At 42.8% G+C, this 60,948-nt stretch overlaps 1 protein-coding gene across 4 annotated transcripts; it reads left to right on the plus strand.

The window, feature by feature from the left end:
• Nucleotides 1-28,503: 28,503 nt before the first annotated feature.
• ankrd50l (ankyrin repeat domain 50-like) lies at nucleotides 28,504-58,811 on the plus strand. Of its 4 annotated transcripts, none has more exons than XM_050048088.1 (5): nucleotides 28,504-28,669; nucleotides 32,413-32,459; nucleotides 34,562-35,380; nucleotides 50,196-50,395; nucleotides 52,545-58,811. In XM_050048088.1, exons 3-5 carry the CDS (start codon nucleotides 34,953-34,955, stop codon nucleotides 56,078-56,080), a joined length of 4,164 nt encoding a protein of 1,387 aa, XP_049904045.1. In that variant the 5' UTR covers nucleotides 28,504-28,669; nucleotides 32,413-32,459; nucleotides 34,562-34,952; the 3' UTR covers nucleotides 56,081-58,811. The 4 variants fall into 4 exon arrangements, with proteins under 4 accessions (XP_049904045.1, XP_049904044.1, XP_049904046.1 ...); XM_050048089.1 differs by lacking the exons at nucleotides 28,504-28,669; nucleotides 32,413-32,459 and adding an exon at nucleotides 34,272-34,464 and having other exon boundaries at nucleotides 52,545-56,104; nucleotides 58,052-58,811; XM_050048087.1 differs by lacking the exon at nucleotides 32,413-32,459.
• Nucleotides 58,812-60,948: the final 2,137 nt, after the last annotated feature.

Below are 60,948 nucleotides of genomic sequence, written 5' to 3' on the forward strand. Positions count from 1 at the left end.
AGGGCTTTTTAAGACCTGCAGTGGTTGAAACATGTTGGCTCTTTTAATGATTGCTTTTCTGAAAACGTAACATTACTACCTCACTGCTCATTTGGTCACTACTGCAAAACTTCACCTCAGTGAGCTCGCTACTTGACGCAAGTCAGTTTGTATGTGTGGAAGCTTTTACAGAAGTTAACCTGCTACAACAGTTGCAATAAGTACACATAAAAATGGCTGCTGCTCTGACCATCCTGCCACGTTGACTTAAATGGAAATGTCTGTTCTACTCTGTTCTGTTCTTATGGCAGGTTCCAAACATTGAACATGCAGCTCATTCTGTTAATGTGCTGAATAAAGCCATGAGGGACATAAATGTTAAAGTTACCTCAGTCTGTCAGATGCATACAGCCAGCACTGTAACATATCACATCTATGGAAAGAGCTTCATCACTTTATTTGCTGTGTTTCTCTCTCTCTCTCTGTCTGTCTCTCTCTCCAGGGTTCTGAAAGCTGCAGACACTCAGCTGCTCGCTGCTGCGGAGGAATGAATAAATCTCCTCACAGCTTTCCTTTTACACCTTCAGAGAGGGAAACAACCGACTAAAGTTCACAGAGCGCTGTGAAGAGTGGCGCTGTGCTCTGTGTGAGCTTTCACACAGCGATGCTGGTCAAGGAGAAAAGCTACAGATCCATTCAGTCATGGATATGAATAATGTTTAGTGAAAGAGCTGAAAGAAAGTCCTCCATATTCTGCAACGCTGGAGGAAGTGGTGAAGCATAACCAAACCTGTTGGAGTGTTTTCAGTAAATCTGCCACTGCTATACAGTCTCATGTGTTTGCTTTGTTTTTAACAATCGATATTTGCAACTTATTCTGCTTTTAGGATATTTTAGTTTGTTTCACCAACTCTCTGGTCATGTTGATTCCAGCTGTATCGCTCAAGCCTCTGCACCTGACATGGACGCAAGGTTACATGGTTTGCTAACTGTCATTCTACAACACGTGGTTGCAGAACAAAATGTGAGCGTGAACTAATGCTACAGACTGAGCAAATTAGTATGTTTCCTAGTCAGTTTTTATCATAGGTATGGCATCATTCAGTCATATTGTTGTGTTGTGTCACTGTTTGTAACATCTCAAATCCTTATGCCCAGTTCAGACCAAAGATTTGCAATGAGTTGAAACAGGCATCTCCTTGCAATGCGTCGTGTATCGTCTCTGTGCGACAACCCTCCGTACTTCTGTTCTGATTTTCAGCTTGTCAGGTTTATTTTGAGGCTGAACATAGATAGATATTGCTGATGACACCATGAGCTGGATTGAGTCGATTTCAGAAAGGTGTTGGTCAGTTCACTATTTTGGTTCAGACCATGTCAACAACAATTTGATGGATGCCATGAAATTTGGATGAAGACATGACATTCCCCTCCGGATGAATTCACTTTGGTGAAACCCTGACTTTGTATGCTGTCATTATCAGGTCAAAATTCCCCTTGTCCAATACTTTACTTGTGACCATATACCTGCAAAACTAATGGCATTCCCAACAGCCTTTGCTGTTCTTCATATTGAAGTCTAATCAGCAGATGCTTAACTATAAAGAAAATTCCGAAGCTCCATTGATCCAAAAAATGTCCCATTTGACCAAAAGCTCATTTCTGCCACTGTCCGTCATCCCAAAAGCAGACAACCATTCCTCTGAAGACCCATTTCTCTGAAAATACACACTCCCTGCAGTAAGACAATCCAATCACTAGAAAAATACAGTCGCATAGCATGTTTCTGTAAACCACAGATACGTCATTTTTGTCAACAACGCTGTGGTGAATGTGTGGTTAGGTTTAGATAGAATGCAGGAGCCATTTAGTCATGGTTATAAATAGATCATGATTTGGCTATAAACACTCATGCTTAGTTGCACAAAAATCCCTGTAAAAGGAGGGACAGGTCAGCGAAAAACACCCCAGATTGGTGGCTCAAATGCGGCTGGGAAGTGCAGCAAAGGCTCGGCAAAAACACCCAGGATTCTTGCACAAATACTGCAGGGAAACTAAACCTAAATGTAGGAAGTGTGTAAGCCCTGTCCCTGGTAACCTTTAGTCCTGGATCTCAGGACATACAGAAGTCTTTGATCAGACGATGTCAGTTCTCTCACAGTGTACAGAGAATTGATTTGAGTCTGGAGATGGTACACAGCTGTGTGAAACTTCATTTTACTACTTGATTTGTTTGTCAAACTTCAATTACAAATCTAGTATGACTCTAAGATTTTGAACATGTAATTTGACAGAGGGGGCCAATGGGAGTGATGGGGATTTGGAACTTTGGGCCATCTGAACAATGACAAGGCACCGACCATTGTTAGCATGTTACTGTGCTAACATTGGCTTTTAGTTCAGAGCACTGTTGTGCCTAACTATAGCTTCATAGCGCTGCTAGCATCTCTTTTCTGAGCTTTCCACCAAATATTATTCAGATGGTTTTTTTTCATACATATTCTGCTGATAAAGAAACAGTCAAACTACTTGGACCAAAAAACTTAACTTGGGCCTTGATATTTAAGACAAAGTAAGGTTCATGTGATCATCTCGACTTGCACCTGACAGATCTGCACTTGTTCTGCAAAAGGCAGCATAAAACTATAGAGACCCGTGTCTGGATATTGTTTCCCAATTAGCCAGGACGGCAGTCATTTCTACAGAGACTGTTGCCAACATTTGAAACAACAGCCAGTGTATTTAGCAATTAGCCGCAGTGTGGCCCAATGGGAGTGGGAGTGTCCTGGCAGAGAGAGAAAACATCAGGGACGGACCTGGAGACGGAGCAGGGTAGAGACGACTAATTTCCCTCAGGAGGACTCAGATGCACACACGAGCACAAACGCATGAATACAAAATGTATACACACATACAGACATATGCACACAGACATGCATTCAGCCACACACACACCTCTTTCCGTCTTTGATAAAATCTCAGGGGAGTTGAGGGTTGTAGCCGGTAGCTGCAGTGTTGACCAGTGTGTTGTATTCTCACTGTGTCGTGTATCTAATGAGGAGGTGCCAGTCCCACCAGTTAATTTACCAGAAGACAATCGCAGCCTGACTCACACTGACATTTATAGGCAATTAGGACCTGCCTGAGAAAAGTGTGTGTGCATGTGTGTGTGTGTGTGTGTGTGTGTGTGTGTGTGTGTGGTAAGTGCAGCAGTTAGGTCAACATTTTTATCAGTTCCAAACTGACAGAACAGCCCCGCAGCTAATTTTGTTTGCGTACAGATAATGGGGTGACATTATTTTAATTGCATCATGACTTGTAGACGTTAAATTCTGTTGATTTTGTGTGTTTATGGGGCTCGTAACCACTACAAGAATCTATGGGAGGATTTTTACACACACACATACATTGAAATGTGACCTCACTGTCACAGAGTTGGTTTGTGTATGTGCAGAATAGGTTATTTTTTATATCCTGTATTTAAAGTCTGTGTTTGATTACTTTGTGAACATGCAGCATGTTTATTGATTGGAAGACAATTGAACTGTTTTAGAGTCAGAACTTTTGAGTGTTGGTTTATTCTCATAGTTTTAATAAGTTGCTTTGTAGGTGAACCTTGTGAGTTGTAATGCAGCCGAATTTTGTAACGTTACCTTTGTTACGTAAATGTTGCTGTTGTCCCTGGCTTCATATGAGTAGGGAAAAACTCTGTTAGCGGCTTGGCTAATTTATACAGTGGAAAATCCCATAGGCTTGTGCTAAAAACATTAGCATGTTGTATTTGTGGGGAAAGTGTGTCCAGATAAAAACAAGTGTTTGTCTGTGAATGCTGCGAGTTATAGTGAAGCTGATTTGTGTACTTGTGTTTGAAACTGTCTCTATTAAGCCATGTTTAATGTGTGTTTAAACTTTACAGCACTTCACAGAACACCTGCCGCCAACCAGTGTTTTGGAGGCGTAACTGCGGAGTGACACAGACACACCACCACACAAGTATAAATGCTCACAACTGTGTAGGCACATGTGTAGGCTCTGCACAGAAATCCTGCCTAAGCTCATACTGTAACATGTAGCTAACATGTCAAGCTTATTTGCTATTTAAGAACTTTACAATCATAGGAGACCCCCCCAAAAATTTTTTTAACAGGACAAAAAGTGGCGAAATCTCAGAGGGGAAATCCTTCCAGCAGGATGACAGACTGTTACTGGATTAGATTAAATAAAGAAATAAGACAGAATAAATGATATATTTATACCATATCACAACATCTTGACACCACCTGTGCACAGACAGATGCTGATAAAGTAAAGAAATGCACATTTAGAGAGGTTTTAGCAGAGGAATTAGTGAAAAATCGATCATTCCGACCTCTATGTGTGTTCCCATTTAAAAAAGACATAATAAATGGACAGAATAAGTGTAATCATTTAGACAGAATGTACCACAAGTGTCGATTCTGACCTTTAAAGGTTGTTTGTTACTCTGAGCAATGACTTCTGGGGTCAGACACTGACGACAAAAGCTGTCCTTTCACATCCACGTGATATGCGGCCGGTTGCAGTTATTGTTTAACGGTGCTCAATGGTGTCAGGGGAAACACAGCGAAACACCAACCAAAGTTAAGGCAGCAGAGGTCTGAGTGGGAGGGGTGGGAGTAGTGGTGGATGGATCCAGCAACCACCAACTCTTACCCGGGAGGCCAGCGTTCACTTCCCTTAAGACTGTAAAGCCAAACCCTGTTCTTTTTTAAACCCAACCAGATGCTTTTGTTGCCTAAACATAGATTGATAAAAAATAGATTGATAAAAACATATGTATTTTTGATTTTGGGGTGAACTGTCACTTTAAACAAGTCTTAATCCTCTCAAACTTTGCATACATACCATCAATACAAACTCAGGGTCACTTAATCTCTGAAACCTCAGCATTAGACCCGTTTCCACCGCAGGAACTTCGGGGTAATTTTACGGGGCCGGGGCCAGGGCCGTTGGTGCATGTCTCCACCGCAGGAACCACCCCTGAAGGACAGAATTCCGGAACTTTTACAGGGGCTAAACAAGTCCCTGCCTCGGAGTAGGTACTCAGAACGGCCCCGAGAAACTCCTGGCTGGGGCTTGGGGATTACTTGGTGCTGATTGGATATACTCAAGGCGGGATGTGACGTTTTGTAATTAATAACATGGTTATCGTAGATTAACTGGGCTAACGTTAGCTGTTAGCCGTTAGGAGTGTCTGTAATAACTCAGTAACTCAATAAACAGTCGGTGAAAAAAATATTTTTTCCAGCGGATATCTTAGTTACAACATGATTGAGCTAGCAAAGCAGTTTTGTGTTGCTATGTGTGGTATTTATTCAGTTTTGGGAAATCACGATGTCTAGAAAGCATCAGCTGACAGGGACAGCTAACAGCAGCAGCAAAGCTAACATCAGGACGTCATCTGTTAAAAGCCTCCTATTGTCAGATACGACATGAAACTACTCCAGTTAGCTCAATCATGTTGTAACTAAGACAGGGAAAAAAGTTCATACATAGCTAACGTTACCGTCGTCAGGTTGCTTGTTAGCTAGCTCGCTAGCTCGCACTATCTGGCATCTGTCATCTGTCCTGTTCTGCAAAATTGTTGGACTTTTCACATTACGATAACACGCCAGCTAGTATAACTATGCTGCCTCGTAATGTTAGCTGGTTAGCTAGCTAGCAGAAGTCCCCTGTCATCTGTCATTCATCAAACGAAGCATGATGAATGTGGCAAACGCGATCGGTGGGATGAATGAGACTCCATTGTAGATGCCGGTTGGAAATGTAAATGGCTCGCAGCTTCCTGTTTAAAATAGTTACGTATGGGTGAACGTAACTGACGCGGTGACATAGTGAGTGGTGTCCCAATTTCTAGGGAAAGATTTCTACCCCTACCCCTCGTTGCTTCATTTTGAGGGCCAAGGGGTAGTGGGCAAGGGCTAGGGGTAGTGGGCAAGGGCTAGGGGTAGTGGACAAGGGGAGGTATTGGGATTGGGTGTTAAATCTGTATTAAAACTGTAAGTGCCTTGAGGTATACAAATGACCTTCAGAGACTGTATATCCTAAAAATGATGTTAAATTTAAATACTTAACAAATCAAAATGTACATTCAGTGTTGCAGAAATGTTTTCAGTGACGTTTTAGGATGAATGAAAAAACAGAGGTGGTTTGTATTTTCAGTCCTCAGATGAACCCATAGAATCTCTTACAGCCAGTCAAAGGTCACCACACAGCGCTGAGCGGTGCAGAAGCGATCGCCTGGAGGATCATATGTGATGTAATGCTGCTTGCATCACACTGTATCTCCCCCAGCTGATGACAGTCAGGCCTGTTTCCCCTGCCAGCACATCCCAGCTGCTATGAGGCAATGTAGTCTGCCAGGCACAATACGGCGTGTCAGCCCTCAACAATGGAGGACTTGTGCTCCCTGGATGGCATCATTGTCACAGTTTTTTTTTCTCTTCTTTTTTGGAGGGAGGTCTTTGTGAGTTGTTGTTGTTTTTGTTATTGTTGTTTTAGCTACATGTCTCTCTAGGTTAGCCAGTTATTAACCCTTGCATTGTTGGCTGGGAGACAATAGATGCAGTGCGTGATAATACACGGCTCATACACACACTGGATGTGGGTCATGGGAATAAGAAGGGGTACGATGATGTCGTGGGACTGCAGAGAATCTGTACTTTTAGGTTTTCAGTAGGCCAAACCAGGTCAGTAGCATCAGGCACAGAGTCCACGTTTAGGGTAAACCTGAGCTGGAGTTAAGCGTTAGACTTAAACAAGACTATGTAAGTTTGAAAGAGCAAATGACACAATCATCCTCTAACAAATGCAAAGTTAAATTCATAAGCAAAAAGCATAATGTTGCTCAGTTCAACACAGGAGGTTTAATGCCTTATCTTTTCTTGGTCTGGTATGACTGGTTGCTTATGGTGGCTAATTATAGGTATTCATTTGGTGAGAATACTCCAGCCTTGGTCGGTAGTTTGGCCACTGCCCAGGAAATGCGCGAGTATTTTCTAACCTTGTTCCTGGTGGGTACTGGAGGGCCAGCTGCGGGGCCAGGCAAAGGGTGTAAATTGGGACTGGTGTGCCTCCACAGTACTGGATCTTGTTTTTTTTACTTCTTCAAAGCAACCAGAGCAGTGCAGGAAGTGGAGAGCTGAGAGCTGAGAGGGCCGAGAGCTGCCACTGACAAGGGAAGAGTAGACCGATGAGGACGCTGCAGCCGCTGGCATTTCACGTGGGCGAGTGGCTCGACTGGAGAAAGGACCTTTTATGCATCATCTGTGTTTTTTTCTTAATTATCATGGTTTTAATGTAATAAATCTGTGAACATTTATCCTTTGTCTTGTTTTTAACTCTGCTCACCCCTGATTTTAGAAGAACAGGCAAGCCTTCCTAGAGTACGAGGGCTCTGTAAATCCCGAGGCGGCATTGTAGGTCTGTTAAATTACTTCTTAAACACTTTTAAAGTACTTTTAAATGTATATTTATGTTTTGTTGTTTTAAGTGGCACCAGGCCACATGGACTCTATTTTACCATCATTTTGTGTCTAAGTGACTAATGGGAACAATTTCTGAGAAGGGTCCAGTATTGAGCAAGGCCACTGCAGCCAGCAGCGTGAAACAGGCTGCAGTCTAACAATATACGTCCACTAAAAGTGATTGTTTTTGCCACTGACAGGTTCAGATTGTTATCCTAAGTGTCTGTTAACATTATGGAAAGGATTCACCCAGAGATCTTTTTGTTAAAGAGTCAGATCCTTTTGTTTAACTCAAAAAGACCCTGAAATTGCTATCGACAAATCCACCAGACTCCATTTAAAAAAACAGTATTTTTAGTGTGTATAGAGCCAGCATATTTGCACATCTAATCGGGTGAATCAAGGGTTTATTTCAACCAAACAAAAGTTGGTGATTGCTGGAACGGTGGAGAAAAAAAACAAGATGTTCTTTGGAGTTTATTTTGTTTCTATCAACTCTGAATGAAGTATAATTTGCGATGATAAAATTACTTTTTATTTCAACAGAGTCTGGTGGGTTTTGTGATAGCTATGTCGGGGCTGTTTCTGGTTAAATAAAAAGACTTACTCTTTAATAAAATAGTCGATCTCTGTCGGGATCCTTTCCACAATGTTGTCAGATACTTATAATAACAATCTGAGCCTGTCAGTGGCAAAAAAAAACACTTTCAGTGGATGTAAATTGACAGTGCACAATTGCCCCTTAATGTTACACTGCAGCCTGTTTCATCACTGTTAGCTGCAGCAGTGTCCCTCAATACTGAACCAGTTACAAAATTGTTGTCTCCATTAGTCTTAGGCAGATGAACATGAGAATATAGGGTCCAGATTAAAAAATACTGAAGTTACCCTTTAAAGAAAACATGCACAGTCAGTGGTCATAAAAAAACCTTTATCCTATGCACAGGGGAAGTTTGGTCACCAGTGAGGGGGTTTGTAAAGACACACATTTCTTAATGGGTAAAAAAAAGCTTTGCTCATCGGAGCAGTAATTGTTGACTTGCTGTGTCAACCTGCCGCAGGTTATAATTAAGGGTGTGTTAATTCTCCACAGTCCTTTGACAATTTGAGTAACGAGCCTCTCACCTACGTAAACAGCTGTCTTCCTGATGACTCTGGTGATTGCCTCAGGCCAAAATGTTTGCAGAGTCTCATCTCCTAAATGATTCATTAAAACCTGAGAGAAATATTCCCACAAGTGTGAACTTGAACTCGTCTTTAAGATGCATCAGGTCGACAAAAACTGACACTTAACTTATGTTTAGTGTCACTGTAACGTACAGATATATATTAGGGTGCATTTTATGGTGTACAGTTATAAATTGAGTTATGTTAGGGGTGAGGTGAGGTTTAGAGTTAAAATAAAGTCAGAATCCTGGGATTTTCCCCTGAAAATCTGTGTCAGAGAAATTTCTGAATATTTTGAGGATGAGTGTGTTTGATTTTGTACAAACTGATTTTTTCATTTGAATTAGAAAGTGTGGAATATTGCTTCATTCAAATGTTGCAAAGACTCACTTGTAAGTACGTTTGCATTGGTTTAAGCGTGAATAAATCTCTTTACTCATGATGCTGCAGTTCGGTTCACTTTTTTCTGTTTCCACTGTGAAAAGTTGTGGATGGTACCAATGGAACCGGTCTGTACCGTCCCCATGTTTGGTCCTCCCTCTGTTGGGGTACCTAGCACACAGATCTGGTACTAAAAGGTGGAGCTGTGAACACTGCAGTCTGATTGGTCAGTGGAGGACGGTCACTCTGCTCAGGGCTGAGTTGTGGCTGGTTTTGAAGCTCATGTAACCACTGTTCATACTGTGGAGAGTTTTATTAGTAAACTGTAACTATAAAATGAAAGGATGTTTTGCTGCCTCTCACAGCAGCTGGAGTCAAAGAAAAAATAACTTAATTCACTGGGCTGACTGCTGGTAACCTTTAGGTGGAATGTTAACTTGTAATGTTACTCAATGTGTGAGGAAAAAAAAAGGGTCACAGAGCATCGTTCCTGTGGGCTACAGCAACACTAAACCCCTGAGCTTGCCTGAGAAGGACTAAATGCACAAACCCGCTATTTCTAAATATCCCATGGAGAGAGACTCTCACTGCAGCCTGTTTTATTTTGTTCTGAAAATGTCGCCTCGTTCTGTGGACGCTAGACTACTAGCAAACTGTATTTTTAATGCTATTTTATACTAAGACAGTTGCTTTGAGCATCAAAAGATGCCGCTGCCCAGTGCAACCCATACTGTCACTCACAACATCGGTATCTGATATTGACGGCCACTGACAAAGCGTCAGCGGGCTATTTGACGAGTTGGGAGTGATGCCAGGTTGAATTATGGTTATGAAACAATCGGTCTCTTGTGTTAAAGTCAGGCGTTTTGTTGATTTTGTTTCTCTATAATTACGTCCCTTTACTTCCTCCGTTGCTCTCGTCATGATGACCAAGGCCCCAGAGGGCTCCATCACTTGAATGGGGCACTTGCTGGAATGACTGATGCTGTCATTCTTCTCAGAGGACTGTCTCCATTTTCCTCACATTCTCCACCCCAGATCAGGTCCCAGTTAGGTGCTGAGTGCACCTGTGAAGAAGAGTCTTTCTTATTCTGTCTTTCAACCTCACACATGTTGTCACAAAGTAACTCCTGCTCCTCTGCCCCCCCCCCCCGCTCCCCTGTTGTAGAGTTAAAGTCATAATCCCTTCTCTCCTCCCTCACCCCTCCATCTCACCAGGTCCCCCGAGCTTTGCCCGTCCTCATTAGCGGGTATTTTTCCCATGTTTGTTAATTGTGTCCTGCTTTTTGCAACACCTGCCCCCCCTTTCCTCCCCTCCCCGTCCTCGCCCTCTCTTTTCCTCCTCCTCCTCCTCCTCCTCCTCCTCCTCCTCCTCTCTCTCTCTCTTGCCTCCCCTGCTCATCTGTGCTCTCTAACAGCCACTAATTGTCATCATAAGGATGCGTCCGCTGTCACAACTGGAGAACAGACTGCCGACCGACAGTGTGCAGGCTGGCTCCTCTGGCCCCTGGAGGCCTCTGCTCTGGTGCCTGGGGGCCCGGAGGACCTTGGCAGGCAGGAAACCTCCCAATACAATTGTAGCTAATGAAGACAGGATGAGAATTTTACCTGGCTGAATGAGAGAGAGGTAGTGAGCTCAGCATAAGCAAACTGGGAATTAACTCTAAATGAGAGGAAGGACAGAAATGTATAGTGGTGGCCAAACAAGGTACGACTATGTTTAAAACAACACAATGCCACAACACGACCACATAAACAGGAAATAACTCCCATTGTGGGGATTTCAAGTTAAATCATGCAGCGACAAATAAAAATTTCACTCACGTGTGCATTAACTAAGCAGAAAACTCTGAGGCTGAAAAATGAAGCCATCACAGTAGTGTCAAAAACTGCAGTTCCTCTAATGGCCACTTGAGGCTGGCTCTAACAGTGAATCAATCTTCATAGAGCCCCATGTTGAAATGTAAAACTTCACAGCAGAAATAAACATGTTTACAGTCTGGTACAAAAAACGATTTTGCCTGTATGGCTAATTTCAACATTCAGGACAACTGTACCTCACTATGAAAGGGATAGTGCACCCAAAAATGAAAATTCAGCCATTATCTACTCACCCATATGCTGAGGGAGGCTCAGGTGAAGTTTTAGAGTCCTCACATCCCTTGCGGAGATCCAAGGGAAGAGGGGGTAGCAAACAACTCCACCTAATGGATCCAAGGGAAGAGGGGGTAGCAAACAACTCCACCTAATGGAGGCTTACCGCGCCCCAGATTCAAAGGTCCAAAAACACATAATTGAAACCACAAAATATCTCCATACTGCTCATCCGTAGTGATCTAAGTGTCCTGAAGCCCCGACATAAAAAGTTGTTTGGAAAAACGTCATTTGAACTCTGTTTTCAGCCTCATTGTAGCCTGTAGCTCTAACTGCATTAGAATTTAAATATTCTGTGATTTTTAGCACAACTTTAATGCTTAACATTATAGTTTTAGGGAATAAATCTGTACAGGTTGGGATTATTTTTCAACCATTGTGTCTGTGAGATTTGTTTGAAACAATTGGACAGTGTTTCTGGGAATTCAATAACTTGTGAGGGCAAGAATTAATGGACATCTTTACCCATCCCTTCAGTAGCTCTTGACATTTTAAGCCCAGTTCACACCAAGGATTCACGACGAGTTGAGTTGAAACAGGAAACTTCTTGTAATGCACCGTTCTGCAATATTCTAAAAACCTGCCAGTTCACACCAATGCAACTAGATGAGACAGTGTATCACCTCATACAGCGAGCAGTAGCAGTGACCCACCATCCGATACCGGCACACTGTGAGGACAGAAAATTGGGCTTGGCAGGGAGGGAGCACCTGCTGCAACAAGCAAACACAGGGATTTTTGGTCTGAACTGGTCTTTCGCCACAATTTTTCCACATTAAAGGGTTATATTTGAAAAATTCTTGTCATTTTTATCACGACAAGTTTTGGATGACAATAAACCAATTTAAAAAAACACTTAAATGCAGCACATGCAATCAGGCCTTGTCGCTGGGCATTACAGAGATGTTACAAAAAAGTCAATTTTACTGTCATTGTAACTCATTAAAAATCACACCTTTCTCAGGTATTTCTACGCTATCATATTTCTACTTTTACACCAGTGCTGATTAGACGACTCAAAAATGAACTGCGAAACAGCCGAAGTTTCTTTTAGCTGGTGTAAAGTTGACTAAATTGAGATACCCTTGTGTTTTTCTTTACACTGCAGACTGCTGTTTGTGTGTCCGCATACATGTTTGTGTTTATGTATGCAGGAAAGCATGTGTCTCCATATACACACACATGTGAGTGTGTGTGTGTGCGTGTTTGTGTGCAAGTGGGAATTTGTGCTTTGTGGCATGTGTGCCCTCAGCATGGGGCCACGGCCGGCCCCGTGCCTGCCAGCTGGAGGCTCAATCTGTTGAGGGGGTCCGCAGCTCAGTGGTGGGAGGTCGGCCGGACCCACAACGACGCCCCGACCATTTGCCCCGGCCTCCCCTCTGACCGGGACGTGCAGTTTGGCAGGCCCAGCCAGGGACTGACAGCCCCGCACAGCCCAATCCACAAGACTCAAGGAGGAGGAGGAGGAGGAGGACGGTTGGAGAGATACAAGAGAGGAGGAGGTGATAGGAGGGGATGTGGAGGTGGTGGCAACTTTGAGAAAGGAGGGGGAAACTGCTCACAACAAGGCAGCCAAAACAGCAGCAGAGCAAAGTCCAGGCACACTGCCAACAGTAGCACAGACAGAAGAAGGAGGGAGGAGGGAAGAGAGGAAGGTGAAAGAAAAGGAGAGAGAAGGAGTAAACAAGAGACAAAGGAGAAAAGAGGAAAATAGGGGGTAAAAACGGTTTGGTCCAACACATCTGGGGAGGTGGGACAGCACTGAGAGAAGAGAAAGATTGAGGGAGGAAGAGTATTTGGACTTTGATTTGTTTGTACGTGAACCAAAATCTCAGTTAAATCAAGAATACCAAAACGCTGAACGTTAGTGAAGGAAGTTGCAGCAGAAAACAGATCATAAAGGTCAGGCTGTGTACCTGCATGAATATAACTGTACGTTATCAGTCACATCAGTATCAAGCTGATGAATGCAACAGTGACTCTGATGTACAAAAACTAATGCAAGAGCAACTTTAGTGATCTGTCTGAACTAACACCATGATTCACAGAGTGAACTTTAGCTTTAACTGTTAGCCTGAGTTTAGCTCTACCTCATCTGAATCTGGATTCAGTAAAGAGGTGGATGAAAGCAATGCAAAATTTACTGAAGTTTCTTAATGCTTGGACTATATCGACATTTTTGAGATGCAGTTTAAGTAGAGACTTGGGACCCGTTGCACAAAATACCTCAAGTTAAGACTTTCCTTTAAGTCCTGTTAAGGTTTCCTCAAAATAAAATCAGTTGCACAAAACACCCTTAAGTTTCCTCCTTAAGGTTTCCCTAAAATGTTCCCTTAAAGCTACTCTTACCTTTCTTGCATTTCACACAGCACTTAGAAAAAATTTGAACATCCACAACTCCCGCCTCCCTCCAAAGTCCCATCCTCCTCCTCCTCCTCCATTACGTCCTCATTACGTCTATGATAGACGTAGGCGTTGGCAAGGTAACGTCAGATACACGAAAGAGGAGAGCGAGTGTAACGTCACAACCAAGACAGTCAAACGCAACCCCGGAGATAACATTAATGTTTCAGAGGCTACACTACAGTAGGCTAACGTTAGCCATTAGCAACTGGATGCTGTGTTATTATATAACGTTAAATGTTATATTAGAAGCAAACTAAACATAACGCTACCTGTCCTGCACAGACAAATGCAACCCCAGAGTTTTCCGGGGTCAGTGATGACTGTCATTGCATTCGGTCCAAATGCAATGATTGGTCGGAGTTTTCCTAGAACCATATGAGAAAGGTACAATTAGGAGTTTTTATCTCTGGTGGAATTCACTTACACTTCAGTGTGCCATCAGCTTATTAATAGCATTTTAACCTAAACAAAGAAAAGCGTAAAATTTCCAGAAAGGTAAGTGTTGCTTTAAGTATTTATGGTTTTCTCCTTGTTTTGGTCTTATACTTAAGGAATCCTTGGACTCTATCTTAACTGCAACATGACCGACTTTATGGTGATAAATGAAAAAAACTAACACACCCTGAGGAGAGTGTTCTGCGACCAGGAGAACCCAGTGGATACACTTTTGATTTTACACTTTAGATTTGACTGAATTTATTTTTGTTGCTTCTTCCTACAATTGTTTTCTGGTATTTAGGGATCAGTTTTACTTTGTAGTTTGTGCTTTCTATGATTTTATTCCTCCAGAAGTATACTCTTTTCCCTCTCTGACCAACCTGGTTTTCTTGTCTTCCTCTGCCATCTTTTCACTATTTAACTAGAAGCCAGTTTTGTGAGACGATAACAGGCGTCACAAGCATGAGTCCAAGCAAACAAACGATCTCCATGGACACTTGTAAAATCTCTTTCAACATAGGAAATGAGTTAATGTTTTTTCTTAACTAAGGAAACCTTTTAAGGGATTCTGTGCGACTGTGTGAGTCCCTCAGCTCAGGAGAAATTAAGCCTTAGGTGTCATACTTAAGGAAAAAACTTAAGGAGAAAATGGAAAATGTATTCTAAAAGGACACAATGCATGTAATGAGCGTAAATTGACATGCCATCCCTGAATGTCAAAAACACTAGAGGGTACCTAGAGCGTCATATGTGTTGGGATGTCCTTCCCAAGCTGCTGTATTAAAATCCTTTTTGTATAATTGTGTTGTCATCTGACAAAATCAACATACACACAGGTAAATAACAGCAGCTTTGCTTTTTTTTTGGCTTTACTGACATTTAAAATTAACAACCACAAAGACAGTCAGAGGTTGTCTTCTTAACGTTACTGCCAACATGGCTCACAGCCCCTCGACCCTCACTGGGCTCGTTTTGCAAAAGCTCTGTTTACCCCGACACACTGAAACACCAAGCCAGCATTTTAAGATTTACACACTCTGGAGGCCGCTTTGGAAAGCTCTGTTTCTGCAGAGAGAAGAGCGCTGGTTTAGTGCAGACAGCAGAGGGCTGAAACTGAGAGAAAAAGATGCTTTTACAAATTAAACTGGCTTCATGTTGACATTCTCTGACTGTAAAACCAGTGGTTTCCATCTGGGATCATATTTTACTGACAGCATCTTTTAATACATGTTTTTTATCATCAACAAGCCATGTCTGTACCACAATATACACAGCCTATCTGCTTCTGCACTGAAATACCTGAGCTTAATACACATCATTTTGTTGTGTGTGTGTGTGTGTGTGTGTGCGTGTGTGTGTGTGTGCGCGGTCTGGTCCCTTCTGTGTGTCTTTACCCGACTGGTTGGCTGCTCTCTCTGACAGTTTGATGCAGGGCACCGAGGTTACATCTGAGGGAGTGTTTTTAGCGGTCACCAGTCTACAGAGGGGACGCTAGCTGGCACCATCTGGTCATGAGAGCCAACGTTTATCTGGCACAGTCTTGGCCAATGTCCATACCTGCTTGTTACACATACACACACACNACACACACACACACACACACACACACACAGAGGCACAGGCATACTGTACATACCCACAGCCGGACAGTCCAACGGCTGTTTGTCCTTACTGTAGAGCTACAGAAACAGAGCACGGGCAGATACGTGTGTGTGATGCATTGCATAAAACATTTTGTCACTCAAACTGCAAACAAAGATGTGTCAAAGTGAAAGTCGCTAATGATTGTTAGCAGGTCTGAGCCGTCAGCTGTGACTGTGCCAAGTGTCATAAAGCCTACTGCTGATTATCTTTGTCATATATTGTTGTATTATATATATAGTTGTTACGGTTTTTGCAGACTTACGGCGCAAACTGCTGCTCTGAACATTCCAGCAGTCACGATTTAGAGTTGGTTAGTCAAGCCAGATGAATTAAAAAAATATATCCTGGGTAAGTTCAACTGGCTTCGTAGTACAGGCCTCTGCTCTCACTGTATATAAATGGGTTGGACAAAATAATAGGAACACTTCCTGTGGTCATCCATGGTTAGACCAGATACTTCTCTCCAGCTGCAGACTGGGAACATTTAATTTAACATTAAAAGACAGTACTGACATTTTCTATCTCAAAACATGTTCTTCTCATTAGACACAGTACGCAGATTTCGTGTGTGTGTGTGTGTGTGTGTGTGTGTGTGTGTGTGTGTGTGTTGTTGGGCTGGCAGCCTGTGTGGCTGACTGTGGCATCATATCAGTGCAGCTGAAGGGCCTCAGTGTTTCTCCGTCCATTGTCATCCCAGCAGGCAGCGGGGTGAAGTAAGGGATTGTGTGATCCAATGAAGCGTGCTGTTATCAGAGACTTCAGCCTCGGCCATGACGCTGACATCATCCCATTGCCTCAGTTTAGAGCTGCACGATGCACAGCAGCAGGTCACTGGGGACGGGAGGGAGAACCCCCAAATCACTGCAGAGCCTGTGTTGTTAATGATCAAAGTCTTCTTCCACCAGGCCGGAGCTGCGCTGGACAGTGATTTCTGTGCAGCAAATAAATAAAGGCACTTTAAGACCTGTTTTTATAAACACTGCAGCACAGGTCCTGTTGGATTCAGACCTGTCACTCTGTGAGCACCTGTGCATCTGAGAGTTGGAGACGGACTTAGGCCAGAAAAATTAGGATTTGAGACATGACTGCTCTGAGACTGACTTCAGACTTGACTCCTTAAAGACGTGATAGCAAAAATAAAAAATAAAGTCAAGGTGTTTTTTGTTTGTTTGTTTTTAAATCCTGGAACAATAACATATAAAGACATCACTTTATGTAGCCACGTAGCAATATTTATTATTATCATACCTGTGCATGGGAAGAAAGAAAGAAAGAAAGAAAGAAAGAAAGAAAGAAAGAAAGGAAGGAAGGAAGGAAGGAAGGAAGGAAGAAAAAAGAGAATGAAAGAGGGGAGGAAAGAAAGAAAGAAAGAAAGAAAAAATAAAAAAGAAAGGAAGGAAGAAAGAAAAAAGAATGAAAGAGGGGAGGAAAGAAAGGAAGGAAGGATGGAAAGAGGGACAGAAGGAAGAAAGAAAAAATGAAAAAGAAAGGAAGAAAGAAAAACGAGAATGATAGAGGGGAGGAAAGAAAGAAATACAGAAAGGAAGGAAGGAAGGAAGGATAAAAAGAAACTTTGTTAGGAAGGAAGGAAGGAAGGATAAAAAGAAACTTTGTTGTTTTAATGGCCGACATTCAGAGACCTCACAGACTGAATCTTGTCTCACAATCTGAAGCTCATAGATTTATAAAGATATTTGGGATCTGTTTAAATGTTGGAAACTGTCCCTCAAGGTATAAATTGTGCTGCGTGTCTGAACAGCGTCTGAGCCTTCTGCATGGTTAAAAACATGGCAGCACCAGCAGAGTGACATCATTAACATGTTACAGACACACAGAGAGAACGACAGGTGTCAGTCACCTGCAGCAGGTCTTTGGGTCTGTGGGGGGGCACAGCTTCTACACCTCAGTCTGGAGCTCCCTGTCGTTAACTCAAATCTCAGTCCCAGCGTTTCCCTCTGAAGAATAAAATGACATCACACCTGCACCGACTTATCTGTGCTGCTCTGCTGGAGAGGAGCACGAGACAGACAGACAGACAGACAGACGGACAGAGGTTCTACTGTCATGACGAACAGGCTGGGTGCTGAAGTGGAGCTGTTGTGCCCTCTGCTGGTGAAAAGCCAAAACTGCCTGTTCTGTCTGCAATCCTATTCTGCCTACTCTGATCTCTTGCAACACTTCTCATGCATATTGCCCATAAACAAAAACAACCAATCAGAGCTGAGAGATCTCTATGCTTTCAATCATGTCAATTACTTCTTGTGAACTGCGGTCAAACTGTCAAACTAGGCAGCGCTCCAAGATTCTGTTTCTGCATTGCCTCTTCCTCAGGTGCTTGGTCCTGAGTGGTGGAGTCAGGTGGATGGCATCAGAGGAGCGAAGACTGCAGGAAGGAGTGTGGAGGTGGAGCAGGTCAGTGAGGCAGGAGGGGGCCTGGTTATGGAGGGGAGTAAGGAGAAGGACTTTGAATAGGATGTGTTGTGGGATGGTGTACCATAAAGAATGCTGTTATAGTAGTCAGTTCTGGATGTGATGAAGGCATGGGTGAGAGTTTCAGCATTCCAGCCTTTTTTATCTGTCTTATTTTCCCACTTGCTCTGCCAGTTCATGCCCTTTTGCTTTTGTTTTATCTTGTTCTGGCTGCTTGCCTGTTGCCAAACTCCTCCTATGACCTGGTAAACTTAGTTTTACCCATTTGTGAACTGGTTCTGTTTCACCGAGCCAACACACTGAGGGATAGTTGTTTTCTTGTGCTAGATAAATTACGATCCAGACTGCAGATGTGATTGTCTTTACAGGGAGCTGGTTTGATTTCAGACATGAACTTGTGTTACGTAACAGCTGATAACGAGCGTGCTATGATGAGATCAGAAAACAGTGAAATCCTGTGTCCTCACACAGTTGAGGCAGCTGGCTATGGTTGGATATCTCTGATCCCGGACATGTTCTGAGGACACTGCAGGTCCTTACTCACAGATCTCATTTTTAGGAAGGGAATACTCTTATCTTGATATTGAAGACTGTACTACAAAGACAAAGAGTAGCTGAGATCCAAGGTGCCATAGTGCATGCGGACAGCAACGTCTTCATGACCCAGGTGGTGATGGGTATCCAACTGGGTGAAGGTCTTAATGGGCAGTTCTGCATTGCCATGGAAGCCCTTCAAGAAGTGGTACAATACAATACAAAGTTTCTTCCACATCTTGTTAGTTGCAATTGATCCCATGAAGCCAGAACATGGTGTGACTTTACAGAAAGCAACACTCAGTGACTCACTGCTCAGTAATCACCCATTGTATCGAGATCAGATGAATCAACCTGCCCTTGGATAATATGGGACTCTCTTCCTCTTTGTTCGCTGAAACAACATCATTCGTAATAAGAAATGTTTCCCGAATGAACAAGTGGATGTCAAAACCAGTATGAATGCTTTCCATCGTATCACCTGATGGATGTCTGCGCCTCGGTTGAACAGAGTAGAAAAAGGAAATGACTCTCATTTCAGATCGTCTATTTATTTTTCAGAGTATAAGCTGTGCCACAATCAGGATGTTGGATGGAATTTATGAGCAGCAGAGAAGTAATCAAGAAATGCACTTTCACCAGCTTATGATGTGAGAAAGTGATTATGGCTCACATTGAAAGGCATATGAAAATAAACCCTTGTGTTGGAGCCACTATAACATTCTTTGATTTGACTAATGTTTAAATAATGGTGTACACAGGGTGGCGAAGGCGAACAGGAAAATGCAGGTAATATATGTGAGGTGCAGGTGATGAGCAGCAGGTGTGTGACGGGGGAAGCAAACAGATTTTTGACCGTGTAAAGTGTGGCAGCATGACGAGTTTGTAGCGTGTTGAAACTGAAATTTATAAATGGAAACCTTTGACGAACACTTAACTGTTGAATGGGCACTTACCTGTGATGGACTCTGAATAGGGTAAGTGGAAAATTACCTGATGAATTATGGACGTACAATGTTTTACCTGTGTGAAGGTGTGCTAAAATAAATGTGACAATGCACTCAAGAAAACAGACTAATTGGACATTGATCCATACAAGTTCTCCCCATTCACATCTCAAAGGCCTCAAAGGTAACGTTTTTTATTGAAAGACTCTACACCTCTGATTTTCCCCTCAGATGATGCTGTGAAATATTCAAACCCAAGATGTCATGCTTTTAAGGCTGCAGTGTTGGAGATATCGCCTGTAGAGATGCCTTCTTTTCAATATAATGGAACTAGATGGCACTCAGCTTGTGCTGCTCAAAGCACTCAGAAAATACATTACCCTAACCCTATTTCTTATCACTAAAAAAATATCAAAGTCTCGGGGCTGAAAAGCTGCTGGACAAAAAGCAACAGGCAATTGCAATGGGCCCCAGCACACGGTATGATGAAGGGCCTGAGTGCATGTTGTTGTGCATAAATTGTCTCATCATATTACCCAACAATCATCATTACATATCTGTATACGACAAAAATACCAAAGAAAATACGAAATTATTAATTTAATTTAACAATTTCAATTTTCAATGGTTGGCATGGTGGTGCAGTGGTTAGCATTGTCGCCTCACAGCAGGAGGTTTCCTGGTTCGAACCTGATGTGGGGGAGCCCCTCTGTGTGGAGTTTGCGTCTTCTCCCTGTGTCAATGTGGGTTTCCTCCAGGTACTCCAGCTTCCTCCCACAGTCCAAAGACATGCAGGTTAACTGGTGACTCTAAATTGTCCGTAGGTGTGAATGTCAGTGTGAATGGTTGTCTGTCTCTATGTGTCAGCCCTGTGATAGTCTGGTGACCTGTCCAGGGTGAACCCTGCCTCTCGCCCAGTGTCAGCTGGGATGGGCTCCAGCCCCCCTGCGACCCCCAACAGGATAAGCAGTCATGGAAAAATGAATAAATGAATAAATTTGAATAGTTTATTTGGAATAAGAATGCAATTTTGTTTTTGGTGCTATTGACTATTTTACAAGAAAAGAAAAAGAAAACATGACAGAGATGGGTTTGTCTTTTTCAAGGGCCTATATAGCACATGGCACTGTTTTTAATTTAATGTGAGTTCTTCTTTGAACACAGGCATATTTCCAAGTTCGCCATCACATTGTTGGAGGGCCCACTCTTTAGCCCCAGTGCAACTGCACTGCCTGCACTGTCTATATGTAAGCCCCTGGCAACAGGTTGCTAAAATCACCCGGGTTTGAGGGCTAAAATCTGCTGAAAAAACAGTGATGGGCCTAAAGTTTACCCACATTTAGGGTCTAAAAAGCTGCTGGATAAACAGTGATAGGTCCCTAAAAAACACCCATGTTTGGGGTCTGAAAGCTGCTTGACAAAAAGCAATAGGTCACTAAAAAACACTTGGGTTTGGGGGCTAAAAAGCAGCTGGTAAAACAGTGACAGGTCACCAAAACAACACCTACATTTGGGGGCTAAAAAGCTGCTGGACACACGGCGATGACTGCTAAAGAAACAGCCAGTTTTGTTGTTAGTTGTTAAACAGTGGTCTGAAACTTGTCAGGTGTCTCAGCTAGGTGCACGCCATCCACCATCCCCTAAGGTAAGATAAGGTGAGGTGAGGTGAGGTGAGGTGAGGTAAGGTAAGGTAAGGTAAGGTAAGGTAAGGTAAGGTAAGGTGAGGTAAGGTGAGGTGAGGTGAGGTGAGGTGAGGTGAGGTGAGGTGAGGTAAGGTGAGGTATGGTAAGGTTAGGTAAGGTAAGGTAAGGTTAGGTAAGGTTAGGTAAGGTAAGGTAAGGTAACATTAGGTAAGGTGAGGTGAGGTGAGGTAAGGTGAGGTAAGGTAAAGTGAGGTGAGGTGAGGTGAGGTGAGGTGAGGTGAGGTGAGGTAAGGTAAGGTATGGTAAGGTGAGGTGAGGTGAGGTATGGTAAGGTTAGGTAAGGTAAAGTAAGGTATGGTAAGGTTAGGTAAGGTAAGGTAAGGTAAGGTAAGGTAAGGTAAGGTGAGGTGAGGTAAGGTAAGGTATGGTAAGGTGAGGTGAGGTAAGGTAAGGTGAGGTGAGGTGAGGTGAGGTAAGGTAAGGTATGGTAAGGTGAGGTGCGGTGAGGTGAGATAAGGTTAGGTAAGGTAAGGTAAGGTAAAGTAAGGTATAGTAAGGTAAGGTTAGGTAAGGTATGGTAAGGTAAGGTGAGGTAAAGTAAGCTGAGGTGAGGTGAGGTATGGTAAGGTAAGGTAAGGTAAGGTAAGGTAAGGTAAGGTAAGGCGAGGTAAGGTAAGGTAAGGTAAGGTATGGTAAGGTAAGGTAAGGTAAGGTGAACTTTAATGTCCCGAGGTGCAATTTGAGATACAGACAGTAGTCATGAGTACAACAAGACAGTACACTACAAACACACAGTATCCAGTATCACACACTGTCAGAGGTGAATCATGGACATTAGTGGTCACTGCTGGATAAGATAGGCGACAGCAGACGGGACAAAGGATGAGCTGTAACACTTTGAGCTGCATTTGGGAAGGCTACACCTCCGCTCTGATGTAATCATGTGAAACTCTGAGAGTCTGAGCCAATAGACCGAGCGGTAGAGGTGACCCTCTGGCTTCCTTAAAAAGAATGGCCGTTGGTTTGCTTTGTTACAGATGCCGTCAGTGTTCACATCAAAGTTGAACTTGTCATCTAAGACAGTGCCCAGATACTTACACTGCTGCCCTACACCTACTGATGACAAAGGCGTCCATACTACATCACTTTAGAAATGCTGATATGATACGTCATCATCTAAACCTGCTGTTACTTAAACTCACCCAGAAACCCCTGTAAAATATCTAATATCCTGCAGTAAATTTCATAAATATTTTTATATTCTCGAATCATTAAATATCTTATGAGTACGATGAATTTTTCATGAAAAAGATGAATATTTAATCAAAACATACAGAACATTTTGAGGGTTATTTAAAAATTCACTGAATATGAATAAACCTAGAAGGCATAAAAGAACTTCCTTCGTTAATCACAGTCCTTCCCTCACACACACACACACACACACACACACACACACACACACACACACACACACACACACACACGGTTGTGAGATCATAGCTAGTAATTTATGGGAGATGATTATCGACAGAAGCGTTGAGGCAGAGAACATAAATCTGCACACAGAGCTCCCAGGGACAGATTTGTAACAGCTGAACAAGTTTTGATAGCGAGCGATGACAGATAAAACTGAGCAGCCTCAGAATCAGGGTTTTAAATCCAAAGCTTGTTTTCTGCTCACAGTTCTGTCCTGAGAGCCCTTAAACTATAACTGTTTCGCTCACTAATGGCATTACAATGGTTATTTAAAACATTCACACATCTGCTTTTTCCTCAGAAAGCTGTTTGAGAGTGATGTTTTGTTTTGTCTTATATTTTTTATTTCAATTAACTTTTATTAAACCAAGAAATCCTTGGAGATGGATTTTTTTCCTGAGGTAGACCTTGTTTTCAAAGAGATGCCTGCAGAATTTAACCCTGAGTCTCTTTTCCACCCGCAAAGTCAGTGTTGAATAATCTACTAGTAAGTGTGCCACAGGAGTATACAGATTTTCAGTTATTCATATTAGAGTAGCCCAGGCTCTTATTTGCTTAAATCACTGAACTCGCCAGGTGTAGATTTGGGACAGGCCTTTAATTTCTTTCACACAAAACTGTTGTTCGAGCCCAGTCTCACTCCAAAGTTGTCGATATCCAGTGCTTGGGCAGTGACTTGCAGCATCAGAAATGAACGAAAAAAAGCATCCATTAATGTCAGAAAGATACACGGCTGGTTGCCGTCATAGTTTAACGGCGCCCGGCAGCATCGGGGGGAAATACAGTGGGACAAGGACAAAAGTTTAGGCAGCTAAAGTGGGAGGGGTGGTGGATGGGTCCACCAAACACGGACTTTCACCCAAGAGAGCTGTGTTTGTGTCCCGTAAGATTCTAAAGCCAAACCCTGGTATTTTTTCCTGAATCTAACCATGTGTTAGTTGATGAAGGAAAAAAAAAAAAAGTCAACTCACGTTATTGTACTGACGTAGTGCTTTTATTTTGAAAGAGACTGTATGTACATGTTAAATTTCCTGTGAAAGCTGAAATGTATCTTGAAAGAAGACAACGCATGTAACAGGCAGAACTTGGCACGGTGTCCCAGAATGTTAACAACCAACGCAAATGTGTTTTATACATACAAAGAACGTCTATTGAAATGAACTTCTTGGCAACCAGAACAGGCGCTTATTTGTCAAAATGTGTGGCCATACCGGGCCAGGAATAGCCTGGAAATCCAGACCCAAATCTAGAAAGATTTAGGGCATGCATTTGTAAATATCACTGCACACAATTGGATAACACTACGACCAATCAGAACAATACACGGGGTGACGTATACGCTTAGCTACCAGCGGAGCTAACTGGTAGATTAGACTCTTGCTGTATCCGGTCGGCAAAACAGCAAAAATGTCCTTCTTGCAAAGGAAAGATTCGAGCGCCGTCTTCTGTTCCTCTTTTAGAGAAAAAGCCAAGTCTAACTCGTTCATTGTAGCAGCCAAAGCCGTTTCAAACAACTGGTGTTCATCTGTAGCCATCTTGCAATGTTTACTGATTCTGGACTTCGTCGTCGCAGCGCTGTCGTCATCTGTTTAGCTCACCTCTGGCCCGCCTATATCAGATACACTGATGTGATTGGTGCAGCTCGGCTCCAACGGCATAGGTAATGAGCATCATTACTGATTGCCAGAGTGACTCGCTGAGCAAATTCAAATTGTGCTCTTGCGAGAACTCTGGATTTCCAGGGTAGGCCAGTAATTTAATTGCTTTTAATTGAAGTTTTACGGTAATCTGTGAATAATCTGACAAAACTGTAAAAAATAAAATAGAAACAAATAAATCCTTAATGACATTTGCAATTAAATGATGCATCAAAAACCTTATATTGTTTCAGTCATATGTGAATGTGTTGAATGAGTTGCTGTTACTTAATGGTGATATTATGCATTTCGCCTCCACTCCCTGATGATGCCTCGATGTATCAGAGATGTTGGAGGGAGCTTGTGTTGACATTAATGAATTATTCAGCATTACAGAACAAAACTATTGAGGCACAATGAGACATTCACAAGAAGATGAAGGAGGAGAGATTATGAGTTACAGAGACAAAGGAATCAACATGCACACCAACAGTACATGATTTATGACTTATTTGGGGAAAAAAATCCTCCATACATCACAGACATGAGCCTGAAACATTTAATCTAGAGACATACCTAATTTAATCCAAATAAGTATCTCCTGACATTACCTCAAGATCCCTGGTGGAATGTGTGAGACCTTTTTCGACAGGAATAATGTCAAAGCAAGACCTTGAAGGTCTCACCTATCACCTGTCACTCAGAGAATTGATTTCAAAATCTTGCTCCTTGTGTATAAATCACTCTGTGACTCAGCGCCCAAATATATCTCTGACATGCTTCGCACAAAACATGGTGAAGCAGCGTTTTGTTATCATGCAGCACAAACCTGAAATAACCTCCCAGATGATGTTAGACAGCCCCGACTCTGAACATGTTTAAGTCAAAGCTAAAATAATTTTTACACTGCCTACTCCACCTGTGATGACTGTAAAATTATTTTAAACTGAATTTTAAATTATTTTAAATATTATCTTTATCTTTGCACCTCTTGTCTGCACTTTTGCTGTTTTTAATGATGGTTTTTTTTAAATTTTAAATAATTTAGTGATTAATTTTGCCTTTTATATATTTGTTTGTCTTCACTCTTTTCAGTATCCTTTATTATGTTTTATATTTTATCCCTCTGTAAAGCACTTTGAATTGCCCTTGTGTATGAAATGTACTATACAAATAAAGCTGCCTTGCCTTTGTGTAGGCTTTATTTTTTATTTTATTATNCTTTTATATATTTGTTTGTCTTCACTCTTTTCAGTATCCTTTATTATGTTTTATATTTTATTGCTCAGTAAAGCACTTTGAATTGCCCTGAAATGTACTATACAAATAAAGCTGCCTTGCCTTTGTGTAGGCTTTATTTTTTATTTTATTATTTTTATCTATTTTTTTGTCTGTTTTTGACTGAGTGTGGCTGACTATTAATGATCAATACTATTTTTTTGACTGCTTAAATTAATAATTAAATAATAAAAAATATTTAAGATATACAGATTGACTTTTGTTTTTTTACTATGTCATGAATGAATATAGTTAATAATTACAAATAAGTGTGCCAGTGTGTTTAATAAGTCTGTAGGTGAGATAACTGTAACAATCATTAACTTTGTTTGAATGCTGTCTCTCTGTGACTAAAAGTTTTGGAAAATAAAAATATTATAAATCATAAAAAATATTACAAAAATATTCCAGATTCGTGAAAAGAGAATATTCTGTGAGAAAAAAAAAAACAGTAATGTGATTGTGATTCCTCCTCAGCTGAACAGTTTTGATAGACGTCTGTCATGACCACAGATGGCCAGTAGAGGTCTCCCCTGTAAACACAGTGGAACACTGATTGACCTCCACATCATCATTGATAAAAATAAGTCTAAAAAATGTACCGTACTCTTGCATTCAGCACCTCACTGTGTAAAATATATTTCAATACTAAAGCCTTTAGTGGGACATATTAAAGTCATTATGTAAGAGAAGAGATGTTTGGTGTTTATTGGTCTATAAGGGTTTGTTAGAATGTAAGGCATTGGCTCACAGGGTGAAAAGGTCATTTCTCATGTCACTGTGAGCTCAGCTGTTAACGTGGGACAGTTTAAGGCTCTGAGTGAAGCAGGATTTAAAGCAGAGTTTATGTGGTTTGGACAAAACTCATCATGTCTCCATGTCAGCTGTGAATTCTGATGTAACTGTTGGAGAAATACTTAGGAAGGAATATGAGCCACATTTTCCCTGTTTGGTCAGCAGGTGTCAGTGACTTAATGTCCTGGAGCAATGAGACATTAACAGTTTAAACATACAGGCCTGGTTGGTTGTTTTTTAAGTAGGAGCAACAATCACACAGTGGCTGCATTTTAGTGACTCTCTACTGATCAAGAATTCAAACTCTAATGCTGACATGAGCTGTGAATGTGGACGAACCTGCAGTAAGACAAAACAACAGTGAAATATATAGAGTTAAAAGTTTTGGTTGTGGGGCTTTAACACCATCCAGGCTTTTGGGTCAGTGCTTTCAATTTCTATAATAAGAAAGAAGAATAAAATTTTAAAAATGTAGAAATTATAAAAACAAAATAACACTTCAAATTTAAGAGACATAGTCAATTTACAGGTCAGAATTATGAGATAGCAAGTGAATATTTTTATCTCATAACTGTGACTTTATCATTCTTCCTTTCCTGACCTTTCCTTTCCCTTTCTTTCTCTTTCCTTTCCTTCCCTTTCCTTCCTTTCGTGTTTTTTCCTTTTCTTTACCGTCCTTTCCTTCCCTCCCCTGCCCTTTCCTTCCCTCCCCTGCCCTTCCCTTTCCTTACCTCCTCTTTCTTTTCCTGTCCTTTAATTCCCTTCCTTTCCTTTTCTTTCCTGCCCTTTCCTCGCCTTCCCTTTCCCTTCCTTACCTTTCCTTCCCCTTCCTTTCCTTTCCCTTCCTTCCCTCCCATTTCCTTTCCTGACCTTCCCTTCCCTATCCTTTCCTTTCCTGACCTTCCCTACCCTTTCCTTTTCTTTCCTTTCCTCTCCTTTCCTTTCCTTCCCTTACCTTCACCGCCCTTTCCTTTCCTCCCCTTTGTCCTTTCCTTTCCCTTCCTTCCCTCCCCTTTCCTTTCCTTTCCTTTCCTTTCCTTTCCTGACCTTCCCTTTCCTTTCTTTTCCACTCCTTTCCTTTCCTTTCCTCCCCTTTGTCCTTTCCTTTCCTTTCCTTTCCTTTCCCTTCCTTACCTTTCCTTCCCCTTCCTTTCCTTTCCCTTTCTTTCCTTTCCTTCCCTTCCCTATCCTTTCCTTTTCTTTCCTTTCCTGACCATCCCTATCCTTTCCTTTTCTTTCCTTCCCTTTGTCCTTTCCTTTCCTTTCCTCCCCTTTGTCCTTTCCTTTCCCTTCCCTACCCTTTCCTTTTCTTTCCTTTCCTCTCCTTTCCTTTCCTTCCCTTACCTTCACCGCCCTTTCCTTTCCTCCCCTTTGTCCTTTCCTTTCCCTTCCTTCCCTCCCCTTTCCTTTCCTTTCCTTTCCTTTCCTGACCTTCCCTTTCCTTTCTTTTCCACTCCTTTCCTTTCCTTTCCTCCCCTTTGTCCTTTCCTTTCCTTTCCTTTCCTTTCCTTTCCTTTCCTTTCCTTTCCCTTCCTTACCTTTCCTTCCCCTTCCTTTCCTTTCCCTTTCTTTCCTTTCCTTCCCTTCCCTATCCTTTCCTTTTCTTTCCTTTCCTGACCATCCCTATCCTTTCCTTTTCTTTCCTTCCCTTTGTCCTTTCCTTTCCTTTCCTCCCCTTTGTCCTTTCCTTTCCTTTCCTTTCCTTTCCTTTCCTTTCCTTTCCTTTCCCTTCCTTACCTTTCCTTCCCCTTCCTTTCCTTTCCCTTTCTTTCCTTTCCTTCCCTTCCCTATCCTTTCCTTTTCTTTCCTTTCCTGACCATCCCTATCCTTTCCTTTTCTTTCCTTCCCTTTGTCCTTTCCTTTCCTTTCCTCCCCTTTGTCCTTTCCTTTCCTTTTCCTTCCCACTCCTTTCCTTCCCTCCCCTTTCCTTTCCTTTCCTTTCTTTTCCACTCCTTTCCTTTCCTTTCCTCCCCTTTGACCATGTCACACAGTGACTCCTCTAATGTCTCTCCTCCCTGACATCCTTGAGGAGACAGAGTGCACGGCAGCACAGAGAGCAGCAGCCTCCCTCAGGGACGCAGGGACAGAAGCCACAGCCTGTCATGTCCACCAGGAATAAGACCAACTTCACCTTTAATGTGCTGGTGTGGAGGATTGTGGGAGTGGACTGGCCCACACGTGATTAAAATCCGGCGGAGTGCTGCTGGTGTGTCGGTGAGGAGGGAGACGAAGATGGAGAGCGTGTCTGTCAGGTAGGAGCGTGAAGGCTGGGTTGGAAACTCGCTGGTTTTGGGAGGAAAATGACGGAAATGTGTGAGTTTGGGAGATTTAGCCGGAATCAAAGTGACAAAGTATTTTGGGCGGCACTTTGTGTTGTTGTTTACAATGGCGCCGATCACTGAGGCTGATTAATGAGGTCTGATAAAACACAATAACGCGTATGTTAGGGTTTAATCAGCTGTCTGTCTGTAATAATGATGACATGTTGGTGTAAGGTTGGAGGCAGACAGGTGGAGGAGGGCAGACAGGCTGCAGAGGATCACCTGTGGAGCGACACTAATGTGGCTGTACTGAGGAGCTGATTGGCTGAGGGATTTACACTGAAAGCAACCAGTGGTGGGATAATTAAAATCATGTTTAGTATAAAACTTGAGATAGAGGTGAAAATAGTTAAAATCAGTTTGCTCCTTAAAGGATAACTTCATAATTTTTCAACATGGACCCTGTTTACCCGTGTCAGTTGATCAATGAGACTGATGTGGACCACAATATTTGTAATTGGTCCAGTATTTAAGGAGCTGGCAGTGGCTGAGCACAGCGGAATCAGCTGCAATGGAAGCAAATGGGGCAACTGAACATCGTCACAGTATGTCCATTATAAGTGGGTATTTTTGACACATAGCCGCTCAGATTGTTATTGTAAGTGTCCATAGTGTCTCTTTACCTTTCACTTGATCTGGTCTGTTTGTTATTAGGCTCGTTAAGCAGAAGTCTTGTTCTGAAATATCACAAGATGTCACTTGTTGCTAGAAAACAACAGTACAGAAACGTCTGTGAGTTCATGAAAGAGTAGGTTATCAGAGTAGTTTACAGTACACATAGTTTAGTGTTATCTAAAAGGTAATCAATGTCATGGAGGATTATTTACCTGATTTCAGTGATGTCGATGAGGCTTTGGATTTGACTGCCGCCTGTTCTTATGTGGGTAGAGTATACACATAGAAGAGTGGACGAGTGGACGTCCTGCAGAGCCAGCTAGGCACAGGCTCCCAGGAAGTGTGCCGGACTTAAGCAAATCTTAATCCAGTTTTTGTAGTGGCCAAACAGCGGTACTGCATTTTCCGGGGTCTTCCACATGACACCCAAAAAGACTTTTTCCCATTGACTTACGTTGGGAAAGAGACGTCTGTAACTCAGTGGATTCATTTTTTTGAGCGTCACATCCCCTTTGAAATGACTCAGGATTTGATCAGTTTGATAGCATTTGGAATGTCTAGAAGAGCCGCAAGATTAAATCCTTTTATTTTCATTCAAGTTAGTGAAGTGCTAAACCTGAATCGGCTGGCGAAAGTTGGCTGCTCTGCCCCGCTTGTGAATCCACGAATCCTAGGATGGTGAAGGAATGTCTCAACTTTCTCTGCCTCTGACTGGCTTACCCTGACATTCTTACCCTAACCTTAACCCATACCAATCCTCTTGCCTCAACTGAACCAATCCAACCAACAAAGGCAATGAGTTCTTGCCAGCTATAGGGAGAGTAGGGCGAATCAAACCTTCATCATCCTGGGATTCGCAAATTTGCGCCCCGCTCGGCAGTGCTCAGTAGCGGTAAGTCTCTACTGCACCAGCTCCAGGCAGTTCACCACCCTCCACCCCTATGTTTTCAAACATTATGCTAAGCTAAGCTAACCAGCTGCTGGTTCCAGCTTTGTACTAGTGTGCAGACATGACAGTGGTATCAATCAGCTCATCTAAATCTTGACTTAAAAGAAAATAATGTCAAACAAATTCTTCAAGCTGTAGACAAACAAATGTTAAAAAAATGTTTATAGGTGGTGCAACAGTTTATCCATCCTCCCATTACTTCTGTACAGTGTCTTCACTGGTTGCTTAGCAACTTCATTCAGCGCGTTTACATGCACTTAAAGTAACCAGGTTACTGTCGCTTTCATTAGTACGCTGGTCGTGTGAACGGCAAACCTGAGTTTCTGTAATTGGTGTTAGAGAAACCTTATTTCACCTTCTACAGTAGATGTGTCTCCTGCAGGATTCCCACAGGTCCATATTAATGAATGTGAGGGGAATAAATCAAGGCCTTTAAAGTTTTTGAAAATAGAGAGAAGACATAACAGACAATGGGTCATTAAAAGTGCTTGAATTAATGAGAAGTGTGCAAGACTAGAAAGTCAAGTTCTCTTGAAATAGTCTGCCATTACTGTAACACAACACAGTGTCTCTTTGTTTTAAGTGTTGTCTTAAAGCTTCTGTAAAACCTGCTAGTTCTCATTATAAAAACTCTGTGTTGTGACAGTATTAATCTTGATCCATGTCTCAAACCGTGTCATGTTGGGTCCTTGAATTTCAAGGAACCCGGCCTGGAAAGTCCTTGAAAAATCATTGAATTGGATGTTTAAGAAGGTGTGGGTACCCTGCTCCTGGAAAATGCCCATTCATTGGCCATGTATACACAGCACCAGGTTTCATACCAGCTTTTTATTTTGCGCATGTGCCCTGACGAAATCTGGGTCAGACAGGGAAAGTATTTCCATAGCAGCAGGGCAGCAGAATGAAAGAAGAGATCATTACTTGTAGCCATACATCATTGCATTCGAAATTAATTCCATATGAAGACAAACATGAACAGAAACAGAGTCTAAATAAGTAATTTTCCACCACTGAAAGTTTGTTTGTTTGTGCTGTAAGAACCAGGAAACAGCTATGCCTCCAAGTTAGGGTTTGGGGCTTGTTTTTGGTTGTATAAATCAAACTAACGTGACTTGGTTTGACTTATTGCTTATACAGCATGTCTGTGAGTTGCTGTAAGGACGCTGCCCCAGGCTTTGGTTGCTCCTCCAGTGTCTTTACAGGCTACACGCCAGGTTTCTGAGGTCTTTGTAAAGACCACAAGTAATGACAAGAATGTAGACAACTTCACAGCTTGGTGTCAGTCCTCAGTGCCCTCCTAAAACAACACATCCCTTCATTTTCCAGTTCATTTTCAGTATTTGGCACTTGTCAGCCGACAGTGTAAGTGTACAACATGTGTCATCCACCTGTAGGAGGATATTATGCTTCCTATTAGCTCTCTGAATCCCTCTGTCACCAGGCTATCATGTTGCAGATGATATGCACAACAGTGTTTTTTGTACTGCTCACTTCCCTCAAGTGTTAAATCAGGGTTATAACGTTACAGATTCAGATTAGTGTAGCCACTGCCTGATTAGTCATTGACTTACAATGCGAAGCACTCTCATCACCATGTTAACTTTGTCACAGAGGCCTTTGACATTCCTCGTCTGGATTCCTTGAAGGTTTTAATGGCAGGACCGAACATTTTCTATGGCTTTTTTATTTTCACTTGCTCTATCAAGTCATCAAGTGGTAGCGTTCAGTCCCAGATTGCTTTGAATCTTGAGTGTGCTGTTGATGGGCACATTATGCATTAAAATGAAAGCATGGTGGAAATTGCTCACAGCTGATTATACAGTGGGGGAAAAGAGGAGGGTGGTTTGACGCTTGTAAAACCAGAAAGCTACATAATTACTGTAATTCCCCGAAAGCTATTTTTCCAAACTATTTAATTTCTGTACAGTCACTGTATACCCTTTACTGTGAGTCTTACTTTTGATATTGGCAACAGCTGTCTGAAGTCCATCCAAGTTTAAATTATGTCCTCACAGGGAAACTTTGTCATGATCAGTTTTGTCAAATAACAAAAAAAGTTTCAGTCCGTTCATCTTATGTCAGTCTTTTTTCTTTTTCTTTTTCTTTTTAGCGAAATACATTTAGTGGACTAAAAAAGCAACTGATTATGTTATTGAGGTAAGTTACCAGAAATCTAAGTTGTATTTAGAATATTGATGATTTATGTAATTAAAAAATATCTATATGATATGATTTTGCCACACAAAAATATTGCAACACTATGCTGTATCGATTTCTTTCATGCTTGGCACACTGGAAAAGTTTCAGTTGGTTGCAATCTGCGACCTCACCACTAGATGCCACTAAATCCTACACACTAGAACTTGAAGAAAAAATGGTACAGTGCCAGTTTATATGGCTCAGTTAGACTTTCCTCAGTTTGAAAAACAGAATTTTAAAAAGTAAAAAGGAGAATTGTGAAAGTTTTCGAAAAGTTATGTAAACCTCAAATTAAGGCAAAAAAATTGATTTCCTGTTATTGGATCTAATTAAATGATAATAAAAGACATTAAAATCAAGTAGGTGGACATGATTACACAGAAAACGTTTTAGCAGCTGGAGGCGGCTTTTTGTAATTGTTTTTAATGAGAATGAAGTTTTTTGCTCACTGTTTTTACGTGGCTATGCACTTCGTGTCTCTGCGCTCTAGGCATCTGCTGTTTTTGCTGGAGCACTCTGAACTCCTCAAGTTGAAAAAAACTTCAACTCACAGCAGAAAAACACCCCACGTCATCTCTTTTTTTCATCTTTTTTTCCCATTGTCCAATCACATGATTTGAGAACAAAAGAAAATTAATTATCATTTCAAAATCACAAGGCTGTGCAAAAGAATTATTGAAAAACTAAGTTGAAAATAAATAAATATTATGACACTTTTGTTATGGATAGAAGTGCCCTCTCAGTGAGGCTTCAGAAAATTGAATTTGAGGAAATTTGGAAGAAGTGGAAAATGTTTATTACCTTGAAACACCCTCTCCTGTTATTAAGATTTGTTTATTTAACTCTTAAATATTTTTATTTTTATTTATTTAGCTTTGATGAAAAAGACCCCATGGTTTTTGTTGGACTTATATTATTACATAATTTACAGTCTTTACATGTAAAAAGAAAAATGAAAAAATGACTAAAAATGACTGTGAGACTGTTATTGTTAAGTGAAACCAAATGCAGAAAATAATGGGAAAAAAGTACATTACTAAATAAATAAATAAATAAATGTTAAATATAAATATAATTAATTATAATTAATTTTAGCTAAACTTAGCTAGGGCTGTAACAAGTGATTTGTAAATGATTGATTAATCTGTTAATTGTTTTATGATTAATTGTGTAACCTATAAAATTTAGGAGAGCTTTTAAAGCTACACATCACATCTTCCAAAAGTCTAGGATTATGTTTTTAAAGTGCTTGTTTTTTTCTCACCAACAGCCCCAAACTCCAAGACTTGGAATACATAATATAAAACAGATAGTCGCAGTAAATTCTGACATTTAAGACATTTAAAATTGCATGTTTTTCCTTTTCTTTTTTTCTGACTAATTATCTAAAGTGTCTCTAGTCTTTCTCAGCGCTAACATGAATCAATCATCTTAAAGTAAGTCAGAATGAAATCATGATGATGACAACTTCTCAGAAGATTTAAAACTTATTTTCATGGAACAAAACTCCAGTGGCGTCATGCGGCTTTAAATCACCTGAAACTAAAGCTGGAGGTGTAGTATTGCCCTGTGACTGAACCTTGACCCCAGGTAACCCCTCCCACCTGTCAACTGTTGAATCGCTCACAGCCACATGAGTCCTCCCTCTCTCCTCCCCTCTCTCCGCTCTCCTGTGCATGTCTTGACATGCCGAGTAACACCAAGGGGAGGGAGGGGACAAAAAAAAACCCAAACAGGAAAAACCGGAGAGCATGAGAGACAGATAGACAGAGAGATGGAGAGAGGGAGGTGTGAGGTATGAATGGAGGGTTGCAGAGAGAGATAAGGGCGTGAGAAAGGAAAAGGGAATTTCATGCTAAAGCTGCAGTTTGGGAACGATGCTTGAAATCTTGTAGAGAAGCGGGACAGAAACTGAGACTGGAGCTGTAATTGGAAGACGGAGGACGGCTCAGTCATGGGAGGGGTGAGATACTGTGTCATTATATCTGTGAAAAACATGCTGTCAGTTCCTCTCTTGACTCAATCCTTTCCCCTCTTTCTGGTTTCTGGTTGCTGAACAGCTCCACCATCTCCAGGAGAGGCGCGATGAACGGCGGTAACCATGGATCCTCGTCTTCGCTTTGGCGTTTCGAGCCGTGCAGCAAGATGATCGCGAGAATTCTGAATGAAGAAAACAAAGAGGTGAACCATTAGCTGACCTAACCTCTCTCTGACTCCTCGACCTGTCAGTCTCACACCTCCAGACCTGCAGGGGAAGCACAGCCGCTGATAATCACCTGATGCAACACTTTCAGGAACTGTCAGCGTGAGGAAATACTTGGCTGTCACAAACCAGAGGTGTCACCAGCTGCAGTGCAACTTAAAAAAGTCAGACTGCAATTACTGGAGGAGCATGGGACGTGGAGTTCAAAGCAGTGAGTTGTCTCCTGGAAGTCAGACCCCCAGGATCAAATGAGTAGCAGTGGATTCGGCAGCAGCTCCAGCTTGCTCCAGGGCCGGCGTTTCTACTGCCGGGAATGGGCCCTGGACAAGCTGCGGCGCTGCCTGGACACCCGCTCTGTGCCGGGGCAGCTGCCCGGTTTGCTAGTGACTGGGGGCCCCGGCGCTGGGAAGACAGCGCTGTGCACTGAGGTGGTGTGGCCCACCTCGAAGGCAGGGCTGGCAGTCGGGCTGGCACCGCGCTGCCTGGCTTCTCACTTCTGCCAGCGGGAGGATCAGAGGAGTACGGTGCTGTGGAGGTTCGTCCTGGGCCTGGTGGAGCAGCTGAGGGCCTCTCCTCTCCTGCCACCTCAGTATGAGGAGACCCTCAACAGCCCGTCTGTGTCCTCTGCTCTGGAGCCTCTCACCTGTCAAAGAGACCCTGACGACACCTTCAAGAGGTTTGTATCTCAGTTTTACTTTAGAAATGCTCTGCGTTTTTGATGCTTGATCTAAAAAAGGCTACTCTTTTTTTGATTTGAGGGAAATCACACAGTTGCCAAATGAAAGGGAGAGAAAACGTAACGAAATGTAACAAGCCCGAAACCCATCCAGGCGTTGGGCATGTGCGTGCATGTTCAAGAGAGTGCCTCATTCCCAGCTCAGCACAGCACAATTTATGTGCGGTATCACATAAATGGTGATTATTGTTGATGAAAGCCGGAGCAGCTGAATGCAGTTACATCTGATACGTGTCAAAACCCCAACAAGTGGTTTACTGGTGAGAACAACAAGGTGAAAACCTGCACCACAAGTTCCTTTTGTTTAAATCATCAGTTTCAATGTTTTGATAGAGGTGACAAAAATGCTCAACGTTCGCAGTCGTTGTAGACGTGATGGCCTCGGTCGTGGGAACGTAATCTGGTCTATTGTCAACCAGACAAGCTTAAATTAGAGATCACACAAGACACATTAATGACCCAGTTTTGGTTTTGTAACAGAAGCTTGCTTGATTATCTAAATGCGACACAACATGGATGAATTTGATTTCTACCCCGTTGCTTTACTTCTATGATGTATTTAAACTCAATATCACAAGGAGAATATTTGTTCACTACCAGTAGAGTTGGGTAACATGACACCTTACTGTTTACACCAGGGTGGTATCTTCTGATAATCTCTGTGTAATCTGTTAGGTCAGTGTGAGCAGTGGTGCAAAACCATTAGCAGGACTGCTGTGTGACAATACAACACTCTTCTGTTCCAGTGGCGATTGCTCTAAGACTGCAAGGGAAGCTCAGCTTCCCCTAAAATGTCAAAAAATAAGTGTTCAAATAATATGTACTGTTGTGTTTACATTTCATTGACTACATATGCGCTAGAAGGCGTTCAACTTTTGTTCAGAATCAGCTACTTATCACAGGTCACTGACGCGACTTTCTTCTCATTCATTCCCGTAGTGTCACAGTACATTAAACAGTGGAAGCTCAGCGTCCAAAGACTTCAATAGGGAAGCATAGAGTGGATTGTTCCACTGCAGCGAAACTAGACAGTCATTGGATAAATGCTTGGTTTTGTCCCGCCCATCGGACTTGGTTTTGTCCCGCCCATCGGACGCTCAGCGTCTCTGGGGGTCTATGGGGCAGTGGGCTGGCCTCTGCTGGCCTGGACGCTGGGCTTCTGCATGATGATTGGATGATCTGTCTGAGGCTGAATCCTTTTTTGATTGACAGCGAAATGAGCGAATCAGCGATCTTGAAATATAAACCACCACCAGAGCATTTTTCAAGTTTCATTCCGTTGTTCCGAGTTGATCTGGAGACTTTTCCAATCTTCTTAGTGACTTTTTCTTTGTTAAAAACGACTAGGGACAAATCTAGCATCTTGTTCTGGTGTTATTGGAGACTGTACTCGTGTTTGGAGACTCTGACTTCTGTCGCTCTGCAGTTACTGTCCCCGACGAGCAGCGGGTGCTGCTGTGAGCCCCTCCACCGTCCCAAAGCACTCACAGGCGGTCACGCTAGCCTCGCGCAGCAGCCCCAGAGGGTAGAATTTACGTATAAATAAACAGACACATTTTATGATGTAGCCGAAAATGAGCTTCCCCTCCTTGAAAGACCAGCAGCCGCCACTGTTCTGTTCCTATGATCTTTGCATCAAAGTGTTGTAATACATTGATTTTTCTGTGCCGTGGTGCAGTGGTTAGCATTGTCGCCTCACAGCAAGAGGGTTTCAGTTACGGAAAATGAATGAGTGAATCTAATTGTACGTTCAAACCAACAGCAACCAGAGCTTCCAAAATGGCGGAAGTCATTCGTTTTCAATGAGAGTCCGACGACTTGGCGGAAGTCATTCGTTTTCAATGAGAGTCCGACGACTTGGGCGACCTGGTCGTCAGCCACGCGTCTTGGGCGATCAAAGCGACCGGAGCGGTCTGGAGGGGAGATAAAACTCATTTAACTTTATGGTAATGAGCTCTGACGTGGTTCTGCGACAACCAATCGGAATGCTGACGTGCTTCAATGAAGCGGGTCCCAGAGAACAAGCCACGTAACTTTGGTTCCTACAGCACACTTGTTCCGACAATGGATATCAAGAAGTTTATTACTTGCGTTCGCGCACACTCAGTCCTTTATAATGTTGGTCTTGCAGCACAAGACGGCAGCAGCACACATCACAGCAGCAATATCATCTTCCATGTTGAGTCGATACGATTTTGGGGGGTAAGCATAACTTTCTGTAGGCCAANTACAGCACACTTGTTCCGACAATGGATATCAAGAAGTTTATTACTTGCGTTCGCGCACACTCAGTCCTTTATAATGTTGGTCTTGCAGCACAAGACGGCAGCACACATCACAGCAGCAATATCATCTTCCATGTTGAGTCGATATGATTTTGGGGGTAAGCATAACTTTCTGTAGGCCAACTATGAGCTTTTTGACTGGACAACAGCAAGCAGCAACTACGCTGCTTTCAAGCCAGTAGTCCGCTTTGCTGCTCCTTTAAATCGAGCAACTAGAGCGACCATTAAAAAACTAATACAAAGCTAAGCATGCAACCTCCGGAGCAGGTTAACTTCAGAGTATCAGATCACAACCTGTCAGATCACTGAAGAGAAAAGTATCAATGGACAAAAGTCTGGAGTGACAGGTTTAAAAAAAGAGGAGCCTATATATTGTTATAAGTCAGTAGATTCACTTCATTGCTCCGGGCTTTCTGTGTCCACTGGTTTTAAAACAGAGCTTCTAACAAAGAGAGAGATCATTTACAACACTTAACACATGACACGTCTTTTAAGTGTATTTCAGTCCTCAGTGATAGCTGACAGTGTTGCTGTTTTTACACCCTGATTTCATCACCGCAGCTCAAAATAACACGAGACACCTGTGTTGTGAGAATTAGGAAAGAGCAAATATCATAATTTATTAGAAAAACATATTGCACACACTGTTAATTGTCTCTGATTTATATAAATGCAACATCTCTGTCAGTCATTAACTACTTTTACACTCTTTCTCTCAGCAGCAGAAACAGTCTGGTGTCACTTTAACGTGTAAGGTGACACATTCAGAGGAGTTTCATCATCATCCAACTAAACAGCAAAAGATAATCCATATAATGTCTTGTATCTATGTTCAATATTTGGAAATTATTTCCAGTGTTCCTACATCTTTCGTTATAAGATTACACTGCACACTTTTTACTTTTTCCATAGACCAAACATTCTCACAGGTAATTACTGTTACTGCTTCATCTCGTGTGATATGAAGCAGCCTACTTCATTCATTCACTCGTAATCAACATCCCAACCTCTTTCACATGAACGCGCTCGTGGCTGGATAAGAAAAACCCAGAGATGACTGAGCAAAATGAGAACCAACTTTGTAGTACCGGTTACCTATCTACCGGTTACCTACCTCAGAAGTGTCACTTGGTGGTGGTTGTGACGCGTCTTCATCAGCTGATCTGTCAATCAGCTGATATTAGGGAGGCATGACCGTCCCCTCCGTTTTGACAGGACGATCACGCCACCTGTTGTCTGTCCGCCGCCTCTCCAGGACGCTGCTCCAGGTGTGGGAGAGCATGTTTGCCCCCTCATCCCTGTTCATCGTCCCTGGGCCCCGCTTCCTTATTTCGATAGCCTCCCTGATACAGCGCCGGTATTTGTTGTCCTCGGTGTGTATGACTCTGGCCTTGTCCCAGTCCATAAGATGGTTTTCTCTGGCAGGACGGTCATGCCTTCCTAATCTGTCAATCAGCTGATAAAGACGAGTCACAACCACCACCAAGTGACACTTCTGAGGAAGGCGGAAGTTTCCGCCGAAACATGTCAATGTATGTAACATCCTAACACATGTCTGTATGTAGACACGCTTGCCAGTGAAAGTCAAAGTCAAAGCCGACCCCAGATTCACTCTGGTTTGGTGTTTCACCTCGCTATATTTGCATTTTTTTGTTTTTTGGCTGATGTGATGCTCAGTGGGAGGCTGCGCCAAAGCCGAGGAGCAAGAACTGAAAAGGCTCGACCACCCTTTGTCTTTAACCTGGACTCTGGAACAGTTAGATGACCCAGACTAGCAGACCTGGGGGTCCTGGTTTGGAGGATACGGTGTGAGAAGCTCAGTTACATACTCCGGTGCCAGATCGTTGAGAGCCTTGTATGTGATTAAAATAACTTTAAAATGGATTCTAAAAGAGACTGGAAGCCAAAATAGGTTTGATGATCAAGGATCGTTTGGTTTTGGTCAAAGTCTAGCTGCTGAATTTAGAACGATTTGGAGCTGATGTGTAGCTCGATTGTTTCGGCCGGTGAACAAGGCATTACAGACATCAAGGATATAAGAACATGTGTGATTTTTCTGTCTTATTAAAAGACTAGAAGTGACCTACATTTGGAGATATTCCTCAGCTGGTGGAAACAAGACTGGACTACATTCCTTACATGTTGCTCCAGGGTCAAATTACTCTGCAGAATAACACCTAGATTTTTTACACCTGATTTTATCTTTGCAGCAAGGGGCTGATGAGTGGCTGAATTTTAAATTTTAAAGCCACGACCTTACCTGATTGCTTTGTGGGTACACGCCCATAAACGGCCAAAACACAGAAACCAGGAAAATACAGGCAGAGTCTCTGCAGAAAATACACCGCCACACACTTCTGGTAAATCAGAGGTGATGATTGAGAGGGATTACTTCTGTCCTGCATACTGTATCTTTAAGTTTGCCTGGCATCACTAAATTGGACATGCCATGTTTAGCAAAATAATGACATAAACGTCTGACATCATGACGTAGTTCCACTAGACGTTGACTAACTAATATGGATTATCAGCCGTCACTCCAATGTCAGCAACAGCGACATATAAAGAGCTCCCACTCAGCCTAGCAAAGTGTCTTATTGAGCGTCAAACGCAGCAGCAGCTCCTGCTCTTGTTGTGGGAAAAAGATCCATGAAAGCGTTAAGGCTGCACCTTTTCTTGTATAAATAGAGGTGGTTCTCTGCAGGTGTTTAGACTGTCAACAAGACGAGAGGAGCTGCAAAGCCTGTTAATGTAGCAACCATGTGGCCATCGCTGACGCAGAAAGAGGCCACGGCAGTCACAGGAAAAAGACGGCGGCGGCTATTCTTCTTCGTCTTATATTTATTTCTCCTCTCATAATGCAGCCCATTCACCACACACACAATGGGCCTCCAGTGTGAATGAATGCTACAGTGTTATTTACGACACAACTTCCTTTCAGAGTGGAGGGAGGAAAAAAAAAAAGAACAAAGAAGTGAAAAAATGCCTCCAGTACCCCAGTGACCGTCTCAGCACCAGTCAGCGAGGTCACCCTCCTCTCTGGGACTTTTTCACTCTCTCCTGGTGTGTTTGCTTTGCGATGAGTCTGAGCACTTTAACGCTCCTCCTGTGTTTGCTTACCTCTGGTGTGAAGTACCGAGCTGGATTCCACATTCCCCTCAGACTGGCTCGCAGCCAGACGCTGTTTGTGTTTGGAGCGCTCGTGAGGGAAAGTGGCTGCGGGCGAAACATTGCCATGCGAGAGCAGCCGTTGACACAGTGTTGAAACATGGGCCTGAATTGGCAGCGAAAGGATATACATGGGACGTATGGCCTGAACCAGCTGTCATTAACTCTTTGCAGGATTTTTATGTTGTGCTGCTCCCTCTGTGTGGAAGCTTTTAACATTTAAAAAGTTGTTCCGTTTCTCTGAGTTTAAATTAATTTGCCCTTAGTCATGCGTAACTTTAAGCATTAATCAAACATAAATGAGTGACCTGTACACAAAACCACCCCCTGCAGAGTTTGCACCAACACCATTTTTTGTACCAGGCTCTAAACATGTTTATTTCTGCCGTAAAGTTTGCCATGTTAACGTGGGTGTCTGTGGTGATGATACTGCTTTTCGAGCCAGCCTCTAATGGCTTAGGGTCAAATACGGCAGCTTGGTCTGTGACCCTTGCCGTTTGCTATCAACTCACGAGGCAGCCTGCAGCACACCACAAACTCTAGTGTAAACCCATCTGTGGCAGAGGTTAGAAAATCTGTGTAGGGTGGGAAGGAAGGTAGATGGATCAAACTAACACCAGACTTTGAGCCAAGAGGCCGCTCTTTGAATCCCTTCTGAAACCAAAAGTCAGCGTTGATGTTTTGAAATATGTATCGTAGTTAATATCAACTAACATACTTGTTGGGGCATCGGTGGCTTAGTGGTAGAGCAGGCGCCCCATATACAAGGCTGTTGCCGCAGCGGTCCGGGTTCAAGTCCAGCCTGTGGCCCTTTGCTGCATGTCATCCCCTCTCTCTCTCCCCCTTTCACACTTAACTGTCCTGTCCATTAAAGGCAAAAAAATGCCCAAAAAAATATCTTTAAAAAAAACAAACTAACATACTTGTTAACATGCTTAGAAGTTAGGTTTTTTAACCCAAACCAGGCTCTTTTGTTCAAACCTAACCAAGTGGTTTTGTTGCCTCATGTAGTTTTGTCTGTGAACGTTTGTGGCTCAGGAGTACTCTGATTGGAAGATCGGCGTTGGCCCCTCCGGTCCGTATGTTGATGTATCCTTTGGCAAGATACTAAGGCCCAAATTGCCCCTGTTCAATAGGTGTGTGAGAGTGTGTGAATGCTTACTCAGTATCAGGTGGCACCATGTATGGTAGCCTCAGCCACCAGTGTGTGAATATGTGTGTGAATGGGTGAATTTGACATGTAATGTAACGGCTCTTTGAGTGGTGAGTAGACTAGAGAAGCGCCATACAAGTGCAGTTTTGAAAAGACACTGGAACATGTATTGTTGGAAGTTGACATGGAAACCGACACATCTCAGACTAGGGCTATCAACGAATATTCTAAATTCAAATTGAAATTCGAAAAAAAAAATGGACCTTCGAATGTGAAAATTGATATTCGATTGTGGAGAGAAAAAAAAAAACACCACCGCAGCTGTCCTCTTTGCGAGTGGCCGTTGGCATCAGACGCGCATTTCTCCACGCTGGTCGACAAGCGGTTCTGCTCCCAGCTGTTGTCTCCGTCACCCGGCTTGACACATTCGCTCGCGGCTCGCGCAGAAAATAGACCAGACGGCGAAACGATCGCTGCAGAGCGTGAGCGTGAGTGAAATCAACAATACATCTTGTCTTTGGAAACAGGAATGATGTATGTGTTGACCTGTATATTGAGTGGAGAAATGAGATCTGATCATAAGTGGTCACTCGAGATGGATTGGGGAGACGCATTCTAATGCCAAGTGTGTACAGATAGACTTCGAGCCGTCCACTTGTGATTGAATCCCCAAAGACACGTGTTAATACCGTGTGTCATGGCTCAAGAGCTCACAAGAAGAAAGGTGATTAAGAGCCCTTTTGTTGGAGACTGCTACTTAACTTTATATGACATAAATAATGTTTGTTGTGATGTCGTTGAGGGGTTAGTTGCTGTGCGGTCGTTACGTTATTCAGTTTTTAGTGAGGAGCTGCCAAAACACATAATAGTAGTAGGACACAATCACAGAGCACCATTTTTAAACTTCATTTCTGTGTCTGACAAATGAAGGAAAAATCCTTGGACTCACATTCTGACATGCATGCAGAAATGTTACCATGGTTACCAAATTATCCATTGTATTTATATACACGCTCATTATATATTAATATTTCCTTTGCTCGACAGGTATTGATTACATGGCAACATCTCATACCTACGATCATGTCATCCTGCGGTTGGCCCACTTTGCTTTTAAACCACAAACTGAACTCCTAACATTTTATTTCTGTAGTCTGTAGCTGATTGTTAAGCTGCCCATTTTGCCCAGGGCACTTTTGAAAAATTGATTTTTTCTTACGTCTGAGTGAGATTCTCCTGGTCAAGTAATGTAATACGAACACATACACACCGGGTAACAGTGTAGTGTTGCTATCAGGTGAGTTTTACAGGCAATCAGGGCCTTGACTCTGAAAATAAATGGTAATGTGCAGAAGAATATAACAGATAAGATACAATAAAAGGCAACAGCAACAAGATATGAGAGGATACAAAGCACAGAAACATTCACTTGCAGCACAGTATAATAACTAATCACGAACATCAATCAAGTCATAATCATGATTGAAGTCTGAGCAGCTCACAGAGCCAGTAAAGTGATTATGTTCTGGAGTAACATATTTAGCTCTCAGGAAACCGGTTTGATTGTGTCATGTCAACCGCTACAAGTTGTATTAAAGTTCAGGGTCAAAGGTCACTGACAGACCTGTGTTGAGGACTACGTGGGCTGAATGGAGCGGAAAACGTTCAGCAGCAATAATATTTCATTACACTTCCTCCCCCGCAGACCTGAACGTGTGCCCGGTGAGGGAGTGTCGCTTCAATCAGATGACTAAATCAAACAGAGCTCGTTGGAGCCGTCACCCAGGGCGGGGGTTAAATCTACTTTTAATTGCAGGATATGCTCAATGATAAAAGTCAAGGCTACCGTGTAATGAGATGAATCACATACATTAAGGCTTGGTCTGTAAATATCTTACAAAGATGCCAGATGATACAGTCATTTTCTTGGTGGTACTATTGCTATTCTCCTCAAACAAGCCTAATTTATCAAAAGAAATTTAATAATAACATTTGAAATTCCTCGTATAAAACTCAATTAACCAAAAATGCCAAACATTTCCTGCTTCCAGCCGTCAGAAGTGGAATATAATATTCATAACTATGTTTTCATTAGTTTATAATCACCTAAAACTAAGGAATAGTTGTGTTTTCATTACTTTAGAATGAGCCGTTTATGTCTACATACGCAGCAGGTTTTTTTCCATGGAGTTCACCTTGTTTTTACCACAGTAGCCAAGAACAGACAAACCAAACACTGGCTCTAGATAGGGTCGGCCACCATAGTTCTCCTAAGTGCTTGGCACACTGGAGAAGTTTAAGTTGGTTGCAATCTGCAGCCTCACAGCTGATGCCAATAAATCCTACACCCTTGACCTTTTCAGATTCTGTATGTAACATTCAGAGCATTAATATAGCAGCAAACCAATATTTGCTATAGTGGAGTAATGGCGTCCTGGGTAGAGCGTGAAGTCATGCTGCCTCTATGTGTGTTGAATCCGAGCAGGTTTTCCACACATGCATGTCATGCCGGGTTCACACTACACGATATCAGCCTGATTATAGCCTGACACAGCGTTGTACGGTGTCTGCTCGGATCGTAAACAACAACGAGTGTCATACGTCGATCATCGTTTCATTGAGTGATGACAATAGATGCCATGTCTGGGACGCCCCACGAAGTCCCAACAGAAAGTCCAGCATGGTTTTCTTTTTGTCATTCATGACTTCTCCCGTCACAGCCGTCACTTTGACCAATAGGAAAACAGAGCAATCTGCTGCCGTAGACAACTATACGTCAACAACATCCCAGTGTTTTAGATATTTCCTGTAGGGACGTTACTACACAGAGTAAAAGGGGAAAAATGTTGGTGTGAAATAGCAGAGGCAATTTAGCAACCTGCTGAGTACTGTCATAAGCATCAAGCTAGCAAACAATGTTAGTTCTTAATAATGGAGGATATAAAGTAATTAAATTAAAAAATAGTTTCTGGAATTTTACTTACCACAACTGAAGAGGCTACCAGCTTCATTTGAAACACACTTTATATTATAAACGGGACTTAATTTATGCAATTTTTTAATGCATCGCGCCATCATTTCAAACTCAACACATCCTGTATTGGTTTCAAATTAAAAGCCTCTTATAACTTCAGTTGAGAGAATCCCTTTATTTTCTAAACAGGCTTTTATTGTGAAACATTTGCAGGAACTTTTTGTGGAGGATTCAGTGACTTGCATGTTTGCGTACAGCACTTCAAATTGTGACACTTTTTTTTACGTTACTACAGCAACATTTCGGCTGGCACATGAACAGACACAATAACTAAAATAATAGTAATGATAATAAAAATAGGACAAGAATAACCTGATGACATCACAGACGTTGCGTCATGTCTGTCGGCCAAGTCACAGCATGATTTTATGACACAATGGCCTAATCTGACATAGTGACTGTCAGAACGGACAAAAATGTGTAGTATGAACCCAACATTAGCTCTGTCAGCACTGTTGCTGTTGTAGCACCGTAAGCTGCTCGCCGCTGGCTCAGCCACCTCCATTTTAAGAACCGTGTGCAGACAACTCATATGCTTGGAATTTTGCATTGAGCTCTTTTTACATTTTATTGATCAAATGATTTAATTTGTTGGTGAAAATAAACTTAAGTTGCAGCCCTGAAGAAGTTTTTAGAAAATCGTGGTGACTTCTGGAAGTGTGTTTTTGTAATATCAAAGGCAGGCCACCTCGTCTGAAAGATTGCCTCAATTAACGTCATGAAAAAATTAAATGTAGTTATTTATTTATGTTAAGATATATAACATTCATTTCAGTGATAAATCAGATGTGCTCTTCCACACAGAGCAGATGCCATATACTTGAGTCTCGTTAGTCTGATTTCTTCTGGCTTATTTATCATAAGTTGAGAGGTGTCAGGATGTGGGCGGCTCACAACCTCCGCTGAATAAATTCCCAGGTTAAACCCTGAACTGTGTGCATGTTGCCATTGACAAACGATGCTAGTTAAATCGTCCATTATGTGAAGACAAGTGTATTAACTCATGGACAGTTTAATGGAAGAGCTGATAGTCAATTTGTGTGTTTCAGAATCGGAGCATGGTGCAATTTTAATGACAGGAGCTCAAACAGGGCAGATTTGCTGGATGCATCCTTTGCCAAAGTCTAATCATCATGGATGAGTAATTTACTGTGATGTTGGAATTTCACACCCCACTCCCCACGCATATGTTAATCCTGAGACTGATACTTTGTTGTTGACCCGAACACGTTTAGCTAATGACCCTGCTTTTAGTTGTTAATTCAGCTGCACGGGCTTCGCTTGGTTAATTGACCAAGCTTCTGTTCTCGCCACAGAACGCTAACATTTTCATGCATCTCTGCCACAGCGGCTCTGTTTACACATTGAGTGATCTTTTACCTGTGTTTTATAAATACTTGTGGAGCTGCTCCTTCCAGGTAGCGGCACATTTTTATTTTTTTCATGATTGGAAATGTTCCTTGATTTGCATTATTAGTCACCAGAAAAACACAGACTGAAGAATGCAGATTTGTTTCTGTTCTTGGTCTTTCATGGATACTTGTTTTTCTTTAGGCTTTAGTAAGATCAGGGTTTGAAGAAAACTTGTTTGGTGACTAAAGGTGACTGGGCCTTGTGGTCATTCCTAAATATAGACATTAACACTAATGACAGCACACACACAAACACACACCCTGTGGTTGCTGCGGGATAATTGACTTGAGTTCAGCCTCGGTGTGACCCAGTCAAACCAGACTGCTGTCACAGGTTAATTACTGTTTGTCACCTTTGAAACAAGACCCCTGTCTCTATTTGTAGCTCCATCAAGTCTCTGCTGAGTATGTGACAGAATTAAACCAGAACTAGTACAAATATATTCACATTATTAAAGGTTTTCTTACAATGGAGATTCAGTATACAGCTAGAGGTACTGTTGTATATTTGATTTTTTTTGCTGACATGTTTAAGTCATTATCAAACATTGTCAGAGATCGATCATTATATCCATGTCTGTCCTGAAGAGTAATTGACACAAAGAAGTAAGGGAAAGGGCACATACACATAAAATGTTTTGCAATTCATCTTCGGGGGATCATGACTGTTTGTGTACAATTTTATGGCAATCAATGTAATTCTTGTGGAGATATTTGAATCTGGACCAAAGTGGTGAACCGGCCGGCACAGACCAGCATTGCCATTCCTTGATCCATAGTTGTTGGCACAACCAAAAATGTATGAGAAAAGATTTTTATGCCAGCTGGAGGCATCATGTTTTGGGATTGACTGTCCATCCGTTCGTTCGTCCTATTCTCGTGAGCCCAGTATCTCAAGAACGAATCTTCAAATTTGGCACAAACCCATTCTCGGAACCCATCAGCCGTATTCGGCATCTGACTTCCGGCAGATGGCTATACAGCCTCTGGGGGCAGACCCCCGATTTTTTGGCATTCCGGTTTGATTTGGGCGGAGGCGGCGAATTTCCGTTTCTGACTTCCGTTTATATGGCGGAGGCGGCGAATTTCCGTTTCTGACTTCCGTTTATATATCAGTAAATATGCTGAACCACTGCAATGGATTCAGAGTTTGCAGTGACGCTAATTATGTTCCGTCTTGTTAGTTCACCGCACGGACCGTTTAACCTGGCAACAACTGCAGCCGACTCAAACGTGATTGGTCAATATCACGCGGACTACAGACAGCCTACAACCGGAAACCAGGGCTCTTCCGCTCTTCTTCCGGAGGCAAGATCTCCGAGGTTTGCCTACAGACTCTACATTCACTGAATGTAGAGTCTGTATATAGAGACTAGCACAAACCCAACAAGGAACTTATTAGGTTTTGGTGGTCATAGATCAAAGTTCAAGATTTCTCTGACCTCATCTGTCTCATTCTTTTGAACCCAATATCTCAAGAACACCTTGAGGGGTTCTTTTCAAATTTGGCACAAACGGCCACTGATTAGGTTTTGGTGTTCAAAGGTCACTGTGACCTTGCATCTGTCTAATGCTTGTGAATGTAATATCTCAAAAAGGCCTTGAGGGAATTTCCTCAAATTTGGCACAAATGTCCACTTGGACTCGAGGATGAACTGATAAGAATTTAGTGGTTGAACATCAAATGTCAAGGTCACTCTGACCTCACAAAAGTTTTACTCAAAATTCTTACACTAATTAGGACAAAATTTCACACAAATGTCTAATGGGATATAACGATGCAATGACGACATTTTATATCCAAAAAGTCAAAGCTCAGCTTCACTGTGACATCAAAATGTCCTGCAAAAACACTTCTCTGGCCATTATTCAGTTTCACAACTCAGGAACAGAAGGAGTGACATTTGGTCAGATACCGAATTGGTGACACTAGTCTTGAATTTGTGCTGATTGTATAGATCTTCTTTGCTGCCGGGATGGAGATGTGTGTGATGCATCCATGTTTTCACAGACATGGATGAAAACTGTAAGTGCAGCTTGACTGGTTGACAGAGGCATACAACTGTGAAGTGGTAATTCTAGTTTTTAAATCGATCTGTCTATAAGAAGGTAAAGCAATGTTCCAAAATTAGAACTTCATGGTTGATGACGCCTAAAGCTTAGGGTTGTCAGTAATCCAGTAACTACAGCTTTACACCCCTCTCCTAGCCCGGTTTAAACACAGGTCTTGCACTGCACGGCTTTGTCAGGACAGGGTGAACATGGGTTCCTATAATAACTAGTATTACTACACAGTTACCATAACATTATCATAGGTGTCAGTTGTGTTTTGGCTTTGGCATATTTTTACTGCAGCCACAGCAGTCGTCTGGAAGCATCAACTTCTCTCTCACGAGCCCACACCTCTCTCACACTGTACAACTTGCACTTTTATTATAAAGATTTCATGCTCCGACAGCTCTATAGCTCATGTTGTCTGCAGGGTTTCACTCCCCTCAGATAAACTTGCCTCAGGTCTGAAATCGAGATAAAATAGCTTGGAGGTACAAAGAACCGTTGGTGTCTGAGCTTCATCGCTGGGCCCAAGTCCTTGTTTTTAACTTCCTTTTCTTTACTGTATTGTTTTGAATGTTTTAAGGATTGTAAACTACTTTGGGTACTCCAGCTTCCTCCCGCAGTCCAAAGACATGCAGGTTAATTGGTGACTCTAAATTGGTTGGGTGTGAGTGTGAGCATGTGTCTGTATGTGTCACCCCTGTGATAGTCTGGCGACCTGTCTAGGGTGTACCCTGCCTCTCGCCCAGTGTCAGCTGGGATAGGCTCCAGTGACCCCCAACAGTGGTTACATAAATGAATGACTGTTACACTGGTGTTTTAAGGGTCAGTAAATTAGTACAGTCAGTGGAAGTACTTCAAAAGGAGAGATGTATGCTTGGGTATGTTAGGATTGTGTGTGTGTGTGTGTGTGTGTGTGTGTGTGTTTATAACCTGTGTGTACACACATTAACCCACGTGGTTGTGTGTGAGCGTGCCCAGGGTGGAGCAGGACATTTCGCAAGTTCCATTAACCTGAGTCACCATCAGATCCCACAGCGGGGCGTGGGTGCTGACTGTGTTGGTTAAAGAACAGCTACACTGTGATTTTGGCAAGTTTAGTGTTCTTTTATTGTTTTATATCATAATCCAGAGTTGAATCACAGTAGAGGACACAAGATTTGCTGTTTTTGTTCCTTCTTTCCGGCTGTATTTCAGTGTTAAAGGCTAAATTTTAATATTAGACTGTGTTCTGAGTGAAGAAGAGTGTGCCAGATTTGAGTCATACTGCCCGCTGAAGCTGCTGATGGAAGTGTTTTGTTGTGGTCGTCTGCTGGGATGTTAGTTTGACTGACATATGGTTGTTTACTTTACAGTTTTGAATTGTGTCTAAAAGCATGAGAGGTATGCTTCTGAAATGAAGGAAAGGAAAACAAAAGTAAAAGTAAAGTGGAGTTGCCTCTAGTCGCGCCAAATATTTGCCTGCATAGCCACAGAGTGATTTCATTTAGCGTCACTGACTGTAGATTTAAAATGACCCACCTGCAGTCACTATAAAGAAAATGCACACTGTTACTTTCATCTGCCACGACTCCTGCATTTTTTTACATGGATGTTTTAAATCTAAACTCTTCCTTTATGTGTCTGTCTCTTTCTCACATGTCCTCAGAGCAGTGCTGGGACCCCTGTTAGACCTTCCTCCACCCGCCCAGACCCTCATGGTGCTGGTAGACTCCCTGGATACAGGAGGTGGGAAGAGCGGATCCATTGCGGAGCTCCTTGCTGCCAATCAACATCTGCTGCCCGGCTGGCTGCTGCTGGTCTGCTCCGTGCGCCGCCACAACAAAGCTGTGTGCAAGATGTTTTCAGGTATAAAGCAAAAATAATCTTCTTATTGGGCTTTGCACTTTAAGATATTATTATGGTGGCAATTTTACGCTGCGTGGGGCCAGACAGGAACTTAAGCAGCCATGATTGGGCATAAAATGACTGAGTGAATGCTGTTTATTTGTCTCGACTAGTTTATAACCGAGACTATCGATTGAGAGCTAGCAAGCAAATAATAATTTTAAAAACTACAACCAAGGCACAATAGATGTGAAATGAGTGTTTTTATTTTTAATTTCTACAGTGTAGTTATCACAAGTCATTCAGCAGCCACTTGTCAATCATCCCCTACTCACGATGTCGGCATTTTATTTGAATGTCCTCAGTTTTGACCCTTTGTTGTGATGCATCGTGTTATCAACAGTTATTATTGCAGATAAATGTACTTACATTAACAATACATCCAGTGACCAAGCATCTGTCAACTATGAAATACAATCACCTGCTGAGGACCAAGGTTTTTTGTAGCTATAGCAAAAAGATCTTTGACTTTAACTCATGCTATGAGTCTGAGTGCTCTGGTTTTATGCTCTAGCTTCATTTTACTTACAAATTTTGAATGAAAGAGAGGCGCGTTGTTTTGTAACAGTGGATCCTGATGAGCAGATTATACAGTGGAGTGTGTATCTCCTCTTCTCAGATGAAAAATCAGAGCTCTTTAACCCTCTGGGACCCAACATAGACCCTTTTTGTCTTTTTTTAAGAGGGATATTGAAGGTAGCAAGTTTTTCCAGTCATACATTTTTTAATAAACATCAGGTTTTGGTGAGGTATCTATTTAAACTTTACAGCAGGGGTCATCAACTAGATTTGTCCAGAGTTTTTCTAAGCAGGCACTGTGTGGGCCGGTCTGTCTGTATCTATGTATGTATATAATTGTTTAATAATAACATAACAATCGAAATAATAAAATAAAAGACATGTTATATATACATATAAATACATGTGTAATGTTACAGACGGCACTGTGGCGCAGTGGTTAGCATTGTGGTGCAGTTTTATGGGTTTTGGACTGTTAATCAGACTTAACTAGACATTTAAAGAGGACTCAGTTTTTTTGTTTTTATCGTTTTTTACAAAAAGAAAAAAGCAGACAAAATCAAGGATAACAAGCAGGGACATCGTAGGGGAAGGTGAAATACTTAACATCATAAACAGAAAATGAAAAGACGCAAGGTTACATTGAAGTATCACTGATTATGGGTCCTTTATGTCCATGTCCACCCTCATAGCAAGAGAGTTCATGGTTCAAACCTGAGGTGGGAGGTTCGACAAATCCACTTATTGTCAGTATATTTGTGAATGCACCAGGTCTCTAGTTTGTGGTGGTAAAGTTGCATGAGGCTGAGCTGTGATTATCCTAAGGGTCAAAATAGGTCATTTTTTACAGTTAGATCCATTTAAAAAATGGTCTCACTATAATGAAATGACCACAGTGCAGACTAACAACATCAAATGCGAATAAAATTGGGCTCACTCAATCCACAAGAGTCTCAGCTTTCATGTCATCCCCAATTTATGCAATTCCAAGACTGTTTAGGGACCACGATATGTAGAAATATTCAAATACAGTAGGCAAAAATAACACATGGCTTTTGCCCAAAATGGCATGGCATTAGCATAAAGTTGGCATGTCTGTAAAGAGGAGACTCCTGGGTACTCACAGAACCCATTTTCATCAGCTGTCTTAAAGTGAGATGCTAATGGACCCTTGTGAAAATGACCATGCCAGTTTTTCCCTTACCAAACTTTGGTTTGTTATTTAGCCCCCTGCCCAACAAGCTACCTTTACATGGTTGTTAACACTGGATTCCTTCGGTGTCCTAGTGTCATATGATACCAGTATCGTCACTCAAACTCAGCCCGTTTAAGCCTCTGAAATAGAGCAATGTCAGCAGAGATCACCAGTAGCCCTGCGGGTCTTCTGTCTTATAAACACTTGTGCAGCGATATACATTGCAAGCTAAAAAGAATACTAGATGTGCCTACAGCAACACTAGACTAACATATACTGTTGTGTTGTGTCAAAAAAAAAAGTAGTGGAAGAAGCTAAAATACACAATGTAGGACTGACAAATAAGCAAAACTATACTGGGGTTAAAAACCTGTACTATCTCCTTCTGTGTTGCAGGTTTTCGTAGGCTCTGTCTGGATGATCTGCGCAAGCCCCCACCAGTTCGTGACGTCCAGCAGTACATCCTCTGCCGGCTGGATGAAGACGCGACGCTTCGCCGTCAGCTCACCCCCGACACAGCTGACATGCTCAATCTTCTGCACATTAAAAGTGGTGGCTGTTTCCTCTTCCTCGAGCGTGTCCTGGATGGTGTGGCAGCTTCACTGGTGGGTCTCCGGGAGATCCGGGACATCCCGGGGACTCTGAATGGCCTCTACCTGTGGCTGTGCCAGAGACTGTTCCCCCGGGGGCTCTTCGTCTATGTGAGGCCTCTCCTCAACGTCCTCCTGGCTGCTCCGAGGCCCCTCCCGCCCCAGCAGCTGTTCACGGCAGCCTGGACACATGACAACTTGCTCAGCCAACAGGACTTTCAGAACAAGCTTCGAACCCTCGCACCTCTCCTGATCGATGGCCCTGGGGACACCAAACTACTCTTCCATGCCAGTTTTGCTGAGTGGCTGATGGATGTAAAGTATTGCACACAGAGATATCTCTGCAGCAGAGCAGAGGGTCACAGCATGCTCGCCATGGCTCTGACTTTGCAGGGACCCCACCTGGACAATGAGGACACTTGCCAGCTAGCCACACATTTAGTTTGTTCAGGTCACCATAAAGATAACCCCTCATTATTGGCACTGTGGATGCTGTGGGCAGATGTGTCTGCTCTTACTCCTAGCACCACATCCGTAACCCAGCCTCCTGTTCTGGTCAGTCAGGAAGTCCATCAGCTGTTAATGAAGAGTGGGCTCGTCTCTGCAGCCTGTTTTTCAGACACAGACTCAAGTGTTGGAGTGCACTGTACAGGTGAAGAGGGAACTAGTTTACAACGGTCATTTGAAAGGGAGGTGTCTGTAAAGAAGCTGCTAGGCAGTGGGGTGTCTGTAAACCAGCCTGCTTCTCCAAATGGACAGACCTTGCTTGCCAGTGCAGCCTACGAGGGTTCTGCAAATGTAGCCGAACTTCTCCTGTCATACGGATCTGATCCTCTGGTCAGTGATCATCAGGGTCAAACACCACTGACTTTGGCTTCTAGGCAGGGTCATGTCAAAGTGTTGTCTGTGCTCCTGAAGTGGACCAAGAGCCAGGAACCAGAAACTGCAGTGCAGATGATGGAGCATGTTGACAATGAAGGCTGGACAGCACTGCGCTCTGCAGCTTGGGGAGGACACAGTGAGGCTGTCCGGCTTCTACTGGACGCAGGAGCAGATGTGGATGGATGTGACTCTGAGGGCCGTACTGCTCTCAGGGCTGCTGCGTGGGGGGGCCATGAGGAAATTGTTCTGACCCTTTTGAACTATGGGGCACAAGTTGACAAAGCTGACAGCAAGGGCCGCACACCTCTTATTGCTGCTGCCTACATGGGACATCATGAAGCTGTGGAAATACTGCTGGACCACAATGCAGACGTTAACTTAGCTGATGGGGATGGGCGCACTGCTCTGTCAGTTGCTGCCCTCTGTGTCCCTACAGCAGCAGGAGTCAAAGGTTACGGTGAGGTAGCGAGTCTGTTACTGGAACGTGGAGCAGATCCAGGACACAGAGACCACGATGGAATGACACCATTGCTTCTTGCAGCCTATGAGGGCCATGACGACGTTGTTGAGCTTCTGTTAGAAGCTGGTGCTGATGTAGATGAGACTGCTGGCCCTGATGGTAACATCCCTGCCGCAGCTGCTGTTACTCCCCTGCTAGCAGCTGCAGCAATGGGCCACATGAAGACAGTGTCACGGCTGCTTTTCTGGGGAGCAGCTGTGGACGCCATTGACTGTGAAGGCAGGACGGCGCTCTGCCTTGCAGCAGCAAGAGGCAGCATTGATGTTGTCCGCGCTCTGCTGGAACGAGGCCTGGACGAGAACCACAAAGATGACCTCGGCTGGACTCCGCTGCACGCTGCTGCTTGTGAAGGCCATCGGGGTGTGTGCGCTGCTTTGACAGAACGAGGCAGCATGGCACGTGTCGGAGAGATGGACATTGAAGGGCGGACCCCTCTTATACTGGCTGCCCAGGAAGGTCATTGGAGCACTGTCAGGCTGTTGTTGGACAGACGTTCTCCCATTGACCACAGGTCGTATGATGGACATTCTGCCTTGAGTGCAGCCCTCCTGGAGGGCCATGCAGAGGTTGCAGAGCTGCTTATGAGGCGAGGGGCAGATACTGATGTCCGGGACGCAGAAGGGAGGCCTCTGCTCTACCTCCTGGTATTAGAGAATCGTCTTGAAAAGGCCACTCTCCTCATAGAGAAAGGAGGGGTGCCTCTGGAGTCACGAGACTCTGAGGGCCGTACAGCACTTCATGTGGCTTCGTGGCAGGGGTTAATGGAAATGGTAGATCTACTCTTAAAGCATGGGGCAAACGCCAATGCACAGGATGCGGAGGGGAGACCGCCATTGCATTCAGTGGCTTGGACAGGACATGCTGAAGTAGGACGCCGTCTCCTTGAAACAAGTGGTATCAGTATAGATCTAGCTTGTCACCAGAGGGCAACAGCTCTGAGCATTGCTGCCCAGGAGGGACATGCAAACATTGTTGCAATGCTTCTGGAAAGAGGTGCGAATCCCAATCACATGGATAAATATGGCCGTAGTCCAGTTAAAGTGGCTGCGAAACACGGACACTTTAACATTGTCAGGCTCTTGGAGAGCTACGGAGCCAAGCCATATGTAGGCCTGTTGCCTAACTCTAGAACTGTCTCTCCTGTAAAACCTAACAAGATCCTCTCCTCAAGCATCTTGGAGAGCAATGGAGGTGACGCAACAGCCACTACCTCCTCCTCTTCAGTATCGTCTCCCGGCTCCACTGCAGAACGGTTCCACTCGATGCAGAGCTCCCAGACCTCCTCTACCTGCCACTCGCTGGCCACGGTCCAGACAGTGCCAGCTGACAGCCTCAGCTTTATTCAGCAGATCCAACAGCACTCACTGCCACGCAGTCGTAGTCGCCCCTCCACCCTCCCCCCACCAGGGAGCTCAGGCATGGGCAGCCTCCATGGGAGCAACCGGAGGCATCCCAAAGGCAGCCCTCCTCCCACTGTTTGCACAGTTGCTGCCATGGTGCACAACTGCGAACTGCCTCAGAAAGACTTGTCGTCTGGACATGAACATCACGACAAAATGAACAAACAAAACTTAATAAAAGCAGACAGGACTACTTACGCTGGTGGTAAATGGAACTCAGTCATGGCCTCCCTTGGCATAATGCCAGGGCAAGACAGCCCTGCAGTAGGTGCTAAAAACAGAGACAGTCCTCCTCTGGGTTATCCATATAGACTACAGAGCCCACTACAAGGGGATGTTTGGGATTCTCATCCCCAGAAGACTATTTTGTCACCTGCTTGCTACAGTTTTTCCCCAGTCGCACCTTGTAGTGCCTTGCCAGAGGATGTTATGGTCACTATGACAACCACAGACCCGCAGCTTAATCTGAAACAGGCCATTAAACTGCAGTTTGAGGGTCCCACTAGCGCAGCCTTATACAAGAGAGAGACACCTCTGTGACTGGTGCTCCAGTACACAACCAAAGTTAGTTACTGCTACACTTTCTTCACAGACCTTTTACTTTGTGTGTGGGTTTAGTGCTAGAACAATTAGTTCATCAACAGTAAATGCAAAGGAGGCAATTTATCAAGCAAACTGCCAAATACTCTCTGGTTCCAGCATCTCCAGTGTGAGGATTTACTGCTTCTCTTTGTTTTAACACATCTTAAACTAATATATTAGGGTTTAGTCTAGGTGTGTTAGTTTTGGTTCATTTTGCTTTCGATTGCCAGAAGCCCATTAACCAGAAACTAACAGGTTAATTTTTAAGAAATTGACGCATATGGTGTGAAGAAACCTTTCTTTTTTGCCTGGATTTATACTTGTACGTCAGCTCTGTGCAGAGCCTATCCTGCAGCCTACGTGCGTAGACTGCAGGATAGGCACATTTATACTTGTGCAGTGGTGTGTCTGTGTCACTCTGCAGTTACACCTCCAAAACACTAGTCAGTCGGGGTTTCTGTGAAGTGCTTTAAAGTTTAGTTGTTGCAAAACACACAGTAAACACACATTAAACATGGCTTAATAGAGACAATTTCAGACACAAGTACACAAATCAGCTTCACTATAACTCGCAGCATTCACAGACAAAGCACTTGACATTTGCTGGACACATTTCCCCCACCAATACAACATGCTAATGTTATTAGCACAAGGCTATGGCATTTTACATTGTATAAATTAGCTTAGCTGCTAGCGGACTTTTCCTCTACTCCTATGAAGCCAGGGACAACAGCAACATTTAACAAAGGTAACGTCACAAAATTTGGCTCCATTACAACTCACAGGGTTCACTGATAAAAACAACTTTCTCATACTAAACACATTTTCCAAACAAATATTACATGCTAACGTTATTAGCACAAGCCCATGACATTTTACATTGTATTTAGCCTAACGACAAGCTAAGATTACCTCTACAGCGTACAGTGTAGGTTGCATCGATGCAGACCTATGCCGTAGGTACGGCATTGATTCGACGCTTAAGTATAAATCCAGCATTAGTCTGGCACTCCATTGACTCAGTGAGTTCAAGCACCACATTTCAAAGTTCCATCCATCTAGAGGTTGTGAAATTTTAATGTTTTGTGATTAAAATGTCTTGCCTTTTATTTTCTGTTGGCTTTGCTGACAGACAGCTGGCTAGCTGCGTTAACATGCAGAAACATAGTGGTCACTGCCCACTGCTGGTCTCCTCTTGTGAGCTAAGGTTAACCATTAATCAATTAACCACTTAGAATATTTATGAGCGGTTACGCATGTCTGTCTATAGGTTTATTTTGCTGCTTTTTAGTTTACCGCACTATGAACCACCCAGGTTTGCATGGAGCTCCTGGCGCTGCCCATTCTGCGTTTACCACTAGTAGCACGGTCTCGATCCCAGAGCGTTGCTGTGGATGCATGGTAGTCACCCCCCGGTCTCCACATAGGTAGCCCTGATGAGTAAGTGGCTTATATGTTGAGCCACAAAACCACTTTAGCATTGTTAACTATGTTAGCACTACTAGCTTTACTGACACTGCTAACAGTGCAAAGAGAGCTAACAGTGATAACAGTGCTGAAGGATGTTTGCGGCTCGAAAGTGTGTGTGAAGCTACCTGGGGACAGACAAGAGGGTGGACGCAGTGCTTCAGCAGCAATGCTGTTTGGTCGGCAGTTAATTCCCAGCACACCCTTGTGGTGTGCACTACAGTAAACTAAAGGGCAGCAAAATTAACCTATGGACTGACTGCATTACTGGTTTGGTCATTTTGTTATTTTGAAAAAATAATTGACAGATCAGTTGATACTGGAAATAATCCTTAGCTGCAGCTGCAGTGTGAGAATTTACAGTTAGTTTTTTTGGTGCAAAAACAAAAATAGTTGTGTCTGTTGGTGTACATTCAGAGCATTCACAGAAATTGAAATTCTGATGACACCATCTTGTTTTAGGTGGAGTTGGACATGTTTGCAGTTCAAAGAGAAGGCAGTTTTCACTGTGTACAATGACTTTCTGAGTTCAGACGAGGGAGGAAGCGATCTCTCTCTCCACCCTCCTTCAGAAAACCAGGGGAAGAACAAACTGACATCAAAGCTGACATTCCTGCCTTTCCGTTGCCTGTTGTGTGTGCTGAGCAGGGCTCTCACAGACAAGATCATTTTAAGTGTAAAGCATAACTGTGTTCCTTTTCAGCGTGGACCTGATTTAACTCTCCCTATTTTGGAACACTGGTGTCTAAGTTTGGTTATGTTTTAAATTATTTCTTTGCTAGTAAAGATCTCTTTTTCTAAATGGTAAACATTCTTGTTTAAGAGCTTTAAGCTTGTGGCCTTGATCTTTATTGAAGCCTTTGATATTTACTATAAACTGGCATACACTCCCCCCCTCCAGCGGTCCGTTGCAGACAACCAAACACTGTTTGTAGAAAAGCAAGCTCACCAAAGCCTGACCCGGTGCGGGGTTTATGATACAAACTATAAAAGACAGCCAAGTGTACTGAACCAACTTGGCTGTCTCACAGTGTGAGTCTGTGAGCAAGCAGGAAGGAAAAGTGAAAATTGGACCATAAAAACTGAGGGTGGATGTGGGAGGATTGTTAATTCCAAACTTGTGTGTGGCCTAAAGAAATTTCTAGTTCTTTATCATTTTGCATTGGATTAATATTTAATCACATCCATTCATTAAAGTGGCAAACGATGCCATAAAACTGTCTACCTCTTTCCTGTCTGTTTATTTGTGAACGTGTGTGTCGTGGTGTATTTTCTGCACTCTACTACGATATGTCACACAAAGCTTCTGATGTAGTAGCATCATGCCGAGATGAAAGTCTGGCAGTGGGATGATGGTGGCCACCTGGGAGGATAAAACCAAGTGCTTTTGGACAGCTTTGAAACTAGAGAATGGAAAATGAAATAATGATTTATCCTCCATTGTGGTGATGTGCTCTATCTGTCAAACGTTTTATGTATTTGGACCTTCTCGGCTGCATTTCTTAAGTGCATTTTCTATGTGGAGTAGCATAAAAAAGCACAGGTCTGCTCATTTTGATGACATTGACATGACTGATCTCTTCTGTTGACATTTGCCCTGATGAAAGGAAAGCTTTAATATTTAAAGGGGAACGCTACCTAAATTTACAACTCAAATATGTTATTTCCATGGCCTAGAAAAGTTCAGTGAATATTTATGAGCATGCGTTACTCTCTGTCAAAGGCAGAAACCAGAGAAGTCTCACACTTGTGATGACATGAAGTATATAAAGTCTGGAGCTGCTCCATAGACAATGAATAGGAGATGGATTTTGTGGACCCACAGAAAGTTTGTTTTCTTTTTTATACCCAAATGAGCTTTATTCTATCCTAACGTTCTCACTTCTGAAATAGAAAATGTACATGTATACTCAGAACATTCCCCAGGGTGCTCTTAATGCCATCTAGAACAGTGGTTCCCAACTGGTCCAGCCACAGGGTCCAGATTTCTCCTTTGTCATTAGTTCAAGGTCCACACAGTTTAATACATTCAGGGTCATACTTGCGTTTGGCCATGTCATCAAGCTAGTTTGCTGTCTCTGTCAAATAGTTGCCCATTAGTCACTCACTCTACAGCAGGAAACAACACTTCAGAATAAAAGCTCTGTGCCAGAAATTCACTGTACTTGAAAATGAAATTTGGTTTTTACAAACTTGACATGTTTGCGAGTCATTTGCGGTCCATTCAGAATGAACCTGCAGCCCACTTTTGGACCATGACCTACCAGTTGGGAACCACTGATCCAGACCATCTTTCCCAATTCATAGTCCATGAGGCAGCTCCAGATTTAACACTCTAGTTTGGGATTTGTGTTTTTTGGGACTGTCTTAAACCATTGAAATAACATGTATGAGTTTTAGTGTGTTTTAGTTCCCCTTTCATACTTGGTTGGACCTAATTGCAGAAAGACTTGGCCTTCTTGCACCTTAGCATTGTGTTGTGAATGCAATGATCTTCTCAAAATGTCAACTTTGATGCTAAAACTTTACTTTTTCCACTGATTTACTTTAAATCTTCAGCACAATTAGTATGAGAGATATTCTCTCAGCTGTACTTAGGACATTACCAAATACACTCTCTTTTAGCAGGTTTAATCTTGTCATCTCCAACTTATTTTGTGTTTCACTATAGAGAGCCCATGCCTCCAATCTTAATAGCATCTAGTTTGCTTTTTACCAGATGTATTTAATGTATGTACTTATGGAAGGATTCTTTCATCAGTTTTTCTTAGTCATGTTTGTGGGGTTCTTTTTCAAAGCTAAATGTGTATCCTCTTAATTACTGGACAGTAAAATTGAAATACCTTGTCATTTTAAGTGACAATTATCTTGTTGATATTCAGTTCCCCAACATTTTATAGTTCTCTGACAAGGAGTTGAAATTGTTATACCCCGTATTGTATAGTGCTGGGTATCAGTACTCAATACCTTTGAGGTATCAACCAAAATAACCCATCCATCCATCCATCCATTTTCATCTGCTTATCCGGGACCGGGTCGTGGGGGCAGCAGGCCGAGCAAAGCACCCCAGACATCCCTCTCTCCGGCAACGCTGTCCAGCTCCTCCTGGGGGACCCCAAGGCGTTCCCAGGCCAGACAAGATATGTAATCCCTCCAGCGTGTTCTGGGTCTGCCCCGGGGCCTCCTACCAGTGGGACGTGCCCAGGAGGCATCCTGATTAGATGCCTGAACCACCTCAACTGACCCCTTTCGACGCGAAGAGGAAGCGGCTCTACTCCAAGTTCCCTCCGGATGTCTGAGCTCCTCACCCTATCTCTAAGGCTGAGCCCAGACACCCCACGGAGGAAACTCATTTCAGC

The sequence above is a fragment of the Epinephelus moara genome, chromosome 7 (genome assembly GCF_006386435.1).
Source record: "Epinephelus moara isolate mb chromosome 7, YSFRI_EMoa_1.0, whole genome shotgun sequence".
Taxonomy (NCBI): Eukaryota; Metazoa; Chordata; class Actinopteri; order Perciformes; family Serranidae; genus Epinephelus; species Epinephelus moara.

Bases quoted from the DNA above. Each gene is read 5' to 3' on its own strand.
- ankrd50l (XM_050048088.1), top strand. From the start codon at position 34,953: ATGAGTAGCAGTGGATTCGGCAGCAGCTCCAGCTTGCTCCAGGGCCGG. The intron at 35,381-50,195 runs GTTTGTATCTCA...ACATGTCCTCAG, and splicing joins CCTGACGACACCTTCAAGAG to AGCAGTGCTGGGACCCCTGT. The intron at 50,396-52,544 runs GTATAAAGCAAA...TCTGTGTTGCAG, and splicing joins TGTGTGCAAGATGTTTTCAG to GTTTTCGTAGGCTCTGTCTG.